The sequence below is a fragment of the Bubalus kerabau genome, chromosome 6 (assembly GCF_029407905.1).
Source record: "Bubalus kerabau isolate K-KA32 ecotype Philippines breed swamp buffalo chromosome 6, PCC_UOA_SB_1v2, whole genome shotgun sequence".
NCBI classification, from domain to species: Eukaryota; Metazoa; Chordata; class Mammalia; order Artiodactyla; family Bovidae; genus Bubalus; species Bubalus kerabau.
This window is the reverse complement of record NC_073629.1, coordinates 99027822-99098730: the sequence shown is the minus strand read 5'-3', so window position 1 is coordinate 99098730 and position 70909 is coordinate 99027822. Positions and strand designations below refer to the sequence as shown.

General features: G+C 50.9%; 1 protein-coding gene across 1 annotated transcript; it reads right to left on the bottom strand.

Annotated features, from left to right (window-relative positions):
* Nucleotides 1-46594: 46594 nt before the first annotated feature.
* On the bottom strand, nucleotides 46595-59967 carry LOC129655480 (late cornified envelope protein 1F-like). The gene is made up of 3 exons (XM_055585963.1): nucleotides 59891-59967; nucleotides 56064-56333; nucleotides 46595-47103 (listed from the first exon to the last, which is right to left on the bottom strand). The coding sequence occupies exons 1-3, from the start codon at nucleotides 59949-59951 to the stop codon at nucleotides 46946-46948; spliced, it is 489 nt and encodes a 162-aa protein (XP_055441938.1). The 5' UTR covers nucleotides 59952-59967; the 3' UTR covers nucleotides 46595-46945.
* Nucleotides 59968-70909: the final 10942 nt, after the last annotated feature.

Below are 70909 nucleotides of genomic sequence, written 5' to 3'. Positions count from 1 at the left end.
TTTTAGTTCATTAGACATCAAGGAAAAGAGAGGGGGTACTAATAACAAAATGACTATCTTCCTGGTCATACTTAAACAATAAAATTAGTGCTCATAATACTCATCTTTGAATTTTCTCTTTGCCTAGCCCCATGCTACGTACTTCATCTCAGTCTTCTGTCTTATTCTGACCATGCTGCTTCTGCTGCTGCTAAGTCGCTTCAGTCGTGTCCGACTCTGTGCAACCCCATAGACGGCAGCCCACCAGGCTCCGCCGTCCCTGGGATTCTCCAGGCAAGAACACTGGAGTGGGTTGTCATTTCCTTCTCCAATGCATGAAAGTGAAAAGTGAAAGTAAAGTCGCTCGGTCGTGTCCAACTCTCAGCGACCCCATGGACTGCAGCCCACCAGGCTCCTCTGTCCATGGGATTTTCCAGGCAAGAGTACTGGATTCTGACTGTGCACACCCCTTATTTAATCATCCAGTGAGTTCCTTGGTGCAAAACACATGTTCCCTCTTGGCTCTGAAATTTGTGCATTTGGTTATAAATCTGGGCATTACCTGTTTCTAAGTTACTTTGACTAAGGTATTTAATTTCTATCTCTGTTTCCTGACCTTTAAAATGGGAATGATAATAATAGCTTCTACTTCTTGGAGCTATGTTAAGTGAGAAAATCATGTCAAATGCTTAGGATAGTGCTAGTCACATAGTAGCGCTCATTCAATATTATCATCCTTGCACCTGTCCGTGGTAGGTAGGCACCCAATAGATGTTTGTATAGGAAAAGAAGGAAGGACTGTGGATAAAAGATGATCAAGAGCATATTAACTATCTGTGATTAATTACATTAATTCCTTATACTAATAACTAAATGAATCCTTCACATTTACTTTCCTCAGTCTTCCTGTTTATTTTTACTTACTTATCTTGCTATCTAGCACCCTTAGAGATGGATGTTTTATCATTCATTTAGTCACTCAACAAACCTTCTGGTGCCAGGCTCTGGCTGGGAGCTCGGGAATGAGTTCTGGGTTCTGCTCGTGAGTCACTGAGACCTCTGGACTTTCAATGAGGGGCTCAGTGAGCTGCCAGGCCTGCTAGAGGCCAGGAGCTTTGTGGTAGAAGGATGAGTGCCAGGGTGCCCAACTTCTGGAATAGGGCTATGTTCCCACTGGAACCTGCCACTGTGAACCCAAGGTCAGGTGGCCGTTGGTTTGAACCCTGGCTCTGCTACCTTTGAAGCCATGGTTTTCTCACAGGTAAAATGGGAGTAAAAATCTGCCATGCTGTGCTTAAAGTTTGAGTCTCTCTGTGGGAGGAAGCAAGGGTGCTGCAGGCTTCTGGCACACGGGTGCAGCCAGCGCCCACTTTTCCTGCCCCTAGTCCGAGGACAGGGAAGGAAGCTGACACTTGTTAAGTTGTTAAGCACCTTCTGTGTACTTTAATTACAGGCTTCCCTGGTAGCTCAGTTGGTAAAGAATCTGCCTGCAATACAGGAGACCCTGCTTCGATTCCTGGGTCGGGAAGATCCCCTGGAGAAGGGACAGGCTAACCAGTCCAGTATTCTCAGGCTTCCCTTGTGGCTCAGCTGGTAAAGAATCCAACTGCAATGTGGGAGACCTGGGTTTGATCCCTGGGTTGGGAAGATCCCCTGGAGAAGGCAAAGGCTACCCACTCCAGTATGCCGGCCTGGAGAATTCCATGGACTGTATAGTCCATGGGGTCGCAAAGAGTCGGACACGACTGAGCGACTTTCACTTTCACTTTAATTACATGAGAATTTAATTCTTACAATGACCTACCTGATACGCCCCCCATTTTGTAGATAAAGCGAGACCCAGAGAGTGGAGAAACTTCCCAAGTTTCCCACACTTCCCCACTGTGTGTAGTGGGGAGCAACATTCCTACCCAGCTCTGGAGTCCAAGTTCTGCCCACAGTGCGGAGGCCCCTGCCCAGGCTGGAAGAGAAGCCGCCAGGGACCCGGGGCTGGAGGAAGCCACCAGTTCTGCGTGGCCCAGGCAGGCAAGGGGCAGCGAGGCCAGGCCTGGGGGCGGGGGGTGGGCCTGGGGTTCACTGGGAACCGCTCTGAGGCAGGTCTTGAGTTTCACTTTTCGCCAACTCAGCCCCAGGGCTGGGGCTGCCTGAAATTCAGAGAGAATATGTGACTCAGAGGTCGAAATTCAGCTGAGAAGTTATCCCCAGGCCCCTCGGCTGGGAGAAACGTGTTCACGCTGTTGCCTCTTCCCCAGGGCCCTCTCCCTCTCTCATCCCCTGGTCCTCCCACTGCACTGCTTTATAGTGGTGGGTGGGGCTGGCTTCAGCCCCTCCTCCTGTAGGAAGTCTACCCTGAACACTTCTGTTCTCACCAAACGCCCTTCACTCTGATTACAATGAGCACATGGTACATGCCAGGCTCTGGGCCAGACACTGGGGATGCTGAGATGGATAAAACCCTATCAGGTAAAGAGAGCTCGTGGGCTGAGCTGGAGAAGAGACAAAAGCAGATGTCCGTACTACAACGTGATAAGAACTAAGAAAACTGCAGCTTCTACTTATTGAGTCTTGTTAAGAAGTATAGGTTTTCTATACTTTCTATCATTTGATCTTCAGGAGAAATAGAATCCCCGCAGAGCAGTAATTCCATTTGACAGTTGAGGAGACCGAGACATCTGGAGAGCAGCCTGTCCAGCTCCAAAGCTCTGCTCTCTCCACCACCTGCTTCTGCCCAGGGGGTGTGGGAAGCCCAAGAACCTCATCTGGCTCCGGGGAGGGAGCAGCGCTGAGGAATGCCTCCTGGAGGACATTGGACCTGTGCTGTGCTTTGAAAGATCAGGAGTGGGCTGGTTGGAAAAGGATGGATTTCAGACAGAGAGAGGAGTTTGTGCAAAGGCCTGGAGAGTTAGTGCTCATCCCCTCTTGGAGCCAGGCTCTGTTGCTCTCAGCTGATTTCTCTCGGGTCTTTTGCTGGCTTGTCGTCTTGTCCTGGGCCTGTACCTTTATCCTGCTTCTCATCTCACTGCATCCTCCTTCCCTACACAACCTCATCATGCCCTTGACTTCAGCTCTCTTTGTGAATGACATGTCTCTCTCCTCTCAGCTAAGAACCACACAGGCTACTGCCTACTCGAGCTCTTCCCTTCTTAAAGGGACTTGAAACACAAACAGACCCCAAACAGAACACTCATGCCAGGGATCCTGTTGGTCTCTGTGCCTGGCACCACAGCCAGCAGTCCATCCTCAGCTCAGTCAGCCTGACACTTCCTGCTCCCTCACTTCCCCAGTGGGACCATCACCAGGGTCTGTCCGCTCACCCTCCATCCATGCCACCCATGCATACCTCTGCCACATCTGAGCTGTCATCTGCACTTGGATTGTACCATCAACCCCCCTCACTGGGCACCCCTTGTTACTCTCGCCTAACTGTGTTGCCAACGGGATCTTTTGAAAATACAGACCTTCCTGCTGCTTATGTCCACGGCTTGCTAATGCTTTTTGGATAAGACTGCAACTCCTCCGTGGCTCCCAGGGGCTGCTGACTTGTCCAGGTTTGCCTTTTGCTATAGTACCATCAGGCTTCCCTGGTGGCACTAGTGGTAAGCTCTGGGTTGGGAAGATCCCCCCTCCCCAGGAGGGCATAGCAACCCACCCACTCCAGTATTCTTGCCTGGAGGATCCCAAGGACATAGGGTCGCAAAGAGTTGGACACGACTGAAGTGACTTAGCACACACACAGGTAGTACCATCACACCACCCATAGTGGAGGCTTCCTAGTTCTCTGACTGTTCCAGGCTGCCTCCCACCCAGGGGCCTCCCCATGCAGATTCCACCCCTAGGAATGCCACTCTCACCCTCAGGCCAGCCCCAGTCTAATTAATTCCTCTGTTGATGCTAGTTACCTCCTTAGGAAGCTTCCCGGGCCCTCAGAATAACCACCCTTGCTGGGGAGCTGGGGGCTGGGGAGAGTGGAAGGAAGGCATCCCACCCCCAAAGGCCACCCATTTCCCTGGCTCCTCAAAACCTCTGCTCAGGTCCTCCTGGGCTCAGCTGGCATTTCGGTAACAGCATCCCAGGGCCACCCACTGTGACAAAATGTCCCCACATATTCCCTAATGGCCCTGGGGGTAGATGCCAACCCCTCTGGCCCACTCCATCACCTCTTCTGCTGGGAGCCCACGAGTCCAACTGCTTTGGTGTGCTGACTGGGGGTGGGGCCATGAGAGGGCCAGAGTCTTGTCCTAGGAGAGAACAAGGCACACATATCCCAGGATATGGGGAGGCTGCCTGGGTTTGCCCTCCAAACCCTCACCCGGGTCACATTCACGTTCTGATGGCTGCTGTCCACAACCAGAGCCCCTCCCTCAGCAGTCACAGCAGGCAGCCAGGACCTAGGCAAGCAGCACACTAGTGGGGCCCAGCCGCCAGCGGTTTCGTCCCTGCTCCGATGCTGAACAAGATTAGGCAACGGCCTTTCCCCCTCTGAGCCTGTTTGCTCAGCTAAACGTGGGAGATAAACCGATCTCGAAAGAGACCAGAGAACACTACCTAAGCACCCAGGTGGGTGCACACAGCATTTTGCTTACATCCTTCTTTCCGAGGATGTGGTGGTTAAAGTCACCTGTCCCTGGGGTTGCCAGCAGAAGCAGCAGGGTGTGGAGGGAGAACACAATTTGCATCCCTGCTCCTCCAGTTCTTGGCTTTGGTGGTTCTGGGAAAGTTGTTCTTTCCCCACTCTGTGCCTCAGTTTCCTTATTTGTGAAAAGTGGAGAAAAGCATAGGTGTGAGAATTGAAGGTGTTATCACCGCAGTGCTGGACACTTCTGGGCATCAGTAGATATAAGCTCAGACAAGTGTCCTCATGCTCACAGGTGGAGCTGACAGATGAAATAGCCAGGAGGTGCGGGTCTGCTGGGGGAGGTGTGGGGTGTGAGGCTGCCGCCCTGATGCAGAGCAACAGGCCCCAGTGGATTCCCAGCAAAGAAAGACGACTCTGACCTGCTCAGATCTGCTGCCGCCCCCGGTCCAGCATTGTAGTCACAGCAGGGGCACAGCCCCACCCATGTTCATGCACACAGCCCACCTGTGTCCCTACACTGCCCAGCTCCCCTCAAACGCAGTGTGAACACTTCCCTGGGGGTTCGGGAACAGGCTCCCCCATCCCAGCTGTTTCTGGGTTGAGCCTGAGGCTGAGAAGGGAAAGGACCCGGCCCAGGAAACAAGGCGATGGCAGACTCGGAACTGCACCAGGCTCCTGCTCCCCACACTGGCCGGCTCCTGGCTTACAGGAGTGAGTGAGGCAGTATCCAGGCACTCTGGCGCCCTCGCCAGCAGATCAAGCATTCAAGCGGGGACCCCGGCATCACACACACAACACATCACCGGGCTCGGAGCACCTAGAAGCCTGGCAGGGGACACGGACCCAGACCAGGGCACTCAGGGGCTCAAAGACACCCCCCGCACACACACCTCCAGGGCCGCCCTACTTCTCCCCCGCGCGCCAGTGCGTCGGCCTCCGCTTAACCTGGGCGCACCGGGCAGGCTGGGCCGGGGCCATTATGCGAGCGCATGGCCGGCCGCGCCGGGGCGCAGAGCAAACTTAACCTTCATTTGGGAGCGCCCAGCGGCCGGAGCGCTCGGCGCGGCCATCGATCGCCGCTAATGGCCTCGTCTAAATGCGGAGCCGCTGCCTCCGCCCCCCGGGTCAGCGCGCCCCCGCCCTCGCCTCGCGCTCTGTGCAAAATGGTGTTTACCAAAGTCAATATTGGCCGCCCGCACCACCCAGGGCCCCCGGCAGGCAGCCCCCGCTGGCCTCCCCGAGCCCAGGGCCGCATCCGGGCTGCCTAGGCCTCGTCCTTGCTGTCGCAACGGACCCCGCCCCGAGGAGATGCCTGCGAGCCTGACCCTTGGGCCTCACCCAAGGTCGCCCAGGGCCCTGAGTCTCTGGACCCTCCAGGCAGCGCCCACTGTGGAAAGAGGGAGCAGGCGGTTTGGCCCTGGGAGACTTCGGGTTGACTCCTGGCTGGTATGTCTGTATAATTTGGGCAGGTCCCTTCACCTCGAGCACTCAGGGCTGGCATTTTTAAACGCCTCCCCCAAAGGGTTAGTGAAAGGATCACATTAGAGATAGTGCAGGGCAGGTGCCCAGACAGAATCCGACAGGCGGGGTGGGGGCGGGGGCGGGGCGGGGGGGGGGGTGTTGGGGTGGGGTGGAGTGCGGGGGGGGGGGGGTGTGTTTTGGCGAGTGGCGGCTGTAACTTCTGAAGTAAGGAGATGTACGCATTCATTTGTGTCCTTGTCTCCACTCCCCCCCACACCCCCCCCACACCCCACCTACACCCCACGCCCTACCCAACACCCCAAGCCACACCCCGTGTCACACACCTGTGCCGGCCTCAGCTCGTGGACAGAGCACACTCTAGAAGGCTCTCTGTCTGACTTCTGGCCTCACCACGGAAGAATCTGAGGCAAAACCTTGGCCCCTTAGACCCTCTGCTTTCTAATCTGTAAACATGGTGATGATTCCAGCCCTCCCAGAGGAATGGGTGTCTGAGCTGGGGGTGGGGGTGGGGCACGGAGGACCACGCGGCTCCCAGACACCTGGGCAAGCAGCAGATAACCTTCGTGAGAATCTCTGAGCCTGCTGAAGCCCTGGGGTATGTCTCCCCTCTCCAGTTACCTTTCCAGGCCGAGCCATGAAGTGTTTACGTGGCATCATGTTAAGCTCATTTGACAATAAAACCACCTCCCAGCTCGGGTCCCCTTTAATTCCTGCATTGTTGATCTTTGGATTGATAAGAAAAACATAGTAATTGCAGTTTCCCTTCCCGCCTCCTTTACTCTGTTCCCATCAGAGAAAGGAACTTTTCAATGAGAGCCGCAGAGAAGACTTGGGGGCTGGCTCCATAACTGAATTAGGGAGGGACCTGTAACCCGAGCCCGCCATCTGGTGGCCACGGCTATGCTGACATTCCTGCAGCTAGCATGGGATCGAGGCGTCCTGTGCTGCGCTGTTCAGTTGCTCAGTGGTCTCCGACGCTTTGCGGCCCCATGGACTGTAGCCCGTCAGGCATCTCTGTGCGTGGGGATTCCCCAGGCAAGAATACTGGAGTGCATTGCCATGCCCCACTCCAGGGGATCTTCCCAAGGCAGGGATTGAACCCAGGTCTCCTGCATTGCAGGCAGATTCTTTACCGACTGAGCCACCAGACTCATGGGTGTCATCGGAAGAGTCACAGATTCTTAGAATCACAAGGAACTTTGCTCTTAAAGTCGGGGAATTTTAGATGCTTGAGACATTGTGGGTATGGAACTCTAGAAGAGTAAAAATTACCAGAGGATGAGATGGCTGGATGGCTCACCCACTCCATGGACATAAGTTTGAGCAAACTATGGGAGATGGTGAAGGACTGGGAAGCCTGGAGTGCTGCAGTTCATGGGGTTGCAAAGAGTTGGACATGACTTAGTGACTGAACAACAACAATAATAACTACCAGAGAGGTTTCTCAGTGCCAGGAACTATAGTAAGTATTTTGTTAAGGCAGTTTCTTTTCATCCTCTTCACATCATCAGTTTTAGCTCTATTGTATAGGTGAGAAAGCTGAGATTCTTGTTAAGCAATTTGTCCAGAATTGCACTCTGATAAGCAGGGAGATTGAAATGTTAACCCCAAATCTCAGGACTCCAGACTTGTGCTGTGAGCCACAATACCTTGCTATAGAATCTTAGGAGAGTACAATCTAAGACTTCAAAATTACCAACATTTTGAAGTCTTAGATTGTATTATAGAATCGTAGAGTATTAGAATCTTAGAGAATCTAAAGATTTTTAGAATCATGAAATACCAGAAAGAGAGTATCTTAGACCTGCAGCCTCAAGAACCCCACACAGTTAGGGCTGGGAGGCTCCTTGGGGGTCCCTGGTTTTGCACATGAGGTCAGACAGGACAAGCACCTGCCTAGATGGTGTGGGACAGGGTGGGAAGTCTGGGCTTCCTGTCTCCTGACCCAGAGTTCTTTCCGCTGTGGGTTTCTCAATCAAGGCTTTTCCAATCATGTTCTTTTATAGCCACTGCAATAAAGCTGTGGACTTTTGCTCCAGAGCAGCACATAAAATATCCCATTATTTGCCTCTTAACCTGAGCTTCTGTTTTACATCTTAAGTCTAAAGTGTAAGCCTCATAAAAGGTAATCATCTAAGGCCTGTTCAAAGCGAAGTCATAAATTGGCCATTTAACCCAATCAGTCTTTATTGCGCTCCTACAGGCACCCAACTAGTACAAGCCTGTACTCGTGGAGAGGATGGGGGAGTGTACACCCCAGAGGACTATGAGCTGCTTAACCCCACTTTGGGAAGGACCACAGAGATGCTGAGTCATTCCAAGGAGTATAAATGACAGGGCATGTCACTCCATGGTTACATACAAAGACAGGAGAGGCCAGTGTGGGCTGGAAAAGAGTAAAAGCAGACGTGGGAATTTTTGTTTGTTTGTTTTCCTTGCTACTAATTGGTAAGTAATTACTGTGAACTAGACACTGTGCCAAGTATGTGATATATGTTATCACAGAGTCCTCACAATAATTGTATGAGGTGGATATATGGGCAAATCAAGGCTCAGAGAGGTTAAGTGGTTCACCCAAATTCACTGGGCTTCCCTGGTGGCTCAGTGGTAAAGAATCCACCTGTTAAGCAGAAGGTGTGGGTTCCATCCCTGGGTCAGGAAGATCCCCTGGAGAAGGAAATGGCAACCCACTCCAGTATTCTTGCCTGGGAAATCCTATGGACAGAGGAGACTGGTGGGCTGCAGTCCACAGGGTCACAAAGAGTCAGATACAACTTAGCGACTAAACAGCAACAACAATAGTCACTTCTGGATTTAAGATTTGGACCTGAGTCTATCTGATTTCAAAGCCTTTGCTTTTCATCACATTGTCACACTGCTTTGGAGTTGAGCCTTGAATGACCACAGTGGTCATTTGAAGAATGGGGGTCACATGGGATCTGTGGATGAGTGAGGCTGGTCGGTGGGATGAAGGCTGGCTTTGCTAGAAAACACCTCCTCCACACCAGCTGGCCCTGCTCACTCCAGTCTCATTCCCTGCTTCATTGCCTCTGAGTTGATCAAGAAAATAAGTCTTCTCCTAGGACTGGGAACTCAGAATCCATTCCATCCTGAGGCTGTCTTGGCAGGGCGTGGGTGGCCAGGCTCCCGTGGGCCATTGCTCAGGGAGTACTCCAGTCCCTGTTCCAAACCCCCTCGGTAGAGGGGCCTCCTCGGCTGCCTCCTGTCTCTCCTCTCAAGCCCCAGCTCTCTCCCTAAGGCCCATAAAGGTAGGGCCCGCTGTCCCCCCAATAGGGGGGATGTGCAGGGGGAGAGTTTTGTCAGCATCTCATCTCCCTGAAAGCATCTGCCATGGGCTCTGGTTGTGACTGGGGGGACTCTGGCCCCTGAGGCTGCCCCTGTCTTCACTCTCTCCCTCACACCCAAAGGGCACCAGATCCTGCACACCTTCCTCCTGAGTTGCATGCCAGTCCTCTTCCCCCTTACCTATTCCCCTAAGTCTCAGCCTTGATTCAGGCCCCCTCATTTCACACCTAGAATAGCGCAGGCATCTTCACTGTCTCCTGTTTTATTGTCTGCACACAAATGTGCCTGCAACCCCATGGAGAGCCCTCCCACTGCCCTCAGGATGTCCTCCAGCTCCTCTGGGGTTCAGAGTCTCGTCACCATCTACATCTGTTGATCTCTGTATGCTTTCCTCTCTTTTGGCTCTTTTGTGTACAGGGTGTAGCCCTGGATTAGAATCTTAGCCTCACTAATACGGTTAGAATGATGTGGATCAAGTTACCCAACCTGTAAGTCTATAAACTGGGGATAATAATAGAACCTTCTTCATAGGGTTGCTGCAAAGATTCAATAATACAAGAAAATGTAAAGTGCGTATAATGTTGCCTGGCACCTAGCGAGCGCTCAATAATACTCAGGGTTATCCATCATCATGGACATCATCCCCATCAACTTACACTGTCGTCCTTCTGTATCAAACTACCTGCTATTCTCTTAGCTCACTCAGCTATTTCACACTCTCCTGGCTATTTAATGGTCGAGGCAGATTCAGAATGGCTTCCTTGATCCTGTTTCCTTAAAGAGATGGAGTCTGTATCCTCTCTTCTTAAATGTGGTCTGGCATGTGACTGCTTGGCTGATAGAATATGGCACAAGTAACACTATTCCAGTGCTGAGCCTGACTTTCAAAGGACAGAAAAGTACTGCTTTGGTCTCTAGGAACCTCGACCTGCCATGTAATAAGTCGGACTTACCCTGTAGGAGAAATCATGCAGAGAGAGACTCTGAGACTTCATAGACAGGGTCCAGTTAAGTCCAGCTCTCCAGACACCCCCCTTAAGACACCAAGCATCTGAGTGGATGTGTCTTGGGTCCTCCATCCCAGCCTAGTCACTAGGGGAAAACTGCATGACCCCAGTTGACCCACTGTGGAGCAAAGGAATTGCCCTGTTTCTGACATCTGAAATCAAAAGATATAATAAAATGTTGGTTTAAACCACTAAGCTTTGGGATAATCTGTACACTGTAGTAGGTAACCAAATCCATAACCAAGGGGCTTGCAAAGGAAGTCCCACCACTATTGGTATTAATGTTTTTAAAAAATATATGTATATCATTAAATACCTAATAATAAGATGTTAAAACAAAATTTTATTGAACATTTAAATATGTTATAAACTAAGCATATTTCTTAGTTAAGAATGTGCTTTTAGTTAACTAACTATATATATTTTCTTAAACTGTAATTACAAATTTTGTAATATATTTCTGAATCCTCCAAACTCATGAAACAGATAAAATATACACAAAACAGAATTATTAAAACTTAATGACTATGTTGACATTTATCCTTATCCTAAAGCTTCTGTTCCATGGGTTAATATATTTCTTCATGATTTCTATACTTAATTTTATACCTTCCTAGTTTCTAAGATAATTTATTTTGACAGGTAGTGAGGGTTACAATAACTTTATAAATTGAAAAGTAATACTGACTCAGACCAGAATCTGGGTTTCCAAACATTTTGGTTCCTGACTGGGCATGGAGTATGAGTACTTCTCCCAAAGGCTTTGAACAAGAGTCGCCAGTCAGCAGATTGGGCTGTTTCTTTCCTTTTGATTTAATCTTCACTTGTCATATCAGGAGGATTTGTACAATCAGGCCTTTCACATAGCCTTCAGTTTTCTTGTGATTCGGTGTCTCTCCTCTAAATTTTGTACGTTGCAAAACTTACTTGGTCAGCATCACATAACTCATTGTCCTGTTAATTGTGACCTGTGGCTCTGATCCATGAACGTTATTTAGGAATTCTTTATTATCTTATAGTTAGTGGGGTCATACAGAGATTTCACAGGCGGTGAGGGATTGGGTCTGCATGTTTTTTCTCCTCTATAAAAGGTTTAACTAATCCATCGCCGTGGACACCTGGCAGAATGCTCCCACTGCTCTGTTATGGGGTTCACACACTGGGGGGCCAGCTCACCTTGCGGTGTCTTCTATCTGGTTGTTAGTGAGGCCACTGTCTGGGCTCTCAACACGGTTCATACCTTTTCCATGGCTTCTTAACTTACTCATGACTCCCTGTGATTTTTCTATCTTGTTTGTGTAGAGCTAGAAATGGATACATGAGAAAGCTTTAAAAAGACATATGTTTACTAGAAAAATAAAATAGGTAAATATTCTCCAACTTATTGAAATAATAAAAATCTTATCACATTTGAATTACAGCCACCTTTTTATATTGCTTTTATATTGACTTTTTAAAAAGTGTCATGAATTCACAGGCTTTCATTAACTTACCTTTCTCTCTCTCTCTCTCTCTCTCTCTCTCTCTCTCTCTCTCTCTCTCTATATATATATATATATATATATATATGTTAGTCGCTTAGTTGTGTCCAACTCTTTGCTACCCCATGGTCTGTAGCCTGCCAGGCTTCTCTGTCCATGGAATTCTCCAGTCAAGAATACTGGAGTGGGTTGCCATTTCCTTCTCCAGGGGATCTTCTCAACTCAGGGACTGAACCCAGGTCTCCCACATTGCAGGCAGATTCTTTACCATCTGAGCCAACAGAGAAGTCCCTTACCTTGCTCTAATAAACTCTTTTTCTTCCTCTCCTCTTCCTTGTCTCCCTTGTCTTTGATGTTCAGATGATCACAGTTTTGCCAGTGGAAGGATCTTGAAGCTGACCCCTTATCTTTTTAATACTCCATTGATATCCTTTAAGGCAATCCTGCTTTCTGGCAACAGCAGGATGCTGCATATCCATCCGTACTGTTCCTCTTTTTCTCCAGGATATAGAACTATCTGTCCTCTAAAACACACTGATTCTTTCTAGTGGGCAGTAGTGTTAGAGACCAGGATGTGGGCACCACATGGACAGATGTAGTCTTGGTGCTTCTGTGACCCCAGCTCTTCTGTTTGGGACTCATGTGATGCTACCCCATGGAGACCAGAGGCAATCATGCCTCAGACCCACAGTTCTCTGTTAGGATGTGCTGTTGGCTCTGGGAAATGATGGACATGCTCTTCCCTTGACCATGTTGTCTTAACCTTCCCTAATCTCTTACGGAAATCCAAGATTGTCTATAACTTTTGATTGAAGGCTCAGGGGCAATGGAGGGGCAGTCACTGGAGAATTATATAATCTCTACTATTTGTGGCTTCTCTTAGCGCCCTAAGGCCTGTATCCATTCTAAGATCATTTTCAAAGCGTCCCTGACTTGTCCCAGTCTGTCTCTGCAGAAGAGAGGTTCGCTCACACCCTGCCAGTCCCTGCTTCTAAGCAGGAATCCACTGACATGTCTTCGTTAGAATTTTGGACCAAGCATCAAAAGGCCTGATGAGTATAGGATGCCAGTATCAGATTCGATGCCTGCCTAGATGATTGGCAACAGGAATGTCCACTTCCTAGCCTTATTCACAAGGGTGAGTTCTGGTCCTAAGTGCTGTAAAGACAATCACATCAGAAAGCAACAACTGAACAGCAATCAGTACGTTTCTCAGATTCTGGATCATTTAGCTTAAGTAGCCTGTGGAGGAAGTTTCCCTGGTGGCTCAGATGGTAAAGAATCTGCCTGCAGTGCAGGAGACCCCGGTTCGATCCCTGGGTTGGGAAGATGCCCTGGAGGAGAATGGCTACCCACTCCAGTATTCTTGCCTGGGAAACTAGGTGGCGCTAGAGGTAAAGAACCCACCAGCCAATGAAGGAGACAGAAGAGACAGGGCTTGACCCACGGCTTGATCCCTGGGTCAAGAAGATCCCCTGAGGGCGTCAGGGGAACCTGCTCTATTATTCTTGCCTGGAGAATCCCACGAACAGAGGAACCTGGCAGGTTATGATCCATAGGGTCGCAAAGAGTCAGACATGACCGAAGCGACTTAGCAGGTATGCAGCCTGTGGAGAAATCTGTAATTAGTTCAGTTTGAGCTCTAAGTCAGCCTGGCTAATTGTTACCACTGGTCCTGCAAATACCACATCTGGCCATCTCTGTTTTCAGCTTAGACTGTCTGGTGAATTATTAAATAAGATTACACACACACACACACACACACACACACACACACACAAGCACAGTGAAGTCTAACTCATAGAAAGCAAATAAATATTCATTTTTTCGATCTTTTTGTTTTGATAAAAGAACAATAAAATCTACAGAAACACAGCACTTACCATACCGCTTGTGACAACTGACATGACTACCTACTTCAAGCTAATTAATTAGACATTCCCTATGAAAGGATTTCAGGCAGATTCTTTACCATCTGAGTCACCAGGGAAGCCCACAGAAGGAATTGGGATTATTTGCTTTATAAGATGTTACTAAATGGCCACTTCTTGTGTTTTCCCCAAATAATTGAATATTTTGCCCCAGAATGATATAGAGAATTTAAAAATGTAATGCATGCCCATGATGCCAACTTCAGAAGTTACAAAGGATACACAGTGAAACATTTCTATCCCATCTGTGTCTCCAGCCACTCAGCCACCTCCACCCAGAGAATGTCACCAGTTTCTTATCCCTTTTCCCAGAGATATTTTATGCATTTTCGAACGTATAATTTTGCAACACACAAAAGTTCTACACTATCTTCTGCATCTCACCCTTTTCACCTAACAATGTATCTTGCAGATGATTCCACGGTATCTCCTAACAAACATTCTTTATTCTTTTCCACGTCAAAGTGTAGCATTGATGAATATACCTCAATGTATTTAACTATCTCCTGCTGCTGCTAAGCTGCTAAGTTACTTCAGTCGTGTCCTATTGATTAACATTTAGGGCTTCCCTGGTGGCTCATTGGTAAAGAATCCACCTGCAATACAGGAGACTCGAGATGTGGGTTCGATCCCTGGGTTAGGAAGATCCCCTGGAGAAGGAAATGGCAACCCTCTCCAGTATTCTTGCCTGGGAAGTCCCATGGACAGAGGAACCTGGTAGGCTACAGTCCATGGGGCTGCAAAGAGTTGGACATGACTTAGTGACAGAGTCCAGGACACACAATACTATTCCAATCAAAGCTACAATGAATAATTTCTGTGCACACACACTTGTATATGATCTATCTGCAGAATAAACCCTAGAGGTAGAGTTGCTGGGACATAGGATATATGCAGATGTACCTTGATGTTGCCAAACAGCCATCTAAGGGAACTGAATGAGTTAGCATTCCTTGCCACCCTGCCCCCAGCCCCCAGCAATGTGGGCTGTTGGGTTACCTATATCTTTGCGAACAGTGTATCTATCAAACTGTTTAATCATGACCGGTCTGATAGGTGAAAAAAATCTTAGAGAAGTCTCAATTTGTATTAATTTAATTATTATCATGAATATCTTTTTACATGTTTAAAAGAAATCTATGTAGTATTTCCTTTTCTAGGAATTATTTGGTTTATCCTTTGCTCATTTTGGGGGCGGGGTAAGGTGTTGATCTCTATAATTGATTTTCTGTGCTTATATTTTAAAGGAAATTTACTTTTGCCTAAGGTCTGAGTTGAAAGTGTTTCCCCCAGCTCATTATTTGCCCTTCAATATTATATTATGAATATTTTTGCATACTTACTTTTCCACATGAACTTTAGAATTTTTGGAGTTAAAAAATATCCTATTGATATTTCTAGGGAGTCTTTTGGCCACGAATAAAATTTATATTTTTGTGAAGTCAAATTTATCAACCATCTTCATTGTGGCTTCTCAGTTTTATCGTATTTAGAAAAGTCATCCCTGTTCTGAGACTATAAAATCATTCTCCTTCTGTGCTTCTTATAGTACTTTTAGGTTTTACATTCAAGCTTTTGATCCTTCTGGAATTTTTCCTGGGGTAACAGCTTCCACACTATTGTCTCCTGGGTCTGCCTTGCTCCTCTCAGGTACCGTGGCTGAGATATGATGTCTGTCACTAAGAGCCAACCGTATTGCTAAGCACCCAGGAGATGCTAGCTGAGTCCATGGCAGGAGGCAGACTGACCCAGGTTTCTTGACCTTAAATCTGGTAGATCTTAGAGAGTTCAAAGCCCTGTCTATTGAGAAGAAATAGTTCAGAGACTCCCAATCTCTGAAGAGAGCTTTTGTAAACTATTCAGAGACTATTTTAACCCACATTTATTCTTTTTTCCCACTTTTCTTTAAGATTGTTCTGGTAAATTGGGGGGGAGGCGGGGGTTTGTTCCAAATAGTAAATAAATAAATAATAAACCAAACTCTTTACAAAAGTTTTAGGAAAGAAAAGGGGGAAAGGAATCTCCCAGAACAACCCATTAGGAATATTTCAGTCTTCTCTCATAATCTTTCCCCATATATATCTTTATTCTATGTAATTCAATAATACTTCCTATACATCTCATCTGTTTTTTTTCTACCACAAAATGGCTTATAAGTATGTTCTCACATTATCCTAAAGCATTGATCTGCATTATTTTTCTTGCTGCATGCTATTCAGACAAAGGAATGTGCCATGGCTTACGTATCCAGTTTCCTATTGTTGGGGAGGTAGGGTGTTTTTACCTATTTGTCATTACACATAATGATGCGCAAAGAATCTTTGTGCATAAAGTTCTGTACACATGATAAGATATGTTGGAATGCTTTTTAAAGGACTTGGTCCAAACTTCCAAAACAAAGCTTGTATTTTTAGAGACAGAGAAATGGCAACTGAGTCAAGTGAAAGACTTGCTTCCATTCACATCATTTCCCCAGTAGCTCTACAAGTTCCCCTGGAGGAGGAACCCTGCATTGGTCCCTAAATATTGTTGTTGCTCATGAACTATTTACTATATTTTAAACTGAAATTATAATGTTAAGTAGAGAGGACTAGAGCTAGAGAGGGGAAAGAAAAGATAGACCGAAGTTTAGAGGAAGATATCGCTTTGAACCACATCCCCTGCCCTCCTATTTGCTGTGATTTTCTATCTTAAAGTCTCCACTTGGCACTTAGGGGGTTGGACAGATGACATTGTCTCAAAGCAAGGAAAATGATGTGTGAGAACTCAAAATGTCCCAGAATACTTAGGGAGCTGGCGGTGGCAGTACTGGGCTGGGCTGGACAGCGGTCAGCTCCCCTAGAATTGGCCCATCTCACAGATGGACTCTAGGTGGCGCTGTGGCTGCAAAAGTTTGGGGTGGAGGAATTTTTGGCAAAGCTGTTAGGACTCTGAGAGGAAGGCAAAGAAGAGAAGCAAAGGAAGAGGAACAGTGGACTAGAGAGAAGGAGGGTGAGGGAGGGATAGAGAGAGAGAGAGTAATAGAGAGAGACACAGATGAACAGAGACAGAGAGAAGAGAACCAATAGAGAACCAAAGAGACAGGGAGACAGGGGACAAAGATGCTCCAGCATGTACTTGGTCTAGAAGAAATGAAATAAGCTGAGGGTGCATTCCATTCATCACTCAACAAGCATTCACCAAGGCTCGCCCTCTGCCTGTCACTGTGGTAGCCAACTCGGGTAAAATGCTGGGCTGAGAGGCTCATCTCCGAGGTCACGTTGCATAGGAAAAGCGAGAGTGACCAACATTAATCAGCCCACACTAAAGGGAGTAGTGGACACCGTTGAGATGGGCTGTGAAGGAACGAATGAGGACCTATGAAGGCCATGACTAAGGAGATGATCTGGTATGGGAGGAAGGGAAGGATTGTCAGAGGTGATAGCCCAGTGAAAAGTTCTCAAGGTGAAATCTGAAGTCAAGAGTGGAGGAGTGAGGAGGGGAAGAGGGCCATCCAGACAGGACAACAATGTGTGCAGAGCTGGTGGTGAGAGGAGACAGTGGTGAGAGGAGACGGGTGTATCTGAGGAAGTGAAAGGAGATCTTGGCAGAACCAGAGACAGGGAAGGAGGAGAGGAGGCTGCAGGGAGGGTGGGTCCAGTCCTTACGGCAAGCACCTCATTAACACCAGAGGTTTTGATCCCTATCCTAAGAGCATGGAAAGGGGTGGAGGGTGACATGTGTTCAGATTTGCTTTTAGAGGTCACTCTGGTTAAAGTATGGAGACAGAGTGAAGGACTTGACTAGGCCCAGGGAGACCGGTTGGGAGGCAATGCAGTAACCAAATGAGTTGCTTCGGCTAAACAGTGACTGCGGAAATAAAGGAGACTCAATGAGCCTGAAATACTGAGGGGTAAAGAGTCTCTCGGGCCCTCTCCCCGTCTGTCTGACACCGTCTCTCCTAGGCCGGCGCACTGGCACAAAGCCAAGAAGGCTCAGCTGACGCCTGGGCAGACAGAAGTGAAGATCGACCTGCCTTTGCCCATCGTGGCCTCCAACCTGATGATTGAGTTCGTAAAGTTGGAAAAACACAGTCAGCAAATAAGATGATCCCACTGCTGACTCCTGGCATGGGCACCCAGAGGGTTACCTACGCCATGACTGATAGTGAATCTTGGAAGATGGCCATATTTGGGGAAAAGATCATGAGTTGGACTATGGACACATTTGTAGGGACAACCAACCTCTCTTCCCAGTGTTCCTACATCATGGAGTGGGTGCCCCCATGCTTTCGGAAGAACCAGGAAGAAAATCTTCCTCCTTTTCTGCCTCCTCCTTCAGAAGGACGTGAAAGTGAAAGTCGCTCAATCATGTCCAACTCTTTGTGACCCCATGGACTGACTATACAGTTCATGGAATTCTCTAGGCCAGAATACAGGAGTGGGTAGCCTTTCCCTTCTCCAGGGGATCTTCCCAACCCAGGGATTGAGCCCAGGTCTCCCACACTGCAGGTCTCCTGCACTGCAGGGAGATTCTTTACCAGCTGAGCCACCAGGAAAGCCCAAGAATACTGGAATGGGTAGCCTATCCCTTCTCTAGCGGATCTTCCCAATCCAGGAATCGAACCAGGGTCTCCTGCATTGCAGGTAGATTCTTTACCAACTGAGCTATCAGGGAAGCCCTTCAGAAGGTAGTAGATAGGGACTTACCTGTTGGTGAGATGACAACAGTCAGGCATAACCCTGCCACCTTCTTTTTCTCGTCAGGCTCTGCCTGCAGGATGGTTGAGCTCTGCTTTGCTCCCTCTTTCATGTGTACAGCACATGGGACAGAGGCCCACGTGCTTCTAGAGGTTATCTGGAGGCCAGACCCACTTTGGCCCCATTTTCCTGGCTCAGTGTAAAGATGTGATTCTGCAGAATTGTGTTTGCTCAGCTGATCCAAATTCCCCCCAGGTGGGACACCCTAAGGACTGGAGTTGAGGTAGGTTTTAGGGAGCAGGGTTGTGGCTACGTATTCAAGCATCACGTCCCGTCCAGACTCACTGGCACTAGAGCTGCCTCCATGATTCCGGTGTCTTTTTCTCAGTTGGTTCAGAATGGAAGAGATGGTGTGCCTTATTGCCTTTGAGACATCCAAGTGCAGATGTCAAACAGGTGTGAAGCTGGGAGAAGAGGTCTGGGCCGGAGAAACAAATGTGAATCACCAGCGACGAGGTCAGAATGGAGGAGGGAAGAGGCCTTTAGGCTGAGTATTGAGGAGCTCCGGCATTTCAAGTTTGGATAGAGGGGGGTGATCTTACAAAGCAGACAAGACAGGAGCAGTAGAAGGAGACTCAGGTGGCACTGAGGAGGGAGTCTTGTCCCTCCAAAAAGGAGGGAGTGGCCAACAAGGAATGTGTCTGTTAGATTGTGACAGGGTGGCCACCAGTGACCTTTGTAATCCATGTTTGGAGAATGATGGGGACCACATAAGCAGGGCTGCAGTTGGAAGAAGAGGGTGGGAGGCTGGTGTAGTCCACTCTTTGGAGAAGATTGTGTGAGCTGTAAATGTCGACACCTGTCAATCCCCTTGGTTGCCCAGTAGCCGTCTCACCTCCCATTATTTGGAGAATTCCCTACTTATGAATCTTGCTGAGAAACAGGGCCTTCCTCCCATTGGAGATTAGGAAGGTGCCAGACACTTGTCTTTCCAACTGGCTTTGAGCTGGGTTGAGCAAAGGACTGGACTCGCCAAAGGCCTTGCCAACCAGAAGCATAACTTGGAATCAGGCGTTAGTGAAACACAAGGGCAAAGACACAGAGGAGTGTTTTCTGAGAGCAGTGGTGGTCATGAAAGGAAGAGTTCCTGAGCTAGTGGACCAGCAGGGCTGGTTGGTGATAAAGGTGTGAGTGCGGCTAGCCGTGGCACCAAAAGAAAGGGCTATGGTGGTGATGGTGGTTATAGAAGCAGACCCGAGCGAGTCTATCTTCCCTGCAATTCTGTAAGCTTCAACCAAATATCTACCTGCCTATTATCTATCTATCTATTATCATCCAGCTATGTATCAGTGGTAAAGAATCCGCCTGCCACTGCCACAGGTTCGACCCCTGGGTGGGGAAGATCCCCTGGAGGAGGAAATGGCAACCCACTCCAGTATTCTTGCCTGGAGAATCACCATGGACAGAGGAGCCTGGCAGGCTACAGTCCATGGTTTCGCAAAGAGTGGACATGACTGAGTATACACATACCTCAACGTGTATCTATAACTTTTAAAATCAACTTTAGTTATGGCAGTTTATGTACTCAAAATCAACTTGAGGCATAGTTCAATGAGTTTTTAAAAATGTATATGCCTGTGTAACCACTACACTAATCAAGATTTAGAACGCTTCCATTAGCCCCCGAAAGTTTTCTGTGGCCCTTTATGGTCAACTGCTTCCCCCACCTCTGGTCCCAGAGATGTTTCTATATCTATATAGCTTTACCTGTGTTAGAATTGTACACAAATTCAATCAGTGTTTTGTGTCTGGATTATTTTCTTAACCTTAATGTTTTTAAATGTTTTTCTGTGTTGCTGTATGTTTACCAGTATTTCATTTCTTTTTGTTGCTATGTAATATGCTGCTCATTAACACACCACACTCACATATTTGTGCACTCGCCTGTTGGTAACTATTGAAGTTGTACCCAGTTTTTGACTACTATCAATAAGGCTGCTGTGAACATTTGTGTACTAGTCTTTTTGTGAACATGTGTTTCAATATCCATTTAATCAGTTCCATTTTTTTTTGTTTGTTTAAATCAGCAACAGTTGGCTTCTGTTACTTGTAGCCAAGAAATATGACTGCAACAGAAGGAGAGATGAGAAATGAGCTGGCAGCTAGAAGGGGATGTTGAGTCAAGGAGAGGCTTTTATTTTCAAGATGCAAAAGACTTAAACATACTTAAACATTAACCCTCATGCTCTGCTTTAGAGGGAACTATTGAGACAAAAGAAATTGGTCACATGAATCTATGAAGGTGGGAAGGGAGCAGCTCTAAGTCCAGTAGCTGGAATGGATTGGATAGGGGGGAATAGAGCCTCAAATGGAGCAAGAGGTATACCCAGAAGATGGGGTAGGTGGGTTTGTAGGTAAGGTAGTTGGGAATTCAGGGAAGTTTCATCTGAGAGCGTCAACTTTTACCATAAACTAGGAGTCAAGGTTACACACCAAGAATAAGGGGAGAGTTAGGGTGTCAGAGGTTAGAGGATGGGGACAATATGAAATGATCATTGTAAGGAGAGTAAGAGGGTGGTGATCAGAGAAGTGAGGTGGACACACTGGACAGCACTGAGGGCCTGGTTAAGACTAGTGATGACCTCAGAGCAACACCAACCAGACCCACTGATGACTCCCCCAGCCACCTCTACACAGGAGCTCAGAGGCAAGCCTATAGGGAAGGGGCTGAGTGCAGGGAAGACTTTTCAAGAAGTTAGCAGGCTGTGTTGAACATCCTCACCCTACGCCCAGGATCTAATACAGCACCCTGCATGTGGCAAGTTAAATATTTGTTGAATGGATGAACGAGTTTAGAGGGCAGGAGAAATTAGAGCTTAGCACTGGTCTGGCCCAACTTCCTCACTGTATAGAGGAAAAACCTGAAGTACGGAGAAAGGAAGGGACTTGACCAAGGTCAAACAGCAAGCCTGTGGCAGAGATAGGATTTTCCCCTCAGGTCTGTCTGATCTCAAGTCCAGTGTTCTTTCCACTAGTCTTTAGTCACTTTGATTGAATGGACAAAGGTCTGCTTTCAGTTCATGTCTCTGGCACTGGCTCGCTGTGTGACTTTTATAAGACACTAACAATAGGATTATATAGCCTTTCTCTTTGCCGTGGACTTTTAAATTTTATTTATTTTATTTTTCTAATTGTGGTGAAATATACATAACATAAAATTAACCATCTTAACCATTGTTAAGTGTCCAATTCAGTGGCACAGTGTACATTCACATTGTTATGTAGGTATTGTCACCCCCTCCACCCCGAGAACTCTTTTCATCTTGCAAAATAAAAACTCTGTAATCATTAAATAATGACTCCCTATCTGCACCCGGCCCCCGCCCCGACCCCGCCGCTTCCCTAGCTCCTGGTAACTATCATTCTGTTTTCTAAGAACGTGACGACTCTAGGTAACATAAAAATGAAACCATATAATCTTTGTCCTTTTATGACTGATTTATTTCACTTAACATATTGGCCTCAAGGGTTATCCATGATGTCTTCTGTGTCAGGATTTTCTTCCTTGTTAATGCTGAGTAATATTCCATTGTATATATGTACCGCATTTGTTTATTCCTTCATCTGTTGATGAACATGATGAACATTTGGGATGCTACCACCTTTGGACTATTGTGAATATGTTATTATGAACATAGGTGTGCAAATATCTGTTTGAGTTCCTGTTTTCAATTCTTTTGGGCCCACACCCAGAAGTAGAATTGCTGGATCACATGGTAGTTATTAGTGTATAGAAATACAACTAATTTTTGCATATTGTTTTGTATTCTACAACTTCACTTAGTTTATTAGTTCTAACAGTTGTTGTTTTTTGTTTTTTATTTTGGTTGAGACTTCAGGATTTTCTATGTGTTGAGTGCTTTATCACAAATGGTGTTGATTTTTGTTAAATGTTTTTCTGCATCAATCAACATGATGTGTTTTTCTCCTTTTATTCTGTTAATGTGGCATATTACCTTGATTAATTTTCTTATGTTGAGCCATCCTTGCATTCCAGGAACATCCCATTTGGTCATGGCATATAATCTGTTTGATATGCTGTTGATTCTGTTTGCTAGTATTTTTTTTGAGGATTTTTGCATCAACATTCCTCAAAGATATTGGTCTGTAATTTTTTTCAGTGTCTTTGTCTGGCTTTGGTATTGGAGTAGAATGAGTTTTGAAGGATTTCCTCCTCTTCAATTTTTGGGAAGAACTTGAGGGGGATTGGTGTTAATTTTTATTTATGCCATGTACTTTTGCAGTGAGGAGCATATACTTCTTTTCATTGACACTGGGTGTGGCTGTGTGACTTGATTTGGCCAATGGAAAGCTGGTGAATTGACATAGGCCAAAGACTTAAAGGAGCTTGGCTTCTGGTGATGGCCATGAGAAGAGCAGCTGTAGAAAGCCCTGTACCTTCAGCCTACCACACATAGATCAGACCTGAACCCAAGCTGCAGCCTGAAACTCACCCCGATGACCTTCATCTTGAGCAGATCTACCCAGACTAAACAGTCAATCTGGAGTTCACCTGCAGTCTCATTAGCAGGGGAATAAATGCCTGCTATTTTAAACCACAAAATTTTGGGCAGTTTGTTTATATTATTATTGTGGTAATTACTAATTGATACAAGACCAGATCCTTTGCTAAGTGCAGACTTGGGTTCCAGAAATGAATCAGCTATCAGTTCTCTGGAGCTCACAATTTAGTGAAGATGAGGATGGGATAACTCAAAATAATTTTTTTTTTTTTGCATTTTCTTCCAATACACATTTATTATTATTATTTTTTAATTTTATTTTATTTTTAGACTTTACATAACTGTATTAGTTTTGCCAAATATCAAAATGAATCCGCCACAGGTATACATGTGTTCCCCATCCTGAACCCTCCTCCCTCCTCCCTCCCCAAAATAATTTTTAATATAATTCTAATTTCTAAAATTCATATTTAAATCAAAGAAGCCTATACAAATTTTCTTAATACTTCTTTTATGGACAGCCTTTGAATATACTTGGAAGATACAGTCAACAAATTGTAAAAATACTATCCTGTGCACAAATGGCAGAATCTGGTTTGTGATCACAAGAGGCATCCAAGCTGGCAAGTACCTTTCTTGAATAGCACATTGAATAGCACGTTTAATGAGCCTGAAGGCAAACACCTGATTTAATGATTATGGTTAACTTGACTTTCACCCTTTGAGTTGTATGAAAGCATAGATGCTAATTGTTTGGCCATTTTTATTTGTTTTTGTTGTTTTATTTTTACTCAATGTTTAATGATGATGTATGTGAAATCATGTTAGTTTGCAAAATGCTTGTAGCAATTTCCAACAAAACATGAGTTTTTGGGTGAAGGTTGAGTCCACTGGGTGAATACATGGCTATATGTGAGCAGGGATAGGTGGGGAGGGAGGGCTTGCATTTAGGCCACTGCATGTGCTCATTTGCTGAGGATACCTTACCTCTGTGGGTCTGCCTCCCAGTATTAATGGTATCTTGCAAAGGAGCCCAAAGGATGGATTTTATTAAAATATGCGAGTAGTGATTTTAATGTTTATCTCTTAGAGTAAATTTTAATAAGATTAGAATTGATTCTGAAAGCACAGATGCTCTTTGGAAAACCTCATAAGAAGATGCTTGTTGATGTCTTTCATCTTAAGGTCAAGTTGTTTTATTTGTTATTCCCTTGATGGTTTGAAGAAGTGGTGTACTAAGATGGAAGGCACTTGAGACCAATTTTACACAAAAGAGAGGAGTTGAAGAAGAGGGAGAGGCTGAGGATGGAGGAGAGGGAGAGATTGACAGGTCAAGGCTCTGAAGGAGATGAGGTGAGAGTGTTCAAGAGAAGGGACCAGCCTTGAAAAGGAAGATTGATTCCCCCATTAGTTGAGACTGAGGCTAACGACATGGAAGTAGTTAGTTTGACATATCTGGGTTGGGTTGGAGCAGGACAGAAAGTTGAAGAATTCCAAACCAAAGGCCTCAGAGAATTAGGAGGCAAAGATCTCCCCTTGTGAGTGAAGGCTGTGGGAGAAGGGGAAAAAAGTAAAGGAAGTGGTAGCAGAATGAGAGGATTGTCTAGGGACCAGGGGCTGACAGAGGTGCAGCGGGGGTGGTGGGTATCCTGATGAGGCTGCCTGAGTTTCTACCTTCTTGTCTGCTCAGCTGTGTAAACTTGTTTTTTTTTCAGAAGTGCTTATTCTTCATGATTCAGGTCCTGCAGTGCCTCCTCCAGGAAGCCTTCCATAATGTCATTCCTGTGTACACACACACACACACACACACACACACACACACACACAAACGCACACACACCCTGGGTAGACTCCCTCTGGGATGCCCTGGAAGCCCCAAGGATTTCTTTCTATTAGTATCCTTCCCAAAGTTTGCAGGCTCCCTTCAGCTTTTTGTTCCAGCCTGTGGAGGACACAGATGTCAGCCAGTGCTGGGTGCTGCTAAGTCGCTTCAGTCGTGTCCGACTCTGTGCGACCCCATGGACGGCAGCCCACCAGGCTCCGCCGTCCCTGGGATTCTCCAGGCAAGAACACTGGAGTGGGTTGCCATTTCCTTCTCCAGTGCATGAGAGTGAAAAGTGAAAGTGAAGTTGCTCAGTCGTGTCCGACTCTTCGCGACCCCATGGACTGCAGCCCACCAGGCTCCTCCATCCATGGGATTTTCCGGCAAGAGTACTGGAGTGGGGTGCCATTGCCTTCTCCTGCTAGGCTGGAAAGGGAGGCCAATGTAGCACAATCCTGCCTTCCCTCAGTCAGACCCAGGCTGAATGGCTGATGCAGGGCGAGCCTGCTTTTCCTATCCTTCCCCGCCACCTTTCCCACCTCACCTGGGCCTCCTGCTTTCTCTTCTTACTTTGACTCTCCCCTTAGCCCTCGTATGAGATGAGTCCCATCATTCCTGCGAGGAGCCCACATGCCTGTCCTCAGGGACTTAGTTTTCCCATCTATAAAATGGGGGGTAATAAATGCATCCTGTTTGGGGTTGTGGGGAGATGAAAATGAGACTTCAAATGAAGCACAGAGCCTGGCACAGTGAAAGGGGGTCCCACTCCCCTCAGCTGCCCCTCACCCCCCTACCCCTTCTCTCTGGTACCGTCACTAACTTGCATGATTTTTCCCTTTCTGGGCCTCAGATTTTACTGTGATGATGATCTGTAATCTGTAAATCACCACCCTCGATATATTTATTTTTTTTTTAGAAGGAAATTTTTTTTGAATTTCAAATTATTTTAAAAATTATTTTTGGCTGTCCTGGGTCTTCATCGCTGCACACGGGCTTTTCTCCAGTTGTGGTGAGTGGGGGCTACTCTCTAGTTGCGATGCACAGGCTTCCCACTGCGGTGGCTTCTCTTGCTGTGGAGCACGGGCTCTAGGCACGCTGGTTCAGTAGCTGTTGCACAAGAGCTTAGTTACCTTTCAGCAGGTGGCATCTTCCTAGACCAGGGATCGAACCTGCATTGGCAGGTGGATTCTCAACCTACTGGACCACTAGGGAAGTCCAACATATTTATTTATGCTTCAGTAGACTGGGAACCCCTTGAGGGCAGAAGAAACCCTGCTGTTAACTGGTGATCCCCTCACATGGGGCCAGAAGGAAAGTTCTTTACTTCAGAGTCCAGTCATCCTGTGGCGCGTGTATGGTTTACCTGTGGGTCCTCAGGGTCTGGCCAAGGACTGACACAGGGCATGCATCTGAGAGCTGGCCAATGGGTCAGTTCCTGAATTAGGGCCTGGGAGCCAGGCCTTTGAATAGCCTATAATGACACACATCTCTTTAAAAATGTAGCCCTAGTTTTACTATAGACAGAACTTTCAAAACTCACACCATAAACACTTTTCGAGAGTGGGCTTTGAGCCAGACAGTGGACATACAGCAGAGAATGTGCAGGGAAGGTGTGAAACCTGGGGGCTGACATTCTAGTTCTCATGGGGCTGGTGCGTGGGGGCATCGGGCTCAGGAAGAAGTCTGTCATGTAAGGTCAGGGAATGAATGTGATATGAAGAAACACACATGGAGTTGGGCTGGGAGGCCAAGAGAGTGGCTCTGGGCAGGGCAGAATTCTGGGCTCCAAAAGGCAGGGACTGGGGTTGGGCCAGGCTCTGACTTAGGGTAGTTGAAAAGGCATGGATTAGCATCTTAGAGACCTTAATTCTGTTTTTTTGCAGCCACTCCCTATCTGTGAGGGCTTCCCAGGTATCTAAGTTGGTAAACAATCCGCCTGCAATGCAGGAGACCCCGGTTCGATTCCTGGGTCAGGAAGATCCCCTGGAGAAGGGATAGGCTGCCCAGTATTCTTGGGCTTCCCTTGTGGCTCAGCTGGTAAAGAATCCTCCTGCAATGCAAGAGACCTGGGTTTGATTCCTGGGTTGAGGCCCCCCTCAAAGTCTCTCATCTTTCCAAACCTCGGTGTCTGTGATTATACACCAGGGCAAGTGGTGCTGATTTCTCAGGGCTGTTGGTGGTGCGGGTGAGAGAATGACACCCAATGTCCTGCCTAAGAACTCCAGGAGAGCAAGGGCACTGGGAGTGGGTGTCCACTGGCGGTTGATACGGGTCTCTTTAATGCGAGACTTGAACTTGGGTGTTTGTAAATCAAGGTCTTACTTTAAGACCAAGAAAGCCATTTTCAAGGGTTTCATATGTAGAGTCCTTTGATTAAATGTTTTACCATGCCGGCTAGACAATGACTCCGTTCTCTCTGGACTCCAGAATCTGGACTTCTAATGGTTACCCCAATTCAGATGTATCCACACAACAAAACTGCAGGTGTTTTTTGTTTTGGGTTTTTTTTTTTTAAACTTGGACTTTCATTTTGGGAATGAAAATCATACACAGCTTACTACATAGCACAATGCTAATTGGATTTAATGGTTCTGAAGTGCTACATCAGTGACTTTTGAGATGGGACTTCTGTGTTTCCTTACTAATGAACTGGTAAGAATAATTATCAGAGCAGCCAAAGGCAGAACCCCCGCCATGGTCTGGTTTGGTTTCTTTTTCACCTTGTCCTGCCTAATGCTGCTTGTGTGGCTAACTCCACTGGCCTGATTTCCTAATGTAAACTTCTGATTTATCTGGTTGGACCCAGTGGGGTGCAAAGAGGAAACAAATTTATTAGTTTTCCCCAACCATTCCCTGCAACTGGCGCTGTGCTCCCTCTTCATCCTTGAATGAGTTTTTATGTAGTTTTTTTTTTTTGACGGGGGCCATTTTTTTTTTTTTTTTAGTTTTTATTGAATTTATTCCAATATGTTTCTGTTTTATGTTTTGCTTTTTGGCTATGAGCCATATGGGATCTAAGCTCCCTGACCAGGGGTTGAACCACCACTCCCTGCATTGGAAGGTGAAATCTTAACTGCTGGACAGCCAAGGAAGTCCCACCCCTGGATGACCTTTTGTGCAGACCCATTCAATAACTTTCCTGTCACTATCAGCTATTAGAAGAGTCTTCTTTTCACATATTGAAGACTCCCACCTGATGAAAATCAATCTAAATTTCCCATCAAATTCACAGTGTTCATTTTTCCCCACTCCCCTGTCAGCACAGAGTAAGCCCCATAACTTCTTCCCTTCAGTGGAGGCTGCAATGGCTCCTGCAAGGCTGGACACAGAGGCGAGATGAAGGGAGGGGAGGCACCAGTGCTCTCTGGGTGGCAGATAGCCAAGTGCTGGCTCTTTCTCTGGTTGGGGGCATATGAGTGGATTTCTTCAGAACCACGGAGCTCCTCCCTGATGTGGGCCAAGCCCTCCCTGGCTAGCATCTTCCAGTTCCTCTGAGGTTTCTGCTCTGAAAGTCCATCTCACTGCCTCCATATCTCCCATCCCTGCTCTGGGGGTCCTCTGGCCTCAATGCTACCCATGAATAGGTTGGTGGGGCAGGGGTAGTCTATGGGTGCTGGGCTAGTTTTGTTTTCCCTCAGCAAGTCCTGCAGGAGTGGTCTGGCTTCCTTTTTCTGAATTGGAACACACCAGTCTTTAGCTTTGAGGCCTCAGCTTTGAGGCCTCAAACTTTTCCTAGGCACCAGGATAAGTTACAAGTAACAGTGTATTATACTTTAGTTTCTTTGTCTCAAATGCTCAACTTTTAAGTGTAGAAGAGTGGTTAACTGTGTGGGTTTTGGAGTCTGACATTGGCTAGGTGACCATGAGTAAATCATCTAACTTCTTGGAACCTCAGTTTCCTTATCTGTAAAGCAGGGGCAATGGCCTTTTCTCTCCAGGACAGTGTAAAGATTGAAGTATACTTTGCCTGTCGGGTGGCACATAGCAAGCCCTCAATGTGTGCTGTGCTTAGTCACTCCAGTCGTGTCCAACTCTTTTTGACCCCATGGATCGCAGCCCTTCAGGCTCCTCTGTCCATGGGATTCTCCTGGCAAGAATACTGGAGTGGGTTCCATGCCCTCCTCTAGGGGAGTCTTTCTGACCTGGGGATCAAACCTGCATCTTCTACACTGTAGGTAGATTCTTTACCACTGAGCCACTGGGGAAGCCCCATAAGCCCTCAATAAATAGAAGCAAGTATCTTTGTATTTCTGAGGTGTTCTCACTTCATCCAACCCAGACTGGATGTCAGTTCTTCTTGCTAATGCAGAGGTGGCTCCCTCCTGCCATCTGCCAGGTCTGCAGATCTCTCTTTGATAAAAACACTTAGCATATCTTGAACATCATTATCTCCTTTACATCTCATAGTAAAACTGCAGGATAGATATTACTATCATTCCCATTGACAAGTAACAAAACTCAGGCTCAGAGAGATTGAATCCCTTGCACAAAGTCAAATAGCTTGCAAATAGCGGAACTGGGGTTCTGATTCTAAACCCTGCATGTGGTCTACCATTTATTTAACTTTCCTAACCTCCTCGTTCTTCATCTTGTCTTCTCATTCCCTCTGCCAAGAGCTCTCTTTTGCTGTATGGCAAATAGATGGGGAAAAATTGGAAACAGTGACAGACCTGATTTTCTTGGGCTCCAAAATCACTGTGGACGGTGACTGCAGTCATGAAATTAAAAGGCACTTGGAAGAAAAGCTATGACAAACCTAGACAGCATATTAAAAAACAGAAACATTACTTTGCCGACAAAGTTCCATCTAGTCAAAGCTATGGTTGTTCCAGTAGTCATGTATGGATATGAGAGTTGGATCATAAATAAGGCTGAATGCTGAAAAATTGATGCTTTTAAATTGTGGTGTTGGAGAAGACTCTTGAGAGTCCCTTGGACTGCAAGGAGACCAATCCAGTCCATCCTAAAGGAAATCAGTCCTGAATATTATTGTAAGGACTGATGCTGAAGCTTTAATACTTTGGCCACCTGAAGAAAAGAGTTGACTCATTGGAAAAGACCCTGATGCTGAGAAAGATTGAGAGCAGGAGGAGAAGGGGACGACAGAGGATGAGATGGTTGGATGGCATCATTGACTCAATGGACATGAGTTTGAGCAAACTCTGGGAGATGGTGAACAGGGAAGCTTGGCATGCTGCAGTCCATGGGGTTGCAAAGAGGCCGACACAACTGAGCAACCGAAAAACAACAACAACAATGTAACAAGTCATCTTTCTCAGTGAGGACACTTCCTGCCTGGAGTGTACCCTGGAAATAGGTCCCTCACTGCTCAGTACAATGACACGTCCTGTGTTGCATCATAACAAATCCCTGTGGCAGCTGCCTAGAGGTGATATTGACATCATCCACTTCCAGTCCACTATTACTGAAGTTATATAAAGTTGCTTTTTCATGAAAAGCATCTATGTAGCATTGATTGCGAGAAGGCAATGGCACCCCACTCCAGTACTTTTGCCTGGAAAATCCCATGGACGGAGGAGCCTAGTGGGCTGCAGCCCATGGGGTTGCTAGAGTCGGACACGACTGAGCGACTTCACTTTCACTTTTCACTTTCATGCATTGGAGAAGGAAATGGCAACCCACTCCAGTGTTCTTGCCTGGAGAATCCCAAGGACCAGGGAGCCTGGTAGGCTGCTGTCTATGGGGTGGCGCAGAGTCGGACACGACTGAAGCAACTTAGCAGCAGCAGCAGCAGCAGCATTGATTCAGCATCAATCTCTTGTCCAACACTGGATTAATCCCAAAGGGGAAGGTGTTTTCGGATATTATGCCTAGAATATATTTTGAAAGATTATTTAATGTAAAAAAGCTGCCAGCCATGTATGTGGTAGATCTCTGTGAAGGGGTGTGGGAAGTCATAACCCCAGGAGCTCAAACGTAGAGTAGTCTGGTAGCCACGTGGGTGGGGAGGTATAAGTTCTGGGAAAGGAAGTCACAGAAGGCTGCCTGGGAACTCTGGGGCTGGTCTGAGCCTTGAAAACAAGTAGGATTTGGATGGGTGAGAAAGAGGCATGGTTGGTCTGTTTGCAGCAAAGAATGAGCAGGGGCTCACAGAGGCAGGAACCCAGCATGGGCGCTGGTATCATACTTCCAAAGGAGCTTCTCTTTATAACCATGAGCCTTTTTGCTCCCTGCTTGGGGGATTTTATGACCCCATCCATCTGTTTGCAGTCAGCCTCAGGTTTACTTTGAAATTCAAAAGCTGAAAGCGAAGAGCTGTGTCGGAGCCAGAGCAGCGGGCCGGGCAGCTGTCCTCTGAGAAGGGAGCGGCCTCATGGAGCATAAACCACAGCAGGCAAAGCACCTCTTCTGGTTGGCCTGAGTCCCCGGGAAGCTTGGGACCAAGTGCTTTGAGGAACGCTGGAAGATTCGTCCCCTGGAGGGACTTCTAACATGGGCCTGAGCTGGCAGCCCGTGTGCCCACCCACGAGGGTGCTGAGGCCAAGCGTGGACACTGGTCAGGACTTTGCATCTGATGGGGATCTGCCAGCCTGTGTTTGTTCCTCTGGCCTGCACAGGCAGACGGGCCCGGGCCCACTGTGAGAGTTGGCTCAGCTCTCTGTGCCTCCTGAATTCCCTGGCCCACTGCACCCTCTGCATTCCTCAGGAGCCTCAGTATCCCAGAGAGACACGACTTATTTTCCCATCTTCTCAAATAAAAGACTTTTAGTTGCAGTCAGTGATCAAATCCAAAATCCACAGCAGGGACTTCCAAGTCATGCTCCAGACCCCTTACTTCCCTGAGCCCCACATCCCCTAAGACCACCTCCTAGCTCAAATCCTTTGCCTGGGACCCCACACCCCCAAACCATGTCTCTCTGTGCCCTCATTCCCTGTTATTTACACAGCCAACCGCTGGGAGTTCATCCTCAGCTCTTGGGGAAAAATCCTTCCGAGTGGCTTCTCTTACCAGTCCAGTCCACATCCCACACTCCCATGGCTGCTCTGCCTGTCTCCCGTTCCAAAGGCTCCCTGAGCCTCCTCTCCACACCACAACCAACCATGGTTGCTGGATGTGCCTTTGGGCCTGTTTAAAGATGGGCTCTGCTGGAATGTGGTTGGAGCACTTCTAACATGGAGCTGGAGCTTTTCACCAAGCTCTAAAGAAGTCCAACATCCCTTTAAAAGCCAGTCAAGTGCTGGACTTGGAAATGCTAAAGGTGGCAGCAAGTTAGTGAACTTTAGCATTTGATGCAAACCAATGTTTTAGAGGGGGTGCTTTCAAAGCCTGGGAGCTGAGCTGAGAGGTTGGAGCTGAGCTGAGAAAGCTCCTGCCATAGCTAGAAGGCTTTCTAAGGCTCATCTGCTCTAATTCCTGCCATCTTCAAGTAGGAAAACTGAACTTCAGAAAGGGGATGCCGCTGGCCTGGTGTTGTTTATGAAATCAGTGGCAAGGCAGGCCCGGAACCCAGTATGGGGCTTGAGTTAACCATCATCTCCCACTTACACAGCTTGGGGTTTCTGAGTGGAGGTTGGAGGGATGGTGAAAATTCAGCGCACCTATTTCTTTTCTCTTCTGACAACTGTAATAAACTGCATTGATGGGGGCTTTACATATGAAACAGTTCTCATCTGTTGTCTCAGTCACAATTCCAAGCTATAAAGTAAGTTATCTTTGTCCCCATTTCCCAGATGAGGCGAATAAGTCGAGGATTAAGTCACACTCTCAAGGCAAGATAACCAGTAACTAGCAGAAGAGTCTTCAGCCCAGGCCTGCTGCTCTTTGCCATAGATCATACCAGCTCCCTATCCTTTGAAAGGCATTAATGTCTTGGCAAATCATTCAGAAAAGTCTAGTGTAATTTAGGATAAAAGATCATTAGCTTCAGATTCTAGGGACTAATCCAACATCACAGTTCTTTTCACTTCTTAGACTTGAAAGACACATGTAGAACAGGGGTTTTCAACCAATGTCCTCTTTTATTACAAGTACTTTATAATGCTCCTTTCTATGCTAAAATCAAATATCTGGATAATACAAAACACCTACACATACAATTTTAAAATTTAATATGATGCCCTAACTGTAGGGAAAAAAAGAAATAAAAGGAAAGTAGTTGATAATAAAACCATATGTAATTTGGTCTGTTAATGTAGGGCATAAGAATGCTAGCAGACATAATGCAGTGGTCAAAGTCTTGCACCTGTCGACTGGGAAAAAAAAGCTGCACAACCTAAAAACTGAGAATTACGCTTTATTTGGTAAACTGAGGACTTAAACCCAGAGACAGGCATCCAACAGTGTTGCTCTGATGCCTCAAATGCGCTAGCAGTGATATCCATAAGTGGCCTTCAGGAGGTCTGAGGGACTGTTCTGAAGAGGTAAGTGGAGAGCCAGGATATATGGGAGTTTTTCAATTAAAAAAAGGTAGTTGGAACATCAAGAGATTACTGTTAATTAAAGAAAAACTAGACATCACAAGTTAATGAATTTAGCACTTCTCTCTGTATGGGAAGATGCAAGAGTCTGGGCACATTCCTTTGATGGGCACCTTAACATGATTTTGAGCAAGCTCTGGGAGTTGGTGATGGACAGGAAAGCTTGGCATGCTGCAGTCCTTGGGGTCTCAAAGAGTTGGACACGACTGAGCGACTCAACTGAACTGAACCGTCTAGGGCTGGTATCCTGTTTTTCTCCAACCTGAATCCCCACAGGGTGCACTGTCGGATGGCTACAGTGACTGATGGCTTGAGGGCTGAAATATCCTGTTGACTAATATGGCACATTCATTACTGATATGGCATATCAGTAACGAATGTGCCTGCTAAAATACAGCGGGATTCAGGTGTGTTGCTCTGATGCTTCAAATGCACAAACAGGGCTGTCCTTAAGGTGGCCTTCAGAAGTGGTGAGTAGCTCTTGGTAAGGTTTGGAACAAAACAACGTACATTTGTCTTTCCGTGTGCAGGGCAATCGCATTCCTGTAAGATGTTGTATATATATATGAAAACTTTGCGAAAAACCCCACAAATTTGTGTTTACGTAAAATGGTTTTAGGCTCAGATAATACAAATGGCTTTTTCTCTCTTGACGAACGTCTGGCAAGATGTGCAAACACTGTGCAGGAGAGGGAATAATTCTCTTTGTGGAACTCCTTACAGGACACCAGGCATCCCCTGACCCATGATCACATAGCCCCTCCCAACAAATATATGGAAGCCCAAATCCCTCTGCACAGTTTCAAAACACCCTGTGGGTGGTGATATTATCCCTATTGCTAAACACTGACTTGGAGGATTTCTCTTAGAAACCATGCATACAAGAGGGAAGACTCAGACCTGTGTGGTACCCAGAGGTTTGCATTGCTTTCTGTTTTGCTTCTGATAAAATAAATTCAGTACTAATCTTGAATGGTACTTAATCTTCAGCTATAAAGTTAATGAACTAGATGTCAGTTACATGTCCTCTATTTTAAAGACTTCACTCAGGGACTACAAGGATGAGCAAGGTCTCTGCACCATGGGCTTTGCCTTTTTTTTTTTTTTTTTTTTAAGAGCAATAAGACATAAGAAAACCATAATCTAAGCCTGCTTATATGAAGCCCATGCTTCAGAAGAGGTGTAAATTGTGAGGCTGGTAGGCCAGGGAAATGTCTATGAGGAGGCAGAATGAAATGAGGTCTTGGAGAACAAGAGGGAAATTTCAGGTAAATATAGGGAGACTGGGAAATTATCTATGCAAGGGACAGTGGGGGCTGGTAACTGGAGCTCTGTTCAGGGAACCTTGAGGAGTTCTATGTGGCAGGAGTGTGGATTTGTGTGGGGAGGGAAGGGGACATGTGGCTGGAAAGATTGGGTGGGAGAACTGGGAAGCAGGATTAATGGGGACGGAGAGGGGAAGGAGGCTTGAGGAGGAGGTCAGTGTGCTTCCAGATCAACTCTAAGTCCTGAGGCTGGCCCTGCCCTCCGGGTAACCATCAGCTGTTGTAGTGTTACTCCTGGCGCCTGCACAACCCGAAACTGTGGACTCTGGGAGACAGGGAGGACCAGTTCTCTAGCTGGGAGCTCAATGCACAGCATAGTGTAGTCGCTCAATAGTACTTCACTCAGAGTGTTAGTTGTTCAGTCGTGTCCAACTCTGTAGGACCCCATGGGCTGTAGCCGGTCAGCCTCATCTGTCCATGGAATTCTCCAGGCAAGAATACTGGGGTGGGTTGCCATTTCCTCCTTCAGGGGATCTTCCCGACCCAAGGTTTGAATCCAGGTCTCCTGTGTTGCAGGAAGATTCTTTACTGTCTGAGCCACCGTGGAAGCCCATTGCGTGCATGAATATTTCTGAACACGTTCCAAACATAGGGCCTGCCCTCCCTGCAGATTCAAGCTCACTGGGGGGAAGGTGTTGGAAGCTGAGGTGAACCGGATGCTGGCCCACTGCCCTGCATCCAGGTGAGGCACAGTGTGCTGAGGCCAGGAGGGACCTGAGAGTATGGAAATCTAGACTCAGCCTCCACCTTGAATGTGCCAACAGGACTTGGGCGAGTCTGCTCTTGGTGGTCTTCTTATCTGTTCCCCAAACCAAAGGCAAGCCTGATGCTTTCCAGTTCCCAAGCTGAAGCCTTGCTCTTCCAGGTCACCTGTTTGGAGCCCGAGGTCACAGCCCGAGCAACAGTGCCTCCTGGTGGCAGTCACCAGACGGCAGGCGAGCCTTCACCAACCAGCACGATCCAGGTTCAAATCCCAGCTGAGGTTGCCCTGGGAGGCTTCCGGTTCTGCACCTTTGGGTCTGGCCCAGGGGGACTGCTCCTCAGAGAGTGGGGAAAGAGAGCTTCACAGTCAGTGGTTGTCAGGGTTCTTCCAATATAGAGCGGCCCATGCCCTCCCACCCTGCTCCGCTGTCACAGAGGAGAGTCCCTGGGACCATGAGACTTCCTGTGTCATTGTGTCCCTGTGAGCTGTCATGGCCTGGGGGGAGGCGGGGCTCAGTAAATGCCCTCCTCCTTTGTCATCTTCATTGCCTTCTTTCATCACCACCACAAAGCACTCAGAGCACTTGGGTTCTATAAGCACAGGCACATCCGCTTGACCCTGAGTCCTCATGGGAGCTCTTCTAGTTTGCTGATGGGAACAGAGGGAGGAGAGATAGGGCCCAGGCCATCAGGCTTTTACACGACATTGCACTGCCTTGTTCTAAAGCTGCCTGTGGCTTCTGCTGCCCACAGGGCAAAGTCCGAGGGCCTTGCAGGTTGCAGCTGCTCACATCAGACCCCAGGCCCCACCCAAGCCCAGCCTCCTGCTGCAACCTTTCCCGCATCCTCCAGGGCCAAGGCAGTTGGACACCCTCAGCCCCACAAGGGCACAGGTCACTCTGACAGTGGGCACATCTCACCCACCCTACATCCGAGAGCGTGGGGTCAGAACCAGGCTCAGGCACAGATTCCTCGGAGTGAAAATAAGGGCCAGCCTTATCCCTCCTCCAACCTCCCCCTTCCTGCCCTAAGCCAGGGTCCAACCATCCCTAAGGCTCCTCCACAGGACAGAAGCTTAGTTGTTTTTAGTCGCTAAGCCATGTCTGACTCTTTGTGACCCCATAGACTACAGCACCCTAGGCCTCCCTGTCCTTCACTATCTCCTGGAGTTTGCTCAGACTCATGTCCATCGAGTCAGTGATGCCATCCAACCATCTCATCCTCTGTTGTCCCCTTCTTATCCTGCCTTCAATCTTTCCCAGCATTATGGTCTTCTCCACTGAGTCAGTTCTTCGCATCAGGTGGCCAAAGTATTGGAGTTTCAGCTTTAGTATCAGTCCTTCCAAAGATTATTCAGGGTTGACTTCCTTTAAGATTGACTGGTTTGATCTTGCAGTCCAAGGGACTCTCAAGAGTCTTCTCCAACATCACAGTTCAAAAGCATCAATTCCTCAGCATGCAGCCTTCTTTATGGTCCAACTCTCATATCCATACATGACTACTGGAAAAACCATAGCTTTGACTAGATGGACCTTTGTTGGCAAAATAATGTCTCTGCTTTATAATATGCTGTCTAGGTTTGTTATAGCTTTTCTTCCAAGAAGCCTTTTAATTTCATGGCTGCACTCACCATCTGCAGTGATTTTGGAGCCAGGGTGACTTGCAAAATCAAATACCATAATGCCAGGGGAACAGAAAACTTGGATGACGTGCTCTGGCCACACAACTGACCCGTTGGCTCCAATTACCTACCTGATAAAGCACCAGCTTCTAGATGTGTGCAGTGAAGTAGTCCAGGTCTGCGCCTGCTCACCACTCAGGCCACTGCCCTTGGCTGTGCCTGGACCTCACCCTCCAGGGCTGAAACACTTGCGGGCCTCCAGGGGCAGCGGCCACTTCCCGACCCTGCACCTGGCTGCTGGTCTTTGCAGCCTGCAGGGGCAGCAATAACAACTAACCATGTATTGGGGCTTGGTTTCCATCCACTATCTCATCACAACCTTATTGTAACCTGTGCCAGAACTATGTTTATTATGCCCATTATAGAGATGAGGGAAATGAGGCTGAGAGAGGGACTCCTTGGGAGTCGGGGCAAGGTCAGGGCCAGGCCCCAGGACCCCTGAAGACCAACCCGTGACTGGTGCTGAGCCTAAAGATTCTTTGTTGGAGGATGAAGGGTGAAGGGGCTGCTCTACTGAACTGGGGGACTCAAGCAGGGAACTTGTGTTTTTCCAGTTTCCCTGTGGGGAGGAGGCTGTTTGCTCCCAGGAGTGTCTCTAGAGGCCTGTGTGTCTTGGCCCCTCATCCTAGGCAGCAGTCTGTGCTGGCAACCCGTGCTGTGGCTACCTTGCTTTCACCGAGACGCTGCTGTGTTCTGACTCCAGGAGGTCTGGTCCCTCCCCCTGGATTCTCCCTCATCTGCGTTTTTCTTTCTCTCCACCCGAGCCTCTTCTGACTGCGTTTTCCTTCTCCTCTTCCTCTCTCTGCAGCATGGTCTGTCTGTCTCCTCCTCTTCTGTCTCTGTCTATCTTCTGCTGACCCCTCACTCCTGGATCCTCACACCATCTCCTGTGAGTTTTCTCTCTTGTTCACCTGTCTCCTGTGTTCCTCTCCTCTCTCCCTATTACCATCTGCTCTGTCCTCTTTCCACACTTCCTGAGTCTCGGGGAACAGGAGGCAGGTGAAAACTAGGGAGGGATCATCTGGGAAGCCTGTGACTCTCCAATCCTTGTCTGGGGACTTGTGTCTCCAGGCTGGAAATTTTATCATTCTTTTTTTGTAACTGATCAGGGAGGAAGAAATGGAAACTACAAAGAGAGAAAGCATAGGAACTGGTTTGCAAGCCCAGAACTGACATAAAACAGGGTTTTATGAATATTTTCTGGAAAATAATTTCTTTTTATGGTGCCGTTTAACAGTGGCTGGCCCGGCTTGCCTGGCTTCCTGGCTGCAGTGAGTTGCAGATGGAGGCCCCCAACTCTTGTCACACTTCCCAGCCCCACCCTGCCAGGAATCGGCCAGGCCAGGGTGCTGCCTCTGCTGCAGCGGTCCGGTGGGTGATGATGAGGTAGGGAGAGGGGAGGCTGATTCCTGGACCATTCAGTGAGCCCTGGAGCTCCCCAAACCCTCAACTCATGGGAGCCCAAGGTGGGCAGATCTAAGCTTGTGATTTGTGTCCACTCATAACCCAGACATGGCCAGAACATTCTGGCTCCAACATCCCTGATTAAGATCGTCCTGGACACCAGCTCCATGGCTGACGTTGAGACCCTCCCAGAGTCAGTGGATTCCCTGGGGCTTATACTCAGGGAAGTGGCCCTCCTGGCTTCCAGTTCCCTGTTGTTTGACCCCACCACCTCTGCTTCACTCCATGCCAACTGGCAGCGAAAAGCCCCTCCTGTGGTCCCCTCATCCCAAATCTTCTCAAGCCATGGAGACTATACTCGGGATCGGCAGAGCAGATGGAGTTGGGGTTCTTGCTGCATCCAGGAAATGACTGTTACCTGCACGTTTTCTCTCTGCCTAGGAGATGCTGTGCCTACTTCCCTCAGTTTCTCTGTCTTCCCAGCTCCTCATTCCTCTTCCCTCCTCTTGCCTCCCTTTCAGAAGCACCATGACAGGATTGCTCCCCTGGTCATAAAGATCATTTTCCCCTTTGCCTCCTTTGAGGTGGGGGACGGTGGTAGTTTTCCTTCCTACCTCAGGCACCCACAGAGGAATATCTCCACATGAAAATGGAGGTTGCTCTTTCTCAAAGGAATTTTAGTGACTATGGTCGGCACCACCTCCTTTCGTGTAAATAAGGAGACAGGTCCAGAGAGGGGCGGAGCTTGCCCGCGGCCACAGTGCTGTCCGCCCAGAGATTGCAGCAGCGCAGGACCTGCGGTCCCCAGTACAGGTTCCATTGCAGTGGATGCTGGGCCACTGCAGGGTTGGCTACAGGGTCCCAGATGCTCAGGGCCAGGAAGGAGGGGCCTCAGGGGACATAGAAAGATGGAGGCGGAGCAAGGGCCCAGAGGGGAAGAGATCAAAAAGAAGAGTCAGAGTCAGAGGGAGCTAGAGATGGCCAACTAGCCCGCCTTTATCCTGGGGTAGGGATCACTTCTCCATGGAGACTTCCCGGCCCCTCGCACACACCTCCCAGAGTCAGAGAGCCCTCCTCTACCTCCTCAGTGTTGTGTCCTGGTTCTGAAGCTCTTCCCCACCCTCTGTAGTTTCCTCCCTGGACCCAGCTCTGATCTTTGTAGCTGAATGGAGAAAGCCTCATATCTGGGGCCACTCTACAGAGAGGTGGGGCTGAGATGGGGTTCTCCCGAATCTAATGATCTATTATCAGAAGGAGCATCTGGTTTCTCCCAGGAAATGCATGTCAACAGGAGCCTGCCCAGAGCTCAGGGCAGGAGAGGTGGGCAAGGCTCCCAGGAAAGGAGGTGCAAACACATGAGTGTACCAGGTATAAACACTGGGTCTCCCCTCTTGCCACCTGCTGCCATATGGAGAGCAAGGTGTCAGGGGCTCTGATGAGTCCCTGGTCCCTTTGGTCACTCAGTCCACAGTGTCTGAGAGCCCATTCCTAGGCCATCGCTTCTTGAACTGAGGACTATGTCCCCCAAGGAGGGACAAGGGCTCAGTTTCCCACTGAGTGTCTAGGCAGGTAGATGATGGCTTCCTTTCCTGAGCACAACCGGAGCTCGAGGGGCAGAGAACACGGGGTCACAGGCTACAGCTGTGATTTACACTATTGATGCCAACTCTAGAGACCATCACAGTGGGGCAGGGGTGGGTGGGGAGCAGGAGGCTTCCTATCCGGAACTCTGTCCAGAGTCAGTGGGTGGGAGAGAGGTCTGGGCTGGCTCCTGGACACAGAAGAGGCACTGGGCCTTGGATGGGACCTAACCTCACCCACTGCCCTGTGAAATGGGGGAGGCAGAGGCCTCCTTGCTCACCTCACAGGCTGTAGCCAGCACAGCAGAGCTTGAGTAAAGGTTAAGAAAACAGTCCGGGAGCTTAACTACTTGGGTTGCAATCCTGGCTCTAGCATTTATAAACTGTGTGATTGTGAACAAGTTACTTAATATCTCTCTCTCTCTCAGTTATTTCATCTATAAAATAGAGATAAGAGTTGTGAGAATAAAATAAGACAGAAATGCTTGGAACACTGTCTGATGCATAATAGATGCTCAATAAGCATTTGCTCGCCATTGCATTGTCAGCTTTGTCTCGCGGACGGGCCACCCAAGTGCAGTCCACATTATTCTTCATAGGAGCCAGCAAGGACTCATTAACATGGTCAGTGAATTGGCTCTGGTGAAGGCTCTGGGATTTCAAAACTAGAAACTTTGTCCACTTCAAACTTCTTGGTGACCTGCCCCCTTCTGCCACCGAGTCCCAGGGGCCACGCCTCTTCCCTGGTGGACCCTCACAGCATGGTCACCTTGTGCAGATCCTAGCCAGCTAACACTGTGATATCTGATATAAAAGCTCTATCGTTTACCTGAAGTCTTGCCTCCCGTTCTTCTTCCTCCCCTCCTTCACTGACTGTGTCTCTTCCATGAGCACTCACTAGATGTCAAATCATGTGCCTTGACAATATAGAGATGACCAACCACGGTGCCGGCCTCAGGAAGTCAAGGGGAAGGATAGCCACATGCAGGTCATTTCTGCACAACCCAGGTGCATGGCAAATGGGGTGCTGTGGGGCTGGAGGGACAGAAGGGCTGACGTGGCTTGAGGATTAAGGGAAGCCTCGTGGAGCAGATATCGCTGGAGCTGGGTTGTGCAGGATGTATAAGAGCAATGAATGAGGGGGAGAGATGCAGAAAGACAAGGAGCACCAGGGGTAAGTGTGTGCAAAGGCAGAGGATGGAGACAATTAGGGTGAGTTGAAAAAACACAGAGACAACCAGCAACCCTGCAGTGCTAGAAACCAGGAGGGGAATGGGTAAGATGTGAAGTTCATGCTGGGGACATGGGCAGGTTGAGGTTATCAGAGCGCCTTGTGTGACCTTGACTTGTGTACTGGGAACAGTAAAGCCATGGATGAATTTGAAAAAGCCAGGGAGGTTTGTGGTCGTTGTTGTGGTTTATAGAGCTCACTTGGGCTGCCGGGGTTGTAGGGGGTGGTGGGTGGAGAATGGGCCAGAGAGCACACAGCCCTAGTTGGCAGGGGAGAGTGAGGACACCTGGGCTAGGCTGGCGCCGGGGGAGGGAGAGAGGTGAGAGTGTTTGTTAATAAAGTTGAGTCAGTAGGTACTGATGAGTGAGAAGTGAGTGAGGGGGCCCCACGGGTGAAGCCAGGTTCCAGGTTGATTGTTCCGATGAACAAAGCTGGAGAGGGCTCCGAGGACCCCACTTGGTGTGAAGTCTCTCAAGCCGCTGGGCCCCTGCCCAAACACCCTCCCAGAACCTGCCTGCATTTTTACATGGAAAATGGCCTGGCATGGGCCCTCTGCACCACCGCCTCAGGTCCTGGCCCTCTGAGCAAAGGTGACTCCCCACACAGCCCCCCGCAGGAGGAGGGGGAGCCATCGGCATGCAGAGACACCATCACGTGGAAGTCATCATATCTTTTATTAATATATTATGCTACAAAAATATTCTTGGCAAAATAACATTAATAGCATCTTTCTTTGTCTTCTATTATATTCTTAAAGAACTCTTCAGGATAATTCACAGAGGTGAGAGGAAGAGGTGATTAAAAGCACAACATCAGGAATACCTTTCCAATACATTAAGATCTGAAGCTGTGTCACACAGTGAGAGTCGAGCCGGGATGTCCTGCAATCTCTCTGAGGCCCAGGAATGGTACAGGGGCTCTGGCTTCCCTTGCTCTGGGCTAGAACATTCCTTGACCAAGAGTCAGCCCCTGCCGCCCCAGCCACTGGGGGCCCAAGATGGCTGAGAGCCCCGCCAGAAACTTCTTAGACTGAGAGTCAAAAGTCCACTTTCCCGCAGTGGGACTTGGGATGGAGGGGCCCTTCAAGGCACGCTACTCTGTCACCTTCCTTGCCTGCCACGTGCTCCTGATCCCATGGCAGCCCTCAGGTGCTGGGAGGAAAGCTGAGCACAGGGCTGGGGAGCGGGGAATGCCTCACCTTTGTGGAGCCCCAAGATTGCACATGGCATCTCCCAAGCAGGAAACAAAGTCTCCATTTGACAGATAAGGAGATGGAGGCTCAGAGAGGGGCAGGGGCTTGTCCAAGGTCACTCAGCAAAGTGAAGGAGTATCTAGGCTATCTCTGGCAAGGAAAAGCCTACACTTGGAGAAAGAGCAGGGAGAGCTGAGAGGCTTCCTCAGTGGCTCATCTGTAAAGAGTCTGCCAGTAATACAGGAGACGCAGGGGACATGGGTTCGATCTCTGGGTCAGGAACAGCCCCTGGAGGAGGAAATGGCAACCCACTCCAGTATTCCTGCCTGGAAAATCTCAGGAACAGACGAACCTGGTGGGCCACAGTCCAAAGGGTTGCAGAGAGCCGGACATGACTGAACACACACACATGAGGGAGAGCTTGGGGTGTGCTGATGCTCCTGGGAAAGGGCCAGGCAAGGCTCAGGCGGTTCTCAGGCCTCCCCTTTTCTCTCCCCCAGTGTTGGGGGTGGGGGGCAGGGAGGGAAGGAATTCTGGGCTGGGAGCAGGGGCCTGGGTTCCGGTTCAGCCTTGCCCCACTGCCCAGAAGTCCCCCTGCCCCAGGGCAGCAGGCAAGCGTGCCAATTCGCGTCAGGCCCGGCTGGGCTGTTGAAGAATGGGGGTGGAGGGTGGGGGGAGTGAGGCTGGACTGATTTCTGAAACTTACTGGTTGAGAGAGCCAGACCGGGTGATTGTTTTGGCTGCTTAGATGAATTTTTGGAAAAATAACAATGTTCAAAGAACCTGAGTATTAAAGAGCCAGGAGGGACCCTACCCCACTGCCTTGCCAAGACTTCCACTCTCCTACCACATCTCCAGCCAGTAGGCCCACTGCCCCTGCGCACACACCGCTCCTGACGGGACACTCACCGCTTCTAGGGACACCTGCCATCTCACGACAGCTTTGGCTTTGCGGAGACCCTTCCACCAGCAGAACTCAGGTCTGCCTCTCTCCTTCCCTTCCTTCATTCACTCCTTTCTTCCTCTGTCCTTCTCTACACATCTCTTGGGTGGCATTTTTGTGTCCAGTGAGGACACAGGGATGAATTCACAAGACCTTGCCACTGAGGAGCTCACAGTATGATAGGGGAGCAGAGACAGTCAGTGCAGAGGGCTTCCTGGGGGACGTGCTGAGTTGCTCCTCAAAGGATGAGCAGTTAGGGGTCAAAGAAAGGCATTTTCAGGCCTGGGAAACAGCATGTGTGAAACGGCCTGTCTGTCCTGGGAAGGACAAATATGCTTCAGTCTGGCTACGCTTCATGGACTCCAGATCTTTGACTCTCAGAGCTGGTGGGGCCCTTGGTGGCCCTTTGAGCTTCCTGCAGCTTGACTTGTACGCCTTCATGGTCCCTGCCTTCACGGGACTGCTGGTGCTCAGAACAGCCTGGAGGGAGATCAGGAGACAGGGCCATGCTGACCTGACCTAGAAAGCCCCTTGGTCATTCACTCAGCTGTTCTGGTGGACAGGACCCAGGGCCACCAGGAACATGCTGGCTCTCAGTCCTTGATCTCCTCCGCCTGCCTCAAAGTCAAAGGTAAGAGTCCTAAGCCAAGGATTTAGGATCTTAACAATGCTCTCAGAGAAACAAGGGCATTTTGTGAGGAGAGGCACATATCATATGCCGGAAAAAAATGTCAGCAGTGGTGGGTGGATTATTCTAAATCACGTGAGTGACTGCAGATGGAATGATGGTTCCCTGGCCTGGGAAGAGAGAATTCAAACGCCCCAGCTGTGCAGATTTCTGTCCATATGCCTCTGGTCTTTGAGGGTATAAGTCAGCAAGTTCTCTACTGCTTGCAGGGACTTGAGGGATGTAAGTTTCAAATCCTGGCCAGTGGGTGGTTCCTCAGGGACCAGTGGATGTGGGCTGCAGATGTCTAACTCACGCTGGCTCCGGCTGTCCCGTCAGCATGTGTCTACCTGATCAGGCGGCCCATCCGTCTGCTGCCCATGTGGCTTTCTTTAAACACTTGAGTACTTAGTGGAGGGAGAGCTTGGGGTCTCCCAACCTGCTCAGAGGAGGGATCTGGGGAACCTGTAAAGTTCCTTCTAAGAACCTGGGATTGGGCTGCTTGTTGTCTCTTGATGATGAACTCCTCTAGGCCAAGAAAGGCGGCTAGATTTGGCCCCAGCGCAGAGCATGGCACTGTGAGTGTTTGATAATCACACACTGCATTAATTTACCTCTTTGGCCCCATGCCTGGCACAGATCTGGGCATGCGGTCAGGTGCTTGGACTGTTTACCAAATGCTTCATCTTTAATTAACCTCGGGCTCCATCTCAATACATCTCATGCCACACTCTGCCCTGAACAGAGGGAAATCTGGCCTCTGTGTTTCTAATTCCTTTACACTTATCTCATCCAAATAGCACTCCGCGCCATCTATTTGATGTCCTACAGGCCTTCTGAGCCTGCTTAAAAGTCAGCTAAGCCCCTTCCGGCTCAGAAATAGGAAGTCACATTTCTGCCAAGGATAAATGGACTCCAGCCTTGGCCGGGGTCAAGTTCAGTTTACAGTGTGGTACCCACGGGTCTGGCTGGACCCTGTGAAGCAGAGCTCAGGGCTCCTGCCAGGTCTCAAGTTCAAACATATTCATTTGGGTCAGAACTGAAAAGAATTCACCTGCCTGCCAAGATGCCCCTGGGACTTCTGACCATCCAATGAGTTGCCCAGAATTCTACTGTCTCAGATGGGAGGCAGCTGCCAAGCTGGGCACAATGGCACTGACGCTAATCAGACACTGCCAGGCCTGCGAGGGAAGCCCATGGTGTGGTGTCACTGAGGAGCCCTGAGCCAGCTGGGGGTCAGCAGGCCTGCCCAGCTGTGCAGCCTTGGGAAAGTACCTCACCTCTCTGGGCCTATCTTCTCACTGTTCTTTTCTGTCAAATGAGGGCCCTTTCTGCTCTTGCATTCCAGGACTCTGTAACTAATGAGCTGCCAGCCCAGTGAGGGTTCAGGGCTGGGACGCAGCCAACCTGGGCCCTCTGTCTTCTTGGCTGTCACCCTGGGGACAGAGGAGCTGGTCAGTTTCTCTGAGTCTCGGTGACCTGCCTGCCCCCATTTGGCTGCTCTGTCTCTTCAGGCCCATCACAACTATACTCCAGCCTCTCTGATTTGGCAGGAAAGCCTCTCATTGGCTCCAGGATAAGACAAGCTGGGGCACGGGACATGTGGCAGAGCCTGCTGCCAGAGCCCTTTGGCTGGAGGGACCAATGATGACTGTAGCCAAGCGGTCTCTTTGGCTGCAGTAAGAAGCGTGTGCTGGCCCATTTGGGTGAGATCTGCCTCCCTTGGAACTTTCCTCTGCACAGAGAACCTGACAGACATAGTCTGAGAGACAAGTGTTGCTTTTGAGTCACCCTGATCTAGGGCCAGGTGCTGGCTGGGGCACACTGAACAAGTCCCTTTATCTCGAACAGGGGCTCAGTTTCCTCATCTGCGAAATGGGGACAATCACATCTCACAGAACTGGCGTGAGGATCTGTGATAAAGTGAGTGTGCAAAATGCCTGCCAGACTTTGAACTAATGGCAGCTCTCATTACAAGTATCATTACCATGGAATTCCTAGAGACCCCGTCTCTAAAACTGCCCTTCTGTGCTCCTGTCCTTTGGCTCAGCTCACTCCATTTGGTCATGACTTCAGCAGCCTCTCCTGTAAGCTGAGATGGATTAATGATACCAGCCAGAACAGGGGGGTCTAGACTCACACTGCAGATCTCCCACTTGCTTTGTGACCTTGGGCAACCACCTTCTTCTCTTTGGTGAGTTTAACCATCTCAGTTTAACCATCTGTCACTTGGGGCTGGGGGGACCACCTCCCTCAGCACCAAGAGCCCTTCCCCCACCCCAGTGCTTTGGTCGGAACACTTACCAAGAGTTCTGGAGGGTCAGTTCACAGACACTCAGGGTTTTCAAAATAGCAGCATTCTCTTTCCTAAAGTACCTTCCCAGCCCCAGGATGCATCCAGGGGAAGGAAGGACCGTCAGCGTTCACATCTCTGGCTCCCAAGTCCAGTTTCACAAAAGCTAAGCCTGTCTGCCTGCCTCTCCCTCTGAGGACCCCATGGCGGGAGAAGCCAAACCGGCACGCTGGAGGACTCCACTGATCCAGGAGCTAGCCAGTTCAAAGCCACGGTCCCTGCAAGGTCGCAGTTGTCCTGGCAACCTAGGTTCACCTCCTGGGTTGGCGGTGGGGCTAGTTATTAACATCGGCCACATAAAAATAGTTTTATCAGTAGAATAAATACATTTTTCTTTTTTAATATGGACACATATTTTACAAAAGAGCCCCATAGCACTATGGGAAATTAAGATCCTTCTACAAAAAAGAAGATGTAAGTCAGATACAATAAAGCTCTAGTGTTTTAACGGATCCCATCTGGACTGCCCGAGAGGTGTCGAGCACCCCTGGAGGGTGGCAGGGGCAGTGGGTGCGGCTGCAGACCTTCCCGTCGGTTTCTCTGGCTTCTTTCTCTGCTCCGGGCAGGCATGCGGCCGAGGTCAGGAGGGTCCGAGGGTGTGCAGCAGGAAGGAGGCTACTATGCTGGCAGCAATGGTGAGGACTAGGCCCAGGGCGGCCGGGGAGCGGCCGGGCGCTGAGCTACTGGCGGGTGCTGGCTCTTCCTGCTGCTGGAGTGGGTCGGAGAGCTGGAAGAGGGGCTTGGCGGTCCCGGAGCTGTGCGTGGTCTGGAAGGGCTGTGGGGGTGGCGAGGCTGTGGTGCTGGAGGGAGAGAGATACATGGAATGTGGCACGGCCACTCAGTAGCCTTGTCCTGGGCTGTGATCTTAGAGTGCAGATCCAACAGTTTGTTGAATCTGGGTTTTCTTCCCTCATAAAATGGAGAAGGAAACAGAGGGCTCAGACGCGGAAAGTGAGCAGCCCAGAGCCACACAGCCAGCCTCCAGTGTGACCACTCAAGAGAACTGAGAACCGGGCAGAAAGCAGTGAAGTGTTTTGGGGGAGATCCATCTGGAGTCACACTGTGGCAGGCAGTCCTCACACCTACATACGCAGGGGCCCTGGCTTCCTGCTGCCCTCCCCTCCCCAGTCTGAAGTAAACAGAAAAAAAATACACAAACAGCCGCCACGTACCACAGCCACTGATAACTGAGCACCTATCGGGAGTCTGCACTTTACTACCAGCAGTATCTCTGGTCCTCAAAACAAATGTTCATCGGGTCTCACCAGCCCCCTTTCACCAGATGAGAAAACTGAGGCTCCACAAGGCCAGCTCAGAGGGAGTAGGGCAGCGCCTCTGGGGGCAGGAGCCCTGGTGACCTCACTCTGCATAGGTGATCCCTCATGAACTGATCAAAATAGAAGCCAGTTTGGGAGGTCACAGGTGAGGTTCCAGGCTCAAGAGAGCCCATGTGAAAGAGACATGGAAGGGCAGAGACAAGAGAGTGAGACAGAGAAATAAAAAGAGGTGAAGTACAGCAGGAATTGGCGGGCCAAGGCCAGCACTTGGCAGAATTGGGAAGTGGAGCTGAGGGCGGGGGGCCAGAACCAGGTTACTGGCTCAGGTCCTGGGGAGATAGGAAATGATGAAGAAAGAGAGTGGCAGAGAGCAAGGCAGGGACTGGGGAGGACACAGGACAAGGATGGAGGCATAACAGAGAGACAAGAGGGAGAGGGCTCCGGATAAACGAAAGGACTGGACCCCACAGGTGATGGACCTACCCCTGCCCTGTGCAGCCCCAGGCAGCGGAAGGCAGATGGAGATGCAGGGGGAGGATCTGACAAGCCCCATCACCCCAGAAGGTCAAGGCTGGGAGGGAAAGGCCAGGGACACGCAGAGAAGCCCCAGCCCAGTGTGGAGCCAGGATGGCCTCGCAGAAGAGGTGACACTGTGAAGGCGGCGAGACCAGCTTGCTTATGGCTGAGGGCATCTCCAGTGGTGAGAAGAGCACTTACAAACTAAGGGCCCTGCTACAGTTGTGCCAGCATGCTGCTGTTATTCAGTCACCCAGTCGCGTCCAACTCTGCCACCCCATGGACTGTAGCACACCAGGCCTCCCTGTCCCTAACCATCTCCCAAAGTTTGCCCAAGTTCATGTCCATTGCATCAGTGATGCCATCCAGCCATCTCATCCTCTGATGCCCTCTTTTCCTTCTGCCCTCAATCTTTCCCAGCATCAATCAGTAGGACACTGCTAATCCTCAAGACAGCACTACGAAGCAGGCAAGACCATTATCCCGTTTTACTTGTGAAGAAAGAGAGTCACAAAGAGGGTAAGCATTAATAACTTGTTCCAGGACACACAGCAGGGACAGGATCTGAACTGGGCACCCCGTGGGTGCTCACTAGCAGCTGACAGCTCGGCAGGGAGCCTGCCCCTCTCTGGCTGTCTGCAGAACAGGAAGCCTCCTCCCTGTAGAACACTGCCCGCTCTCCAGTGCTTACCCGCTCTCCCTGATGGGCTGCTCACGCCCCAGATAAGCCAGGAGTCCCTGTGCCATCTTGGCCGTGTTCTCACGTGCTGGGCATGCGACCCCAGCCACTGGCCACATCACTGTGGTGAGCCCTGTAAGCATCACTGCTGCAGCCCAGCCTCATCTCTGTCCCGGCCTGACCCTCTCACCCACGCTGGCTTAGCCTCGGTGGGGGGTGGGGGGTGGGCAGAGGAGCCCAGGGGTTACAAGCACATCCTTGTCTGTACATGGATCGGGACTTCTGATCAGTGTGTGTACTCGGCAGTGAAGGGGCTTGTCACTCTCTGCCCTGACCCTCCATCTCTGCTCTACTCCCAGTCATGCTGTGGCTGCAGGAACCCACCACATCGTCTCACCCTGGACTCTGCAGTTGTTACCTGTGTCTTCCTGTCTTTAGAAATTCCCAGAGACCTAATCAGGAGAGGAGGGTGCAAATGCTTGTTATGCACCACGGATGGCAGGAAGGTGTTTCTGGACAGAGAGTCTGTGGGGGGCACAAGAAAGGGGGGCAGACGGCTTCGAATGCCCTTATGACCACCCCCCAAGTCTGTCCTGTCCTGCCTCCCATCCCGTGCCAGCCTTCGGAGCACCTGAGACCTCTCACATGATTTGGTGTGGGCTGACCTCACCTTCCCGGGCTCTCTCAGGAATACTACCCTCCCCAGTCACATCTAACGTCACTGCCATTTTCTGACTCACCTTTGAAGGCCTGATTCAATGTCCCCTCACCTGGAGACCTCTTTGACCTGTCCTCAAAGCCCCAAGAACCCTGGAAGAGTTGAAGCTCCTACGAAGCCTTTCATATTTCTCACTATTCACTGCCAATGGCACCTATTTCTGCACATGAGGCTTGAGTGGGTTTTGTACATGAGGCATTATGTACAAAGCAATGCCTGGTACCCTGGGACTGCCATGTGGCATTGGCCGTTTTTAGCATGATTATGACGTTTGTGTCTTCATCTCTCTCACTGATAGCGTTCTCCACGTATGGAGCACTTCTTGTATGTTGGCAGACCCTGTGCTCAATGCTATACATGTGTCATCTTATTATCCCCATCTCCAAGATGGGGAAACTGAGCCTGAAGATGTGCAATGGACTGTCTGCCTCCCCAGCCTCAGGTGGGCTGAGGTGCCATCCCTAAACTCAGAGATGGAGAACCTGGGAGTAAGCGTGGTACTTCCTGTCGAGACCTCACATACCTGTGGATGGAGGCTTGCCAGGGTCAGAGAGGACGCCCCTGTGGTCTCAGCCCTGGGAGGGGATCTTGCCCATACCCAGGAGGGCCACTACCATAGCCCCTTCCCTCCCTTTCTTTTCTAGAAAAGTCCCTCCCAGCTGCTGCCCTATCTTTTCAGCTCAAGCATCCAGGAAGGCTGGCCTCAGAAGGGAGGCTGAGCTGCCACCTGAGATGCCCAGAATGGGAACCAAGGCTGGCTGCAGCCAGCCCCAGTGTAAGAAGGGAGACAAATAGAGATCTTGAAAACTATGTCTCACAAGGTGCCCAAAGGCATTTGCTTTCACACTTTGAAAACCAAAGATGCAAGCTCCCCCTTGGAGCCTGAGTAGGGGTTTTATATGTTTGGAAGGAGTCCCAGGGAAATGGAGTGAGGTTGCTGGGGGGGTCGCAGTAGACAGAAATCCTCTCCAGATGCCCCCACATCTTGGGCCCCCTCTAGAAAGCCCAGGCCCCAGTCCAGATCCCACCCCTGCCCCAGGCTCATGCTGGGGAAAATCGTCTCATGGCAAAGCGGCCTCAAAGCCAAACCAAACACCCCGAGTGTTCCCAGGCTCTGCAGACGGCTGGCTCCAAGGGCAGGGTGTGCTCAGAGCTGACAGGGACCCCGGTGTGGGCAAGGACCCTCTGTCTGGGTGAAGAGCCCAAGGTCCCTGTCCCCTGCATGACTTTGGGCAAGTCCTGCCCTCAAGGCCTCAGTTTCCCTGTGTACAATGAAGGAGCAGAAGCAGACCCTTGGCTTTAAAGTGTTTTCGAGCTGCAGAAGCCAGAAGTGGGATCACAGGCAGAAGCTGAAGGTATAATGCACAGGAACGCAGGGCTGGTGGCTGAGATGCGGCAGCTGGCTTCCCTGAGGGCCCACTGCGGGGCTTCCTGGAGTAGGGCCCCCATCCTGGCACTAGAGGGTCCCTAAGAACCACCCAGGACTGGGTCTGGGGAGTCCTGGGGCTGTGGCTTTCTTGCAGTACAAGCAGGTGGGCTCCTCAGAGGGCTCCAAGGAGACAAAATGGAGATGGAGCTGGAGGCATGAGGGCCTGGCTGATGGGTGGCCCTGCTGGCTTGGTGTGGCCCTCGCGATGTGGTCAGGCTGGAACCATCTGGGCAGACCGGGCAAATGCAGGCAGAGATCTAAAGTGACCGGTATGCCCACAGCTCCCTGTCCTGATATCTAAGGCCCCTGCCAGCCTCCAGGCCCTTGGCCACAGGGCCTTCTCTGTCAGGACTGCCTTCACCTTCCTCTCAGCTTCCCTGGATCACTTCACCCCTCAGGATCCCCGACCTTCCTCCCCTCACTGACTGGATTCCCTGCCAGGCACAGGCAGGCTGGCTGTGGCTGCAGGGCTCTTTCAGCCGCACCATAGCTGGGAGAGGTCCCTGCCTGGCCATGATCCAAGGCTCTTCCTGCTCTAGTCCCCACCAGCACTGGACGTGGGCTGGGCACCCTGCATGTGGCCATCACATTCTTGTTTAATTGTGTGCTGCTCACCCAGGGGCTCATTTAAGCCTGAGGTGCGCTGACGGCCCAGGAGCCATTTCCCGCTGGGGGACAGGGCAAGTGGTGCCCTAGATCCGACTCTGAGAGTCAGCCACCAACCAGGGGACAGATGTTCCTGAGTGTCACCAGTGGCCCGATGCCAGCTCACCACTCTATAAGCACCATCTTTTTACTCTAAGCCTCAGAGCAAGGACGAGGAGGGTCTGGGGATGCTGCCCAAATTTATCTGTGCTCCCATCCACTGAGTGATCTTGTTCTCTGATCAGATGGGGTCCTGGCATCATGAAGAGACGCTGAGCACCCCGAGAAAGCTGAGCTGGAGAACCTCAGGGCAGGCCGGCAGGCCAGTGGGAAGTGTGCAGAGCCCTCCCAGGGGCCCAGGGCAAGAGGACATAGTTCTCTCCTCCTCTGCGGGGCCTTGGGCCATCTGCTCAAACCTCGGGGGGAAACCGAGGCCCAGGAGGCCAATGACCCCCTGCTTATGCGTGTCCTGCACCCCCACTCCTGTGTGGAGGCACCTGCAGGGCTCTGCGTCCACCACAAACAGACGCCCACCTCTGTGCTTGGCTTCCGGCCGTGCCCAGAGCTTGGGAAACGCTCTCTCCCCTGCACCTGCTCCCTCATGACTGTCCCAGCACCCTGCTCCCTCATTTATCCAACTCCCTGCCTCCCCTAGTGCCCGAGCACACACACACACCCTCACGGCCCAGTGGTGGACTGGGGAACAGCAGAGCTGGTGTGACCTACAGAGGACAGCCAAGGCACTAACTGCAAAAGGAGAGACCTAGGACTGTCCCAGATCTGACCGATCGGGGCAGTGGCCTGCACAGAGCCTGCGTGGGAATCGACTCCGCCCTGACCTGCCCCCCTGCTGGTCATGCCACTGCCCTGCTGCCCCCCATCCGGCTGACAGACGCGGGGGGGTTCCCTGACAGCGCTCCACCATGGCTGCTCAACCATCTGCGGACATATGCCCCACCCCTTCCTTGGGTCCCCATAAATCATCCTGCCACGAGCCGCTGCTTCTCTAAACTTCCTTCATTGTGTTTACATCTGTGGTAATGAGGGGCGAGGGGAGGCCAGCCTGCTCCAGGTGGCGTCCTGGTCGGGCTCTTCAGCCCCCTCCTCACTCTTTCCCTGCTTCTCTGACTCATGCATGCGGTCAACAAACGCTCCACGAGGCCTCTGATGACCCGGAAAAGTCAAACCCAGCTCTGATCCCCAGGGCCTCCCAGCCTAGACGCAAGTGAGGAACTGCTGTCTGTGTGAGAGCATGCCAGGACAGGGGCACCCGAGGCACCCATGGTCGGTGTGGGTGGGGTGAGGAGGGGGGCTGTAGGAGCCGGGGCAGGGGGAAGCACAGGGAACACGATGTGGGGAGGAAGGGGAGGAAGAGGGAGACGCTTGCCAGGCAAGGACACAGGGGCGTCTGCATGGTGCTGGACGACTGTGACTCTCAGCATCTGACAGACCTGGCTGCAGCTTCTGACTCCCTACCTGACTTGAATCTTGAATATTCATTGGAAGGACTGAAGCTAAAACTCCAATTCTTTGGCCACTTGATGCGAAGAGCCGACTTCATTAGAAAAGACCCTGATGCTGGGAAAGATTCAGGGCAGGAGGAGAAGGGGACGACAGAGGATGAGATGGTTGGATGGCATCACTGACCCAATGGACATGAGTTTGAGCAAGCTCCGGGAGATGGTGAAGCAGAGGGAAGCCTGGTGTTTTGCAGTCCATGGGATCACAAAGAGTCGGACATGATTGACCGACTTAACAACAACAACAGCAACGACAACCTGATTTGACACACGGTCTTGGGCAAGTTACCTGACCTCACTGAGTCTCAGTTTCCTCCTTAGTCAAGTGAAGCTGACTTCCGGGACTCTTGACAAGACTGGGGGTCATGATGGATGTAAGCAGCTGGCACAGCAGGAGCTCAGCAAATGTCCACTCACACCCATCCCCCCTCAGAGAGAGAAGCAGGGACAAAGGTGGGGGAGGGCCATGCACAGTTTGCTGGGGGGCAGCATGCAGCTCAGCCAGGACCGGGCCTCAGCGGTCCCACAGGAGGAGGGCAAAAGTTCTGCATCCAAGTGCACCCGGTGAGGGGTGGGGTGGCAAGGGAAAGCTCTGAGAATCTCAGACTGAGGAGGGCGCTGTGCCGGGGCGTGACTGGGGGCTGGAGACTCGGGAGGACCTCGCTTCAGGATCATGGGTGGAAGATGAGGTCAGGGAGAGGGAACGGAGAGCAGAGGATGGAGCCAGTGGGGTTGACAACGGTTTTGTGCTCAGTTGTGTCTGACTGTGCGACCCCATGGACTGTAGCCCGCCAGGCTCCTCTATCCGTAGAATTCTCCAGGCAAGACTGGAGTGGGTTGCCATGCCCTCCTCCAGGGGATCTTCCCGACCCAGGGATCAAACCTGGGCCTCCTGCATTGCAGGCAGAGGGGGAAGCAAATTGAGAAAACCCTGAATGGAATGAATGCTCCAAGGAAAACAGTACTGTCAGAAGGGCTGCAACGGACTCCAGGGCCCCTCCAGAGAGGTCTCCTCTGCTTCCTCTTGGAGAGTGGGAAACTTGGAAGCTCTACGAGGATGGGTAGGGTGAGACCTGGGAGTGGCGGGAGCTGGGCCCTTGCATCTAGGTCCTCGGGGACCTCAGCGCTGGCTTCCCTGTGACGCAGAGAAACTTGCAACAAACAGGCTGCCGGTTGGTGGAACCCTCCTTCTCTAATCCAACCAGATGGAAGAAAGTTATCCAACCACTGTTTATCTATTGGGACTGAGAAGAGATCCCTCTAGTCAAAGAAAAGCTGTTTTCTTCTCCTGAAACCAGGCTCTGTATTCCAAAGAGACATTTTGTGAAAAGGAAACCGTTTGGAGTCATTTGCTGAAATTTACCTTTCAGACGTGGTTAGGAGCTGGGGGTCTGTGGCTGGAGTTGACAGCCCAGCCTCCCTGCTGTCACCCCAAGGGCCAGACCCACTGCTGGCCGTGTCTGGTCACCTGGCAGGTTGATCGGGGCCCAGGGTGAATGGCCTGACTGGGGGGTTTCATGGGCTGCCAGTCGCTCCCTGGTGGCCCGCGAGCCCTCTCCAGGGCTGAGGAGCGGCTCTTGGTAACGCTGTGCTCTTGTTCCTGGTTTGAAGGAGGCAGACCATGGCAGCACAGGAGCCAAATGTGTCAAGGCCAATATAGCCACAGCAGTGACCCCGCCTTGGGCAGGGCGGACCCGTGGGACCCCTGAAGAAGCGTGTTTCCTGGTAACCCAAGGCAGGCGCTCCGAAACCAGTGTAGGCCCAAATGAGCAATGGACTCGACTCTTACTGGCTGGGAGGCTCTTTAAGACATTGCACAGGCCGCACATTAAGGCTGTAGACTGGACTATGTCAGCTTTTTGTCTATGACTCAGAGACCTGGCTGAGGGAGGATATTGAAGGGAATTCCTGTGCAACCCTGGACAAGCCCCCACCCCAGGCCTTGGTTCACCATCGGTAAACTCCGAGTTGGATCCACGTTTCCCAAAGCTGCTCAGAAGACTCTGGTGCATGTTCAACAAGCAGCTTTCCCAGTCCCTGTGCAGCACGTCCCCATAGATCAATCAGGTCCACAGTGGGGCCTGGGATATCATTTAACAAGTACCCAAGGAGAGTCTATCTAGGGATGCTGAGGAAAACCCCAGGAAATGATCTTCAGGGTCCGGGTGGAGACTCTGAGTCTCCAAGGGCCTGGTGCTGGGCACAATGTCCAGCGCTGGGCTACCACGGTGGGCAGGACTCTGCCCTCCCTGGCGGTCACTCCCTGGGATGTCCTGGCTGCTTTGGTGACACCGTTCACCAGATGTGGAGATTTCTGCCCCAAAGTGGAATCTAGGGAGACCACTCAGTGCTGGGACTGCTGGTGGAGGTTGGAAAGCAGTGCCTTGGTTACAGCAGGAGCTGTGAGCACAGACAGGCCAAGGGAGTGCTGCAGGGAGACACGGGCAGAGGACAGAGAAGGACGATTGCAGCACCCGCCAGCCCTGAACAAGGATATCACAAATCCCTCAGCCCCTCCTCAAAAGGAGCCTACGGCCATCACCTGCCATCTCTCTGACCTGCTGCAGAGGTGTTGGCCGCTCAGACCATTCAGAAGGCTCACAGCCTTCTGATGTACCCAGCCTGTTCCATTTTCTCCTACTTTCACCTTCTGGCCCCTGGGACAAATGGGGTCTGCTGTGCACCCCAGGTGCCTCCAGGAAAGCTAAGGGCAAAGCAGAGTTTTGTCCACTGCACCTGAAGGGAGCTGCTATTCACTCACCTTTAACTGTGGGAAACTGACAAGTCAGGTGTGAGCATGCTCCACAAACCCTGCAGGATTAACAGGGGACGAGCCTATTCCGATAGAGCACCCACCCGCCATGCTTCCTCAGAGCCGGACTTGTGGATGACAGAGCGTGTCCGACCCTGGGTGGCTCTGAGGTAGGCTGGCCAGAGAGAGGCCCAGCTCCTGGCAGACCCGCCCTTGCAGCTCACCTGTCCTCGATGCGCACCCAGAGGTCACTGAACTGCCGCGGCCGCTGGTGTTTGTTCTGCCGCTTGAGCCACTTTTTCTGCCGCCCAAACTCCTCCAGCTGGCTGAGGCTGTCGGGGAGCAGCAGGTGTGGGGACAGCGCTGGGTCCTCCTCCTCCGGTGGGGCAGTGGGGGGCGCCGAGGGGGCTGCGGGCACTGCAGCAGCTGGGGTCGCTGGGGCGGGGCTCGCCGAGGTCCCCACGGGTGGAGGTGCAGGGCTCCCGGCGACAGGGCTGGAAAGGGGCAATGGCAGGTGAGGCATGTGCGTTGGAGCCTGTCACTCACGTGTGACAGGGCACACAACTCAGTGGGCGGGTTGTCATGGCAGGAGAAGGTGCCAGGGTGCCCCGCTGAGAGGCACCCAGGAAAACCATTGCCTGGTGTGAAGAGAGAGAGCTTTGATTCCTTCTTTCATTTATTGACTCAATGTGTGAAAGTGTAAATCGCTCAGTTGTGTCCAACTCTTTGTGACCCCATGGACTATACAGTCCATGGAATTCTCCAGGCCAGAATCCTGGAGTGGGGTAGCTTTTTCCTTCTCCAGGGGATCTTCCCAACCCAGGGATCGAAGCCAGGTCTCCTGCATTGCAGGCAGATTCTTTACCAGCTGAGCCACAAGGGAAGCCCAATATTGATTCAATAAATATTTATTAAGCATCTACCCTGCACCAGGAACTTTCTAGGCAGTGTCAGTCTATTTACCAAAATAGGCAAAGGCCTTGCCTTCTTCGCGCTAATATTCCAAAGCAGAAGACAGAGAGGAAAACGTGCATGATGTCAGACAGTGATAATTGCTGAGGAGAAAAATAAAGCAGAGTCACGAGGGACCGCGTGAGCCATGGGGCGGGGGCTGGCAGGGAGGACAGTTTGGTCCCCGTTGGTGACATTTGAGCCTAGACTAGTAGGAGTGAGCCCTGAGTGGGTATCTGGTTCTGTATCTGATCTTGGTCAAGGTCTTGTTCATTCAGCAGCTCTGGCTGAGGGGCCTGAGGCAAGCTGCCTAAATGTAATGTGTGGCACCTCAGTCTCCTGCTCCGAAAAACAGGGATATTACAGCCAGTGCCTCATAGCTGCATCACGATGATTTTGTGAGTTAACAAAGGCAAAGCACTCAGAAATGGTGCCTGGCAAATAGCGGCTGAAACATTCTAGTAATTAACATCCTTAAATATGAAATATTCACATTGCTGCTGTGTCATTTGTCTAACATGCGTCTCCTGAGCACCTTTTCAGGGGAGGCAGGACAGCTTGGAGCAGGTTAGAGCTCAAGCTGTCCTGGGCTCTAACGTGGGTTCACTCCCCGGCTCTGCACCGTCCAGGCTCTGTGGCTAAGGGCAGGGACACAAGCGTCCAAGCAGCTGCTGGCTATAAGCGGAAGTTAGTACTACTCACTTCATAGGGTTGTCATGAGGATGAGAGACATGAGGTCTTAACACAGTGCCCGGCACAGATCTGGCCTCTCTTTAATGCCGCCCACAAGTGAATGGAGCTGGCTGCCGCAGGCACTGACGTGCAATTAAGCGTGTGGTGTGGAATCCATATTCCATACAGTGGAGCACAGACACCCTTCAGCCTGGAAACACCCTCCACTCTGCTCCCTTTTGTTCTTTCCTCCCTGTGGTCTACATGGAATTCCTGCTGGGGACATCTGACCGTGGGGGATGTTGGGCATGGTCCCAAGAATTGTAAAGGCGAGGTGGTGCCCAAGGGAGTCTGTCCCCCAACTCCATTCCCGCATGCATGAAAGGGGTGAGGGATTTCTCTCTCCTTGAAGGACAGAAGGCATCAGCTCAGCCTGTCCTCCCCCAGCCCCCACGGCAACCCCAGATTCCCAGGGTCCAGGAGATGCCACAGCTGCTGGGGAGATAATTCAAAACAGGCAGACAAAAAGATGGATCCAGGAAGCACCTGTGGTCGATGATGGCTTTTATTGTTGGGGCCTCCTCGGCATCCCCGCCCCCTCACCCCACCCGCAGGATTTCAGCGGAGACTCAGGCTGAGAGCAGGCCAGGGTCCATGGGGGCATCCCCCCACTACTGCCTGGGCTCTGAGATGAATAGGAGCCGAGGCAGCATTGCTCAGCTGCCTGCACCCCTGCCCTGTTGGGACAGACACAATGAGCTTTGAGGTGAAGGTCCCTGGGGCCTGTGGGGAGGGGGAGCTTGAGGAGGGCCTTGTCTCTGAGGCTACCTTGGGTCCCTTACCCTTCAAGCACACGCCTACCCTTGACCCAGTAGAGACTGATTTGTACTGGGCTCAAATAGTCAGGAAGAGCAATCTGGTCAGGCTGACTCAGAAGATAGAAAGGGGAGGAGTCCAAGGTTTGTAAGTTCCTCCAGAAGTGCCATGGAGACAGGAGGGCATTGGCCTGGAACTGGGAGACCAGAAGTTCCAGGCTCCAGGCCCATCTTTGCAGAGTGAAGAGCAAGGCTACAGTCATTTCTGAGCACCTCCCACCCCTGAGCCTCACCTCCAGCCCTTGAGGGAGTACCAGTTGTGGTGAAGACCTCAGGAAGTCCCTAGAGCCAGACTCCCATTGAAAGGAGCTCTGTGTCCTTCTGCAAGCGGCTTCACCTCTCTGGGCCTCAGGTGCCTCAATTTTAAGGTGGGGACGCTCATCGTTCCTGCCTCACGGGGTTGTCGTTAGGATTTGATAAGCTAAAAGCACTTAGAACCCAGTACACAGTGGGTAGTCAATAAACATTAGCAATGATTATTCAGGGCTTCCCAGGTGGCACTAGTGGTAAAGAACCCACCTGCCAATGCAGGAGACAGAAGAGATGCGGGTCCGATCCCTGGGTCGGGAAGCTCCCCTGGAGGAGGGCATGGCAACCCACTCCAGTATTCTTGCCTGGAGAATCCCATGGACAGAGGAGCCTGGTTACAGTCCACTGGGTCTCAGAGAATCGGACACAACTGAAGCAACTTGGTACACACGCACACATGATTATTCAAGCTTCTTTTGGACTCTGGGTTCATCAGGGACAAGGGCCTAAATCGCTCTGGCCATCGCTGTGAGGAAGGCTCCTGCTCAGGTTGGCCTGGTTTGGGATTCTGTCATTGTCTTCCAGGGCCGCCCAGCATGCGCTGACGCCTCTCCATGCCCAGCCTGTTGCTGGCACTGTGGACCGCAGGTAAACCCAGCTGGCCTCTTCCCTTCGTTGGCTTCCAGCTTAGAGGGAGAAAGGAAACCCCACAGGAAGAGAGGATGGCCTCTATCTGGCTCTTTGGGCTGAGTGAGTGTGCCCTGGCAGGAAAGTCAGGGGCGAGAGACCTGGCCAAGAGACAGCAACAAGCAGGTATAGTCAGAGGAGGTGATGAAGGCAAGGTTTGGGTGGGGCTGAGACTCAGGGAAGAGGCCTGGCCACTGCCTGTTGTCACTACGGCCCCATCCTGATTCAAGGCCTGGGCATCCACCAGGTCTTCTAGGCAGCAACCCAGAAGTCCTACAGGGTCCCTGCACCCCACCGATCACCAGTCTCTAAATCTTGAACATCTCTCAAGACTTAGTGCTCTGCGCATTCCCACCTCTACTCTTCCCTGCCGTCCTGACCTCCTGCCAGGATTACACACCAGCCTCCTCCCGGTCTCCCCACCTCCAGCCTAGCCCCCACTCTTGGGTGCCTGGTGAAGGCCAGTCCCTAGGAGGCCCCAGAGGGAGACTCTGCCCTCCAGGCCTGAGCAGGAAGGCAGGGTATGGCCCTCTGTGCAGCACGTGGTCAGGCATGGCGTGTGGACCAGCAGCAGTGGGCCAGCCAGTCCCCCGCCCCCAGAGGCCCTGGCTGCTTACCTATGGATGGTCTGCCCCGCGGGCGTGTGTTCCACCTCCAGCCCTGCCTGCCGAAGGACATCGATGACTGTGTTGTTCCCCAGAAAGTGACCTGGAACACAAGAGACAAAGTGGGCTCAGCCACATACCAGGTCACCGGTGATTGGAGAAAGCCCCAGGCCGACGGCCTAGGCCAAAGCCAAGGGCCAGACTCCCTGAAAGGCAGTGTGGTGTAGCTGGAAGATGGGCCAGTGCCACCCTGCCTGGATCCAAACCCCGGCTCTGTTGCTCATCCGTTGTACCGCCCTGTGCCTCAGTTTTCCCATCTGTAAAGTGGTAACGATTGTACTAGCAGCCTCGAGGGTTGTTGTAAGGACTCCAGGAACACTGGTTGGCATGCAGTAAAGGCTCACCGTGTTTCCTGTTGCATCACTGTCCCCACACCATCAAGCTGACCCCAGCTGTAGACTGTCCAGGCAGGGACAGCTTCCAGGAGTCACACAGGGACCAGCTCTGAGAAAACCTCCTCCAATGGGCCTCAAGGTCCAACAGGTTTACGGCTCATCTTTGTCAGTTCCACCAGCAACTCAAGTTTCCCTCCCTAGCAGGGAAATGGAGGCGGGGTTCTGTGTGTGCATGTCTGTCTCTTCACTAGACTCCAAGAGGCAGGGACCACGTGGCCACTGCCCCACACATGCTCAGCACTCGTTGTCTGGATCTAAGACTTTGAAGATTTGTTTGTTCACCATCTATCCAATATTTATGGATCACACACTGCGACCCAGGCCCTGGGGTGTTCCCTGAAGACTCACTGAGGTGTAAGATTCTGGGCAAGGACAAAGTAGTAGAATTCTGTGTGTTGGGAGACAGGCTTCCCAGGTGGCAATAGTGGTAAGGAACCCACCTCCCAGTGCAGGAGACAGGAGAGAGATGGGTTCAATCCCTGGGTCAGGAAGATTCCCTTTAGGAGGGCATGGCAACCCACTCCAGTATTCTTGTATGGAGAATTCCATGGACAGAGGAGCCTGGTGGGCTATGGTCCATAAGGTCTCAAAGAGTTGGACATGAATGAGGCAACTTAGCACTCACTCATGTGTGTTGGAAGGGGAGGGGGCTGGTCTCCATCTCACCCTGCACCCACTAACCATTCATCCAACAGACTTTTATGACACAGTTGCTATGACCAGCCCCGGAGCAGACCCTGAGAACACAGAAGTGAATCATTTGACCCACTGCCCCAGATGAGACCAGGTTTGGCCCTCAGGCGGGATGCAGGTTTGAGATCTGGGAATACGGTGGAGGCTCTCCCAAGTTCCAGTTAGGGAGGCCCCTCGAGAGGCCAGTCCCTGCTGGGAGTTGGCCCCTCCTCTGAGCTGGACCTCAGTCTCCCCACTGTTCAATGTAGGCAGAGAGGTGGTGGCCCTGCAGCCTCCCAGCTCAAGTCCTGCCTGCAGTTCTTCACCCGTGGGCACTTTGCTCCTCTCCTGCTCATCATTCACCCCAGAACCTGAGGGGAAATTCTTGCACTCTCACTCTAATTGCCTGTGATGGATGGTGACAGGTGGGAAGCTGGGAGGTCAGCATGTTGACAGCCCCAGGGAGATCCAGGGAACAAGCACAGGAGGTGGACAGGCTGCTGGGGAACGGAGGGAGGGAGGTTGGGACTGCACAGTAGCTGGATGGGGAAGTGGGGCGGTGAACCCAGAAGCACCCCCACCAGCCAGGCCTATACACCTCTGGGCTGGCTTCAAGACGCCCCAGCAAGCCCACCACCTGACAGTCTCCCTCTCAGTGACCTGCCACAGTCCCTGACATCCCACCTCTGGGTCACTGTGAACCACAGGTCTGGGAATGACCTGTGTCTTTGATGGAACCCCCCACACTCACTCTGGGGCCCTGGGCAAGCCCCTTACACCTGGACACTCTCAGGGTCTCTGTGGACAGGGAGGGACTGGGCTGCACCACATGCTCCCCTGGCTGCCACGCTCACGGGGACTCCAGAGACCCTTATGAAATTGTGCTCTCCCTCCCTCCTCCTCTCCCTCCTCTTCTCTACTTATTCATTGCATTTATCTGACAAACACCGAGTGAGTGCATATCCAGAGCTGGATGGTGGTGAACAGGTAGGGAGCTGTTCAAGGCACTCATGGTCTTGAGAATCAAGGTCTTTTGATCCAGGGTATGCACAATGCTAAGGGAAGCACAGGAGGTGGTGCGGGCACTCAGGAGGCCTCTAATTCAACCTGGGGGCAGGGCAGACTTCCTGGAGGAGGCATCGCTAGCTGAGGGATGGGATCAGAGTTAGCTAGGTGAGGATGAGAGTGGGGCAGCGGCAGGCAGGGGTAAGGGCATGTGCAAAGGCTAGGAGGTCAGTGAGGCTCATCTGACCCAGAGAGCCCTGACCCAGTGTTAGGGTGGAACACAGAGGATTCTGCCAAGGCTGTGAGTCTCCCCTATGTGATCCCAGGCAATTGGCTGCCACCTGCCTCAGTTTCCCTGTATGTCAGATGGGCCTGGATCCCTGTGGCTGCCTTCTCAGGGAGGCTATAATAAAGTCCTAAGAGGCAGGAGGAGTGAACATCCTTTGGAAAAGCCCAGCGTGCACCTTTGAGCAAGGGACTGAGCCAGTCCTGGGCCGGGGCCACCGAGTTGACCCCACCCTTGCCTGCCCCCATGCGTGATTGGGCTGGAGGGGCACCCGGTGTGGCAGCTTCCAGCACATAGCCTGCAGGAACTCCCTACCCGCAGCTCTTGGAATGCACTCCTGGCAGCAAAGGCCATTCCTTCCCTGCGTCCATGGAGACCCATTTAAAGACAGGGGCCTCTGGGCCCAGCAGTGGTGCACAGAGAAGACGCCAAGAGCCACAGGGAAAACAGGGCACCCAGGCTGCATCAGAGCAGGTGGCCGTGTGGCCGCTTTGAAAGGAGCATTCCTGGAGCTGATGGAGGGGGCATTCAGAGGGGCCCAAGCCTTGTGGGACACTGGCTGGGTCCTGAGCACTGCCTGGCAACATTTCAGTGTCTGGTCTGCATCCTGTCTGCTCCCCCAACCTCAGTAGTTCCAGACCCTTACTGTGGTAAGACCCCAAACAGAAGACTTCAGATACTTCGAGAAGTAGGAAGCAATCAGCAATTTTTTTTTCGAATTCCTATAAGCCTTACGGGCCTTCATCTCCTTCCCTCCAGGGGGGGTGGTGTCTGTCCCCTGCAAGGGGCAGCTCCTGCAGGAGGCCCCCCTCCTATGGGGTTCCTGCCCCAGGACTGTCCAGCAGAAGCCCTCACTCCTGACCCCAGGTTCCCATCGCCACTCCCTTCCTCTCCCTCTTTGAGGCTTGGTGTCACAGGACACCACAGCACTGTTCTGTCCTGTTTTCTTCATAGCTCTCACTGCTTCCTCTCTGTCCTCTTAGTGGGTTCCTCTTTCCCTTGCCTGATCAATGTGGGTGCCCCTGTGAACACCGTCCACGGCCTTCTTTTCTTCTCACTCTATTCACAATCCAGGGAATGTGAATCCATCCATTTATATAGTTTCAGTGACCACAGGGCCGTCACTGAGATGTCACTGACCACAGCTGCTATTCAGGACCTGCTGTCCTAGCCTGGACCCATTTGTCCAGTGGCCTCCTGAGCATCTCCCACCCAACTCCTGGGTGTGTCTCAGCTGAGCTCTGCTACCCTTGTCAGATGGACCCATCTTTGCTCTTCCTTCTGTCTCCTCATCCTCGTCCCATCAGTCACCAGAGTTCCCCAAATCCCTCTGAACCGTGCTCGACCCTGGCCCAGGTCACCACCAACTTCTGCCAGAATCACTGCATGTAGCATCCTCCCCACTCTCTCCAGTTCACTCTCTTCACCACGGCTGGAATGAGCTCCCCACACCCCAGAGCTGCCTCTGTCAGAACGAGTTCCCAACAAGCCACTGGAGTGGAGACCAAGAGCTTTGAGAAGGCAAGGGACCGTGCCTGATCTATCTTTGTCCCCAAGGCTAAGATCAAATCTGGCACATGGTGGTGGCTTCATGAATGTCTGCTGAATGAATGAATAACAGGATCTGTTAGTCCATATCCTTTCCATGATCTCATCTTATCTCCAGGAGACCTGAGCTCGAGGATCCCCTCCCCTTGTAACCCTGTCCCAACCCCTTGGTGATGCTCCCCACAGATCCCATCAATCCTGGGAGCTTGGCTCTCAGAACAGCCCCAGCCAGGTCCTGGGGCATGCTGTCCCAGGGGTTGGCAGACAGGGTTTGGGCTTGCCTCCAAGGTCACAAATCCTGAAAAAGGCACCACACCCATCCTGGAACCTGCAGGGAAGGTGTGGAAAGTTTCCAAAGGGGCCCCTCGGTGTCGGAACTTAGCCTGCTCAGCTTGCCCAGGCTCCCGCGGTCTCCTGGCCACCGCTCAGCAGCTCCTTCCAGCACTGAAAGCTGCTCTCTGGCCAGCTCTCTGCAGGAAGGCACATCCCATTTCATTTACTGAGGCTGCGTGAACCAGGAGAGGAGGGCGGAGAGGGGGTGGGACACACAGAGCCACTGAGGCAGAGTGAGGGAGAGGCACACACGGAGAGAGGCAGAGAGAGGAGAAACACTCGAGACAGACAGGGGAGGGGGAGAGCTCCAGAACACAAGGAGACAGAGAGGAGAAGAGATGAGGTGACAGGGGCTGGGATGCAGGCTACAGCTGAGACCCAGAGACAACAGTAGGGAGAGAAGGAAAAGCAGAGATGCCGTGACAGCAAGAAAGAGATACAAAGAGGGAGAGAAGGGAGAAAGAGATGAGAAGCAAAGGAGAATCCAGCAATGAAAACAAAGGGCACGAAGGAGAGACTGACACTGAGGGCATCAGGGAAGGCTTCCTGGAGGAAGAGCCCTGGAAGGGGAGGATTCAAACAGATATATGGGCTTGGGCAGGAGGGACAGGCAAGAGAAGGAACAAGGGCCTGGAGGAGGATTATAGGTTTGACAAACGGTGGGCTGGCTTGGTGCGTATGTCCCCTGACCCCACAAGCCAGAGCATCACTTAAAAGACATCATATACAGTCAGGGAAGGGGTCTGGCTCTGAACAGGCAGAGCTCCACAACATTTTAGTGCAGAGACAGTTTCCCCTTCTTCCAGGCATAAGCAGGCCTACGCCAGGGCACAAAGCTCAGTGGGCAGAGCATAGGCTGGGTCGAGTCCCTATCCTGGGTTTCCCTGGTGGCTCAGTGGCAAAGAACCCTCCTGCCAATGAGGGGGAGACTCGGGTTTGATCCCTGGGTCAGGAAGATCCCCTGGAGAAGGAACTGGCAACTCACTCTAGCATTCTTGCCTGGAAAAGTCCCAGGGACAGAGGAGCCTGGTAGGCTACAGTCCATGGGGTTACAAAGAGTGGGACAAAACTTAGTGACTAAACAAGAAGTCCCTACCCATCAGCTGGGCAGTGTGACAGCTCCCATTAGTCCTCTGAGATGAAAGACAGGGTAGGACAGAGCTAATAATCCTGTCCTGAGGTTAGGACAGACCACCTGGCTCAACAGTCAAGCAGCTATGTGATCTCAGACAGTTGCCTTCCCTTCTCTAAGTCTCAGTTTTCCTGCAAAGGAATCTCCCATGATAGAATCTTCATGATTCTATCTTGTGATTACTTGAACATAACCTCCTCCTCAGTAAGTCTCCTGGGCCACAATAATTTTCAAACATTAATTCATTTCACCTTTGCAGCAGCCTTTCCAGGTACCCCCAGTTTACAGATGAGGGAACTGGACCTCAGTGAGGGGACGAGGCCTGCTCAAGATCACACAGCCAGCAAAGGCAAAGCTTAGACTTCCATCCAGAGATGTCCTAGCTCGCTGCATGGGCTGTATACCCACTCTGAAGTGCCGGTGGCTACGAGGGATCCCGAGCTCATGTTTTGGGGGCAGGGCATCATCAGAAACATGTGTCCCTTGCTGGGATCACCAGATCGGAGAGGAAAGTGTGTGAGTGTTCAGTGCAAAGAATACTCCAATTAACAGGGTAATTTTAAGACAGTGTTGGGGGGCCCGGCAGAGGGGAGGAGGGGGAACCAGATGTTCCCACAAAGGCTCCAGAGTAACATGGGCTCCCCTCGGCCAGCACACATGTTTTCTCTCCAGCGAGTCCAACAGGTTTCCAGTTTTCTCTTCCTAGAAGAGGGAGTCCAAGCCCATATTTATGTTCTGTCTGAAATTAATGCAAGGGGAACTTTTAAGTGCTAATCTCGCTGCCAGGATCAGTTGCTGGGTATCAAGCAATGGCAGTGTTTGTTTTCCTGAGGAAGTGTGGCAGGAGGGCTAGACGGATGAACCTGGGGGTGGACGGATGATGAGGGATACCCTTGGGCTTCAAATCTCCAAAGGAGGGTCCACCTGGGAAACTGGCAGTGCTGAGCTTTCTTTCTCCAGCTCTGCTGGCCAGGAAGGGCTGGACTGGGGCCTTGTCAGTTCTGTGAGGATGGAGATGATGTCTCCCTGCACCCAGTTTTGTGCCAGGAGCTGAGGCACATGGTCCCCACCCTGGAGGGCATCTCAGTGCAGAGGGGAGACGGGCGCACAAACAATCGCAGGACAGAGTGAGCCAGGCGGTGGAGGGGTGCCAGGGGCTACGGGGCTGAAGAGGAAGGGACAGGATGCAGCCTGGGGGAGGGGCCGGCCTCCTCCTTGGGCCCCACTCTTGTCCCATGGTGAGGATGCAAGCCCGGGGTTTTCTGATGAACCTGTACCCTAAGGGCCTGAAGCCTCAGGGGTTCCTAGAGAAAACCCTGTTCTCCTAGAATGCACCCCAGGAGAGCACCCTGTTGGCCAACATGTGGACAGGGACACTTCCTGAGCTTCACTGTCTCTTGGAGCTGAGACTGGCCATGGGGGTCTCTCTCCAGGGTCCCAGCTGGGTCCTCAGGGGCCACCGAGCACTTCTGCCCTTGGATAGCCCTGCACTCCCCTGGAGGGAGTCCTGTTCCTGGGGGCCTCTGGGCTTTGAAATAATACTGATGAGGCAAGAGCTCATGTGTGCTGAGTGATAGCAGTGCACCATGTTTTGAGACACACACGTGCTGCCCAGTGATGCCAGGCTCCTCTTAGATGGACCCTGAGGGTCAAGAGAAGCCAAGTACCTGGTCTATCCAGGCTCCTTCCTATGAGGAGAGGCACTGGGCTCCTCATGCAGGCAGTCTGAGTCTGAAGCCCAGATACTCTCTTCTCTCCCTGCCTTCCCCACATGTCCAGCAGGAGTGCTGAGCCCGAAGCTGACATTTGGGCCCCCTGGCTCACAGATAGAGCTCCAGCCTAGTCCAGAGTGCAGGGTTAGCTCCAGTTAGGGAGGAGCTAGCAGATGGGATGTTCGAACTGGCTGGATGCTCTGGGCTGAAACAGGAAGGGTGACTCTGGCCAAGGACTGCAGCCCAGAGCAAGCGTGCCAGCTGCCAGATGCATATATTGTGGGGCGGCAGGGCCCTCTGAAACACCGTTGGAAATTCTGAAACACTTCTGGATGCTGTGTGGCCTCATGGTCCAAGGTGGAGTATGGCAGGTGATCGGCGTTTGCCCAGGAGAGGAGAAAAGTGGCTGGGCGTGTGCTGTTTGCTGGGCCCCTTGTTTCCAAGGTCCCCAGGGCCCCGCATGAGCTGTGTGTGCTCTTCTGTGCTTGGCTATGAGTGCTGAGGGGTTTTGCTCCAGAGGCACCCAAGTGAACAACCAGTGGGGGAAGGAGGTGGGTATGGGCCTTGCCCTGAGGACTGTGGGGATGAACTGGAAGAGGAATTGGAAGGCAGCTGAACCTGCATCAGGGAAATTTCAACCAGCCAGTTCTCACCTCCTCCAGGAAGCCTTCTCTGACTTAGCTTCCCTCCTAGAAGAGTAGATGACAAATGTGCTAAGCATGAACAGAGTTGTATTAGGAAATCCTGTGGGACTGGGGGAATCCCAAAAAGGAGGTCCAGGCAGGAGAAGGGAAGGGCATTCTCAGGTGAACAGAGTAGCAGCTAAATGACTTTTTGGTGGAGACTGTCTGTCAGGAAGAACGGCCTAGTCATTGTTGCCCACTGTTTCACTCAGTTCTAAGATTCTTGCTCTACTTATCTGTACCTCGATTTATCCACCCACCAAAGGGAATAATCAATATCATTTTGTCTCCCTCCAAGAGGCGCTGAGGACATGAGAGCCACGTGAACTGATGGATATGGGTGTTCTTCAAGCAGGATGGTGCCCACTCTCCAAGGAGCAATGGCTGCTGTTATTAATTTTAAATGTTACTGGTGTTCAGTGTGTTGGGTTTCTGTCTCTCCCTTCCTCAAGCCCAAGTCCTCATCATGAATCAACTTCTGTGTCTTGGCCCCATCGGTGTGTTTCTGGTTATGGGTCTGCTTCGGCTAGGGTGTGAGAGAGGCTGGCCTGGCCTGGTGCTCGGGGTAACAGGTACAGCACCTCTGTCTCTGGTGCTCCCACAACCTGGCTTTAGACTCTTCAAATCCTGCTTTAGATTTGAAGAAGCAGATTAGATTTGAAGAAGCAGAAGCTTGGACTTCTGCTTCCTGTGGTAGGAGACAGGTGGCAACAGTCCCACGTGGAGGGATTTCTAGGCCCTCGAGGGCTCTTAGCTCCATCCTCCTTCCAAAGAATTCAAGAGTGATTGATGAAAACTCTGTGAGAGGGTTAGAATGCTACGATGATGGAAGGCTGGGATATCAGAACCACATAATCTTAGAACAACAGGCTGTTAGGGTCCAAGGAATTTGGAAAGTCAGAAGTTAGAATTATATTCAGATTGTTGCATGCTAGGGTTACAGGATATATGATAACCACTAGCTGTCAGAATTCAAAATGAACAGGCCCTGCAGGTTAACTGGTCTACCCTTGAGTTTGGCTCGTGTCTCCAGCCCAGCTCTGCCAGCCAGCCCCTACATTATGCACTCTGTTCCAGATTCTATCTTAAGAAATGGTGGGTGAGGGGGAAAACAATACAGTTACCAACTTTCCATTTTCCCAAGGGCCTTTGAAAGCCCCATTTGTCTCATATCACCATCATTTTTTTTTAAAGCAAAAGATGATATCTTCAAACACAGTAGAAAGAAGATGATTTCAGAATATAAGATAAGCTTATAAACTAAATGTTTCATTAATAAAAAATTCACCACCTTGTACTTATTTTTCTCAGTTATGTGGAGACCAGAGGAAATCCAGGGACACATTTGGCTCTTTGAGGACCCTCAGGCTCACTTGCCAAACTGCATGGGCCCAGCATTTGGGAATCAGCCCTTCTTTCCCCCAACTCCAGGCCAATATACCCTTCTACGGCAGGGGCCTGGATCCTTTCAGAACATCTGAGGTTGCACCCTGGCCACAGCCACCTCACAGGGAGGCGGGACTTCCATCTGGGCCTGTCTAGAGTGGTCGCACATGTGCACACCCTTACTGCCCCTGAACCTGCTGAATAACCTCCAGAAGAGGTCAAACAGCGCCTGGATACAGAAACATCACAGACACCAAGGACAGTACTCTTCTATGGGATGTGCCAGATAGAAAGACACTTTCCTACAATATTGTCAACCTTTCTGGAAGTACACAGCAAGGGCACCATGTCTGGCAGGTGGGGAATGGCCTGGAAGAAGACCCAAGAGGCCAGGATTCAGGTTGAAGGTCTGCCTGCCTGTGGCCTTGAGGAAGCCATTCATCCTCCCTGGGCCTTATTTCTACCTGAAAAATGAGTATAATAGCTCCCATCTCCTGGGATTATTGCAAAGAGCAGGGGTGGTGCAATCTAAGAGCCTGGAATGGTGGGGCTGGCCCTCAGTAGAGCCTTTCGGATAAGGGTCCATCCACCACAGTAGTAGAGTTTAATGCTGCTACCTAAAGCACATCTAGCACAGTCCAGTGTGGCAGGCGTGTTATCCCCATTTTACAGATGAGAGACTGAGGTCTTGGAGGTGAAATGGCTTATAATTATGTTTCTGTATCCTAAGCTATTTCCTAGGGACATCCATGAAACTGGATTGAGAAAACTTTGCATGAGCAGACACCTGTTGGGGGATAGAGAATCATATTTCCAGGGGTACAGACCCTCCCTCCCACAGCCTCAGGGGCCCTGTACCTCCTTTGAGGGCTGGACAGGGCATGGGCCGCGAGTCAGGCTGACTCAGGTCCCCAGTGCCTGGGGGTTGGGGAAGGTCTGAAATGGAACAGGCACCTGGGGGGTGCCGTGGAGCGGGGGAACCTGTAGTTTGCAGACCATCGAAGAGCGCTTAGCCTGTCCCTGCATGTACATCCTCAGCCTGCCAAAGGACATGGGACTCAGGAGCTACATGGACATAAGGAGACAGCGAGGCAGGCATGGATTTTTGTCACCAAGAGTTACGTAGGATGGGTCCCATGTCACACTGACTGTCACAGGTCCACTCAGCTGGCTCCCTGCCTGCCTGTGAGAGCAGAGCCCCTGACCACAGCTCCAGGACCAGGCATTCGTCCTGGCTTTACCCCCAACTCGCCATGAGCTTCACCCATGTCCTGGCCTCTGTGGAACTTAGCCTGCCCATGGCTGCGATGAGGTGGGCAAGCTCGAGCTGGAGGCTGAGTCCAGCTTTGAAATTCTTAGGATAAGGGTAAAAGTGCAGCACTGAACAGGCCTTCTGCTCCAGGTATGGCTGAGCCAGAAGTGGCAAGATTGGCCCACAACCTGGGCCCGCTGCTACAGGGCAGAGGGTCTCTGAGAGCCAGGGTGGGGCTCCCATTGCCCTGGCTTTACTGCTGGCCTGGCCCAGGAGACCAGGACTGGAGGAATCTGGTCAACATTCGTCCATCTATTCCTCCCTTCACTCATACATTCCTCCATATATTCATCGAGCTTGAAACCTGTTAGGTGCTACTGAAAACACAGGGATGATTAAGTGGAGTCTGCCCTCCCAGAGTTCAGGGCATGGGTGGGAGACAGACCCAGCACCGCTCACCCATTCCACTGTGGGAAGCAGACTGGAAGCAGGGAGAGGACCAGGACGCTGGAGCTGATGGAGCTGACTGGGCCAGGACAGTGGCAGGGAGGATGGACAGAGTAGACA

Excerpts from the sequence above, each read along its gene's own strand:
- LOC129655480 (XM_055585963.1), bottom strand. The coding sequence starts at position 59,951 with ATGTCCTTCGGCAGGCAGGGCTGGAGGTGGAACACACGCCCGCGGGGC. Across the intron at positions 56,334-59,890 it reads GCGGGGCAGACCATCCATAG|CCCTGTCGCCGGGAGCCCTG; the intron begins GTAAGCAGCCAG and ends GCCCCTTTCCAG. Across the intron at positions 47,104-56,063 it reads TGGGTGCGCATCGAGGACAG|CACCACAGCCTCGCCACCCC; the intron begins GTGAGCTGCAAG and ends CTCTCCCTCCAG.